This window comes from Salvelinus namaycush, chromosome 6 (genome assembly GCF_016432855.1).
Source record: "Salvelinus namaycush isolate Seneca chromosome 6, SaNama_1.0, whole genome shotgun sequence".
Lineage (NCBI taxonomy): Eukaryota > Metazoa > Chordata > Actinopteri > Salmoniformes > Salmonidae > Salvelinus > Salvelinus namaycush.
In genome coordinates this window covers 51,429,197-51,501,285 of record NC_052312.1, presented here as the reverse complement: position 1 = coordinate 51,501,285, position 72,089 = coordinate 51,429,197, and the positions used below count along the sequence as shown (strand labels likewise).

Genomic DNA, 72,089 nt, shown 5'->3' with positions numbered 1-72,089 from the left:
CCCTAACCAGGATCTCGGACGTCTCAGTGGCAGAAGGCAGCTTGGAGAGGGGGACAAAGTGAGCAAACTTGCTGAATCTGTCCACAATGGTCAGAATAACCGTGTTACCAACAGAAGAGGGCAACCCCGTGACAAAGTCCAGGGCCAGATGCGACCAAGGTCGCCGGGGAATAGGTAGGGGGTGAAGAAGCCCAGAGCTGGGCCGATTGGAACTCTTATTCTGCGCACAAACAGGACAAGCGGCAACAAACCTCCGGGTATCTTCTCCCATGGCAGGCCACCAAAATCGTCTGCGCAGTAGCGCCATAGTCCGAGCAACACCAGGGTGACAAGCTATCTTGCTGGCGTGGGACCACTGAAGGACAGCAGAGCGGACCGACTCAGGCACGAACAACCGACCGGGTGGACCGTTACCGGGCCCGGGCTGCGTCCGAAGGGCCGCCATCACATCCTCCTCAATCCTCCATGTAACGGCTCCCACGACAACATTCTGGGGAATAATCGTCTCAGTCTTGGCCCCACTCTCCTCCGTCTTGGAGAACATCCGGGACAGGGCGTCCGCCTTCCCGTTCTTCGACCCAGGTCGGAACGTCAGGGAAAAATTGAAGCGTCCAAAAAACAAAGCCCACCTGGCCTGACGGGAGTTGAGACGTTTAGCCGATTGCACGTAAGCCAGATTCTTGTGGTCAGTCCAGACCACAAACGGTTGCTCCGCTCCCTCCAACCAGTGACGCCACTCCTCCAAGGCAAGCTTCACAGCGAGAAGCTCCCGGTTACCCACATCGTAGTTTCTTTCAGCTGGAGAAAGACGACAAGAGTAGAAGGCGCAGGGATGGAGTTTACCGTCAGTAGAGCTACGCTGGGACAGGATGGCGCCCACCCCCACATCAGACGCGTCCACCTCAACAACAAACTGACGGGAAGTGTCAGGTTGAGAGAGAATCGGGGCGTTGGTGAATCGGCTCTTCAAGTCCAGAAATGCTCGGTCTGCCTCAGGAGTCCAACAGAAATCTCTGGTGCAAGACGTCAGGGCAGTTAAAGGGACGGCCACCCGGCTGTAATCACGGATAAACCTCCGATAGAAGTTCGCAAACCCCAGGAATCTCTGGAGCTGCAATCTCGTACCGGGCTGGGCCCAATCCCGAACCGCCCGAACCTTCTCTTGGTCCATCATGATCTCTCCCCTGGAGATGATGTACCCGAGGAAGGACGTCGTGTGGGCATGAAAATCACACTTCTCAGCCTTCACGAACAGACGGTTCTCCAATAACCGCTGCAAGACCTGCTTGACATGCAGGACGTGGCTAGAAAGCTCCCTCGAGAAGATGAGGATATCATCCAGGTAAACGAACACAAAAATACCAATCATATCTCTCAGAACATCATTCACCATACTTTGGAACACAGCAGGAGCGTTGGTCAGTCCAAACGGCATCACCTGGTACTCGAAATGTCCCATAGGAGTATTGAACCCAGTCAACCACTCGTCCCCCTCTTTGATCCGAACCAAATGATAAGCATTACGTAAATCAAGCTTCGTAAAAACCGTAGCACCCTGTAAAGAGTCGAAAGCAGAGCTCATCAAGGGCAGGGGATACTTGTTTTTGACCGTAATATCATTCAACCCCCGATAATCAATACACGGTCGAAGAGAGCCATCCTTCTTGCTCACAAAAAAAAATCCTGCTCCCAGAGGTGATGACGAGGGGCGAATGAGACCTGCAGCTAGAGACTCCTTGATGTAGGTCTCCAAGGCTTCACGTTCAGGTCGAGAGATACTGTATAACCGTCCCTTGGGAAAGGCAGCTCCAGGGAACAGATTAATCGCACAGTCATAAGGTCGGTGGGGAGGAAGGGACAGAGCCTTCTGCTTACTGAAAACTTCACCCAACTCGTGATATGTTTCTGGAACCAGGGACAAATCAGGAGGAGCAGAGTCACTGACCTGACTGGGAACAGCAGGAGAACAGGCAGTCCTAAGGCAGTTAGCATGACACTCAATGCTCCAACTAGTTACTTTACCCGTCACCCAATCAAACGAGGGATTGTGTTCCTTCAGCCAGGGGTAACCAAGAACCAGAGGAACATGGGGCGAGGACAGAATGAAGAAGGAGATAAACTCTGAATGATTCCCCGACAACAACATCTTAACCGGTTCAGTCCTCATAGTGATCCGTGCCAGACTACTGCCGTTCAGAGTGGTTGCTTCAATGGCTTCCGGCAATTGCTCCTTGGAAAGCCCCAGCTGTTCCACCAAGTCGGCATCAATATGTCATGTTTTGTCTTTGATCATCATGTCTTGTCCCTGTGCTTCCCTCTGCTGGTCTTATTAGGTTCTTTCCCTCTTTCTATCCCTCTCTCTCCCCCTCCCTCTCTCCCTCTCTCGCTCTCTCTCTCTATCGTTCCGTTCCTGCTCCCAGCTGTTTCTCATTCTCCTAAACTACCTCATTTACTCTTTCACACCTGTCCCCTATTTTGCCCTCTGATTAGAGTCCCTATTTCTCCCTCTGTTTTCCGCTTCTGTCCTTGTCGGATTCTTGTTTGATGTTTGCTGTTCTGTGTCCTTGTTCCGCCCTGTCGTGTTTTTGCCTTCTTCAGATGCTGCGTGTGAGCAGGTGTCTATGTCAGCTACGGCCTGTGCCTTCCTGAAGCGACCTGCAGTCTGTGGTCGCGTCTCCAGTCGTTCCTCTCTACTGACGAGAGGATTTCAGTTTCCTGTTTTGGATTTACCTATGATAATTTCCAGGAGAATCATTGTTTGTTTAAGCCTGGAATAAAGACTCTGTTTCTTTAAGTCGCTTTTGGGTCCTCATTCACCAGCATAACAGAAGAATCCGACCAAGAATGGACCCAGCGACTACGGATTCTCGCTACACTGCCGTCGAGATCCAGGGAGCAATGCTCGGCAGACACGAGCAGGAATTGTCTGCTGCTCGTCATGCCGTTGAGACCCTGTCCGCTCAGGTCTCCGATCTCTCAGGACAGTTTCAGAGTCTTCGTCTCGTGCCACCAGCTACTTCCTGGTCTTCCGAGTCTCCGGAACCTAGGGTTAATAACCCACCATGTTACTCTGGGCAGCCCACTGAGTGTCGCTCCTTTCTCACCCAGTGTGATATTGTGTTCTCTCTCCAGCCCAACACATACTCAAGAGAGAGAGCTCGGATCGCTTACGTCATATCACTCCTTACTGGTCGGGCTCGGGAGTGGGGCACAGCTATCTGGGAGGCAAGGGCTGAGTGTTCTAACGTTTATCAGAACTTTAAAGAGGAGATGATACGGGTTTTTGATCGTTCAGTTTTTGGGAAGGAGGCTTCCAGGGCCCTGGCTTCCCTATGTCAAGGTGATCGATCCATAACGGATTACTCTATAGAGTTTCGCACTCTTGCTGCATCCAGTGACTGGAACGAGCCGGCGTTGCTCGCTCGTTTTCTGGAGGGACTCCACGCTGAGGTTAAGGATGAGATTCTCTCCCGGGAGGTTCCTTCCAGCGTGGACTCTTTGATTGCACTCGCCATCCGCATAGAACGACGGGTAGATCTTCGTCACCGAGCTCGTGGAAGAGAGCTCGCGTTAACGGTGTTTCCCCTCTCCGCATCTCAACCATCTCCTCCCACCGGCTCAGAGACTGAGCCCATGCAGCTGGGAGGTATTCGCATCTCGACTAAGGAGAGGGAACGGAGAATCACCAACCGCCTTTGCCTCTATTGCGGTTCTGCTGGACATTTTGTCATGTCATGTCCAGTAAAAGCCAGAGCTCATCAGTAAGCGGAGGGCTACTGGTGAGCGCTACTACTCAGGTCTCTCCATCAAGATCCTGTACTACCTTGTCGGTCCATCTACGCTGGACCGGTTCGGCTGCTTCCTGCAGTGCCTTGATAGACTCTGGGGCTGAGGGTTGTTTTATGGACGAAGCATGGGCTCGGAAACATGACATTCCTCTCAGACAGTTAGGGAAGCCCACGCCCATGTTCGCCTTAGATGGTAGTCTTCTCCCCAGTATCAGATGTGAGACACTACCTTTAACCCTCACAGTATCTGGTAACCACAGTGAGACCATTTCCTTTTTGATTTTTCGTTCACCTTTTACTCCTGTTGTTTTGGGTCATCCCTGGCTAGTATGTCATAATCCTTCTATTAATTGGTCTAGTAATTCTATCCTATCCTGGAACGTTTCTTGTCATGTGAAGTGTTTAATGTCTGCTATCCCTCCTGTTTCTTCTGTCCCCTCTACTCAGGAGGAACCTGGTGATTTGACAGGAGTGCCGGAGGAATATCATGATCTGCGCACGGTCTTCAGTCGGTCCAGAGCCAGCTCTCTTCCTCCTCACCGGTCGTATGATTGTTGTATTGATCTCCTTCCGGGGACCACTCCCCCTCGGGGTAGACTATACTCTCTGTCGGCTCCCGAACGTAAGGCTCTCGAGGATTATCTGTCTGTTTCTCTCGACGCCGGTACCGTGGTGCCTTCTTCCTCTCCCGCCGGAGCGGGGTTTTTCTTTGTTAAGAAGAAGGACGGTACTCTGCGCCCCTGCGTGGATTATCGAGGGCTGAATGACATAACGGTTAAGAATCGTTATCCGCTTCCCCTTATGTCGTCAGCCTTCGAGATTTTGCAGGGAGCCAGGTTCTTTACTAAGTTGGACCTTCGTAACGCTTACCATCTCGTACGCATCAGAGAGGGGGACGAGTGGAAAACGGCGTTTAACACTCCGTTAGGGCATTTTGAATACCGGGTTCTGCCGTTCGGTCTCGCTAATGCTCCAGCTGTCTTTCAGGCATTAGTTAATGATGTACTGAGAGACATGCTGAACATCTTTGTTTTCGTTTACCTTGACGATATCCTGATTTTTTCACCGTCACTCGAGATTCATGTTCAGCACGTTCGACGTGTACTCCAGCGCCTTTTAGAGAATTGTCTCTACGTGAAGGCTGAGAAGTGCGCCTTTCATGTCTCCTCTGTCACATTTCTCGGTTCTGTTATTTCCGCTGAAGGCATTCAGATGGATCCCGCTAAGGTCCAGGCTGTCAGCGATTGGCCCGTTCCTAAGTCACGTGTCGAGTTGCAGCGCTTTCTCGGTTTCGCTAATTTCTATCGGCGTTTCATTCGTAATTTCGGTCAAGTGGCTGCCCCTCTCACAGCTCTGACTTCTGTCAAGACTTGCTTTAAGTGGTCCGGTTCCGCCCAGGGAGCTTTTGATCTCCTCAAGAAGCGTTTTACATCCGCCCCTATCCTTGTTACTCCTGACGTCACTAAACAATTCATTGTCGAGGTTGACGCTTCAGAGGTGGGCGTGGGAGCCATTCTGTCTCAGCGCTTCCATTCTGACAATAAGGTCCATCCTTGCGCTTACTTTTCTCATCGCCTGTCGCCATCGGAACGCAACTATGATGTGGGTAACCGCGAACTGCTCGCCATCCGCTTAGCCATAGGCGAATGGCGACAGTGGTTGGAGGGGGCGACCGTCCCTTTTGTCGTTTGGACTGACCATAAGAACCTTGAGTACATCCGTTCTGCCAAACGACTTAATGCACGTCAAGCTCGTTGGGCGTTGTTTTTCGCTCGTTTCGAGTTCGTGATTTCCTATCGCCCGGGAAATAAGAACACCAAGCCTGATGCCTTATCCCGTCTCTTTAGTTCTTCTGTGGCTTCTACCGACCCCGAGGGGATTCTCCCTGAAGGGCGTGTTGTCGGGTTGACTGTCTGGGGAATTGAGAGACAGGTAAAGCAAGCACTCACTCACACTGCGTCGCCGCGCGCTTGTCCTAGTAACCTTCTGTTCGTTCCTGTCTCTACTCGTCTGGCTGTTCTTCAGTGGGCTCACTCTGCCAAGTTAGCTGGCCACCCCGGCGTTCGGGGTACGCTTGCTTCTATTCGCCAGCGGTTTTGGTGGCCTACTCAGGAGCGGGACACGCGCCGTTTCGTGGCTGCTTGTTCGGACTGCGCGCAGACTAAGTCAGGTAACTCTCCTCCTGCCGGTCGTCTCAGACCGCTTCCCATTCCTTCTCGACCATGGTCTCACATCGCCTTAGACTTTATTACCGGTCTGCCTTCGTCTGCGGGGAAGACTGTGATTCTTACGGTTATCGATAGGTTCTCTAAGGCGGCACATTTCATTCCCCTCGCTAAGCTTCCTTCCGCTAAGGAGACGGCACAAATCATCATTGAGAATGTGTTCAGAATTCATGGCCTCCCGTTAGACGCCGTTTCAGACAGAGGCCCGCAATTCACGTCACAGTTTTGGAGGGAGTTCTGTCGTTTGATTGGTGCTTCCGTCAGTCTCTCTTCCGGGTTTCATCCCCAGTCTAACGGTCAAGCAGAAAGGGCCAATCAGTCGATTGGTCGCATATTACGCAGCCTTTCGTTTCGAAACCCTGCGTCTTGGGCAGAACAGCTCCCCTGGGCTGAGTACGCTCACAACTCGCTTCCTTCGTCTGCTACCGGGCTATCTCCGTTTCAGAGTAGTCTTGGGTACCAGCCTCCTCTGTTCTCGTCCCAGCTCGCCGAGTCCAGCGTTCCCTCCGCTCAGGCTTTTGTCCAACGTTGTGAGCGCACCTGGAGGAGGGTCAGGTCTGCACTTTGCCGTTACAGGGCGCAGACTGTGAGAGCCGCCAATAAACGTAGGATTAAGAGTCCTAGGTATTGTCGCGGTCAGAGAGTGTGGCTTTCCACTCGTAACCTTCCCCTTACGACAGCTTCTCGCAAGTTGACTCCGCGGTTCATTGGTCCGTTCCGTGTCTCTCAGGTCGTCAATCCTGTCGCTGTGCGACTGCTTCTTCCGCGACATCTTCGTCGCGTCCACCCTGTCTTCCATGTCTCCTGTGTCAAGCCTTTTCTTCGCGCCCCCGTTCGTCTTCCCTCCCCCCCCCCCCGTCCTTGTCGAGGGCGCACCTATTTACAAGGTACGGAAGATCATGGACATGCGTTCTCGGGGACGTGGTCACCAGTACTTAGTGGATTGGGAGGGTTACGGTCCTGAGGAGAGGAGTTGGGTTCCATCTCGGGACGTGCTGGACCGTTCGTTGATTGATGATTTCCTTCGTTGCCGCCAGGGTTCCTCCTCGAGTGCGCCAGGAGGCGCTCGGTGAGTGGGGGGGTACTGTCATGTTTTGTCTTTGATCATCATGTCTTGTCCCTGTGCTTCCCTCTGCTGGTCTTATTAGGTTCTTTCCCTCTTTCTATCCCTCTCTCTCCCCCTCCCTCTCTCCCTCTCTCGCTCTCTCTCTCTATCGTTCCGTTCCTGCTCCCAGCTGTTTCTCATTCTCCTAAACTACCTCATTTACTCTTTCACACCTGTCCCCTATTTTGCCCTCTGATTAGAGTCCCTATTTCTCCCTCTGTTTTCCGCTTCTGTCCTTGTCGGATTCTTGTTTGATGTTTGCTGTTCTGTGTCCTTGTTCCGCCCTGTCGTGTTTTTGCCTTCTTCAGATGCTGCGTGTGAGCAGGTGTCTATGTCAGCTACGGCCTGTGCCTTCCTGAAGCGACCTGCAGTCTGTGGTCGCGTCTCCAGTCGTTCCTCTCTACTGACGAGAGGATTTCAGTTTCCTGTTTTGGATTTACCTATGATAATTTCCAGGAGAATCATTGTTTGTTTAAGCCTGGAATAAAGACTCTGTTTCTTTAAGTCGCTTTTGGGTCCTCATTCACCAGCATAACACAATAAAGCTGCCATCGGCACCAGAATCGATAAAAGCGTTCATCTCTAAGCTCTGATCTTTATTCATAAGGGTCGCAGGAAAACGGGGTCTGACAGGATTCTTGAGAGGTTGAAACTGGCTCGCTAAAATTCCTCCCAAAACTAGCGAGCCGGGCAGTTTAACGGGCGCTGTGGACAAGCGGAGATGTAATGTCCCGAGCTACCACAGTAGAGGCAGCTGTTGGTCTCACGTCTACGTTGGCGCTCCTCCTTAGTTAGCCCGTGTCGCCCCACTTGCATTGGTTCAGGATCTGGTGGCAAGACCCCTCCACTAATCCCGTGTGGGGAATAATGATCAACACGTTCTGGTCCACTTCCTGAACCGAATGGTAACCGAGTTGCTGATTGATTGGACGGGCCCCACTGCTTCTCCCTCCTTCTCTCTCGGACTCTATTATCTACCCGAATAGATAAAGTGACCAAGCTGTCTAGGTCACTAGGCTCTGGATAGGATATCAGCTCGTCCTTGAGTTGCTCCGACAACCCCTGGTAAAAAGCCGCTTGTAGTGACTCCTCATTCCAACCACTCTCCACAGCCAATGTCCTGAATTCGATCATAAAGTCTGCCACACTGCGAGTTCCTTGGCGAAGAGTGAACAAACGTTTAGCTGCGTTCTTACCTCGGACTGGATGGTCAAAAAGCTTTCTCATCTCTGCCGTGAACTCCTGGTATGAAGCCATGCAGGTGTCCTGTCGTTCCCAAACGGCTGAAGCCCATTCCAGAGCTCTACCACGCAGCAGTTCAATCACGAAAGCTATCCTAGCCTTATCTGTGGCGTAAGAGTAGGGCTGTAGATCAAAAACTAAGCCACACTGCATAAGAAATGAACGGCATTTTCCCAAATCCCCCTCGTACTTATCAGGCGTCGGAACCTTGGGCTCACAGAAGGAAACCTCTCCAGAATCGGCAGGTGAGATGGGTGAAACAGGTGGTGAATGACCCGCCGGCAAACTGAGCTGATCCTGGATTTTCGTCAAGCTAGCAGATAAGTTCTGGATTGAACCCGCTATCTCCTGTAGCGCCGTGTTGTGTTGTCCCAATATCTTCCCCTGCTGGGTAATGGCATGGCAAACGGAGTCCAGGTCCGCTGGGTTCATCCTTGGCCGGATCGTTCTGTCACGTTCTTTCAAAATCGAACCCAGAAGCAGACCAGGACAAGGAGAGTAGGAAGAAGGTGAGTATTTATTTACAAGTGAATATGTAGAGGTAGAAATATCCAGGTGGCGTAGCGGGCAGCGGCGGTGAGTTGATGGGAGTGAATAGGTGGATCCAAGGGAGTAGCGGAAACCTCCGACGACCAGGCAGGAATGGGGTAAGTGATCCGGGTGAATAACTGAAGACAGAACAAACGGAGGTAAGTTTAAGGCAAGCAAGATGTACAAAACAACAAAACAAATTCTATCAAACAGGAGGCTGATACGCTGGCACGACATACTGTTCATGGCTAACGATCCGGCAGGGAATGGATGTCAGGTCCGGGCTTATGAAGAGGAGAGATGATGATCAGGACCAGGTGCACAGATAGCTGATGGGAAACAGGTGCGGGTAATCTGAGATCTCCCAACTAGCTAAAACGCCCGGCAACCAGACAGGGTGCGTTCCAGGACACCGGAAAAACACTCCAGAACAGAACACAGGCAAAAACCAGACTCAGGAAACGGGATTCGTGACACTTGGCTGATTTCTTTTGATTTCCCCATGATGTCAAGCAAAAGAGGCACTGAGTTTGAAGGTTGGCCTTGAAATATATCCACAGGTACACCTCCAATTGACTCAAATGATGTCAATTAGCCTATCAGAAGCTTCTAAAGCCATGACATCATTTTCTGGAATTTTCCAAGCTGTTTAAAGGCACAGTCAATTTAGTGTATGTAAACTTCTGACCCACTGGAATTGTGATACAGTGAATTATCAGTGAAATAATCTGTCTGTAAACAATTGTTGGAAAAATGACAAAGTAGATGTCCTAACCAACTTGCCAAGACTATAGTTTGTTAAAAATGTGTGGAGTGGTTGAAAAACGAGTTTTAATGACTCCAACCTAAGTGTATGTAAACTTCCCGACTTCAACTGTATGTGTTCAGCACTTTTGAAATCTACAGCGACAGAATTCTGAACATGGGCCATTCTTACAGTATTCTCCCTGTACACCAAGTCAGAACCGTAGGATAAATAAAGAGGGCATATAAGCAGACAATGAAAGCTCTTACAATATTCGATGATGACATTTCTCTAAAACAGGCTACAGGCTACATGTGCACCACCAAGTCAGAACAGTAGACTAAATCATGAGGGGGAAAGGGACAAAATTATTCGGGGAGGCACATGTGTTACTAACAGCTTACTACACAACATACACTTAGTATTACTTTCTTAGCTACAGTATACATATCTCCCTGGCATATTACCTCATTTATGCAGCAGCATACAAGACATTTTTGGACTCACCTTGTTGTGCTCTGCTCACTTGAACAGGAAGGTGGCGTGGCGGTCCTTCATGGGCAAATTTAGTCAAAGTCTGGCATTCTCTGGATTTATGGTGCTTTCAAGAAAACTGGGATCTCGGAAAAAAAACAAGGTTGAATCATGACGTTAGTGATCTTCAGGTCGGAGCTCTAGAAAGAGGCCCGAGTTCCCGAACTTGAAATTCAGAGTTGGATGACTGTTCAAAACTTTTCCAGTTGTCTTGAACTCACTGAAGTCTCACATTTCCCAGGTCCGAGTTTCCAGTTGTCTTGAACTCACTGAAGTCTCATATTTCCCAGGTCCGAGTTTCCAGTTGTTTTGAACTCACTGAAGTCTCACATTTCCCAGGTCCGAGTTCCCAGTTGTTTTTAACTCACTGAAGTCTCACATTTCCCAGGTCCGAGTTTCCAGTTGTTTTGAACTCACTGAAGTCATGCTGGATTGACAGCATGACCAATGTCGAATGTTTATCTATTTAAGCTTGGAAAAGAGACCCTTCAACCCAGACTTGGACCACACATCCACTCCATTGAATAGCAGGCTCGTGACTGCTTTGCAATGCGTGCAGTTAGTCACTGATTCCTTCCAAACCACTCGTTGTTGAATTTGCAAATTTCAGTCCAATCAAAGCTACTGTAGATATAACGTGATTTGAGGTCACTTTATCTGTGGCCAATGACCTTGGGCCTTCTTGGATGGGCACTTCTAATGTAACTCTACTTCCTTCTACCTTATTGTGGTCATTACCATAGAAATGGCAGTTCTTTGACCTGTTGCCCTCATGTCTTTATATGTCATTTATATCAACTCAGTTACACCACTACGTTCTCCCTCGTTTCAGTAGAATCCCCATTTTGTCTGTCTAATCAGACTAGTGAAAAACCAGCTGAAATCAAAACCAGCTGAGATGTATTGATCAGGGGTGCGTCCCCAAATGGAAGCGTGTTCCCTATGTAGTGCACTACTTTTGAGTCCTGTGGGCCACTATAAAGGCAATAGGGTGCCATTTGGCATGCAAGCCTAGTTCTATGCATGCTATACTTCACCTTTCGGTAAGCTCTCACTAAAGCCTCTGTCCATATGAACGTGATGTCACTGATGAGCTCTGACAGGAATGATTGTTACAACTCCTGTTATCCACACTCAAAGAGGGTGTGTGTGTGAGAGAGTGTGTTTGTCTAAGGGTGATTAGGGGCCAGCGGAGGAAGCATCTCTCTCTCTCTCTCTCTCTCTCTCTCTCTCTGTCTCTCTCTCTCTCTCTCTCTCTCTCTCTCTCTCTCTCTCTCTCTCTCTCTCTCTCTCTGTCTCTCTCTCTCTGTCTCTCTCTCTCTCTCTCTCTCTCTGTCTCTCTCTCTCTCTCTCTCTCTCTCTCTCTGTCTCTCTCTCTCTCTCTCTCTCTCTCTCTCTCTCTCTCTCTCTCTCTCTCTCTCTCTCTCTGTCTCTCTCTCTCTCTCTCTGTCTCTCTCTCTCTCTCTCTCTGTCTCTCTCTCTCTCTCTCTCTGTCTCTCTCTCTCTCTCTCTCTGTCTCTCTCTCTCTCTCTCTCTCTCTCTCTGTCTCTCTCTCTCTCTCTCTCTCTCTCTCTCTCTCTCTCTCTCTCTCTCTCTGTCTCTCTCTCTCTCTCTCTCTGTCTCTCTCTCTCTCTCTCTCTGTCTCTCTCTCTCTCTCTCTCTCTCTCTCTCTCTCTCTCTCTCTCTCTCTCTCTCTCTCTCTCTCTCTCTCTCTCTCTCTCTCTCTGTCTCTCTCTCTCTCTCTCTCTCTCTCTCTCTGTCTCTCTCTCTCTCTCTGTCTCTCTCTCTCTCTCTCTCTCTCTCTCTGTCTCTCTCTCTCTCTTTCTCTCTCTCTCTCTCTCTCTGTCTCTCTCTCTCTCTCTCTCTCTCTCTCTCTCTCTCTCTCTCTCTCTCTCTCTCTCTCTCTCTCTCTCTGTCTCTCTCTCTCTCTCTCTCTCTCTCTGTCTCTCTCTCTCTGTCTCTCTCTCTCTCTCTCTCTCTCTCTCTCTCTCTCTCTCTCTCTCTCTCTCTCTGTCTCTCTCTCTCTCTGTCTCTCTCTCTCTCTCTCTCTCTCTCTCTCTGTCTCTCTCTCTCTCTCTCTCTCTGTCTCTCTCTCTCTCTCTCTCTCTCTCTCTCTCTCTCTCTGTCTCTCTCTCTCTCTCTCTGTCTCGGTCTCTCCCTCCCTCCTTCTCCATCCCTGCTCTGAGGTATATCAAAGCCTGCGTTGCCAGGGAGACAGCCTGCATGCATTAATAGTGTGTTTTCTCTCTCTTAATTAGCAGTGTAAATATTCTCTCCCTTTTCCCTCTCTTTCTCTTCCTCCTTCTCTTCGTCCAGTCAGCCAATAGGATTGTAGCCCTGGAGTCTCAGCCAATAGTATTGTAGCCCTTGAGTCTCAGCCAATAGGATTGTAGCCCTGGAGTCTCAGCCAATAGTATTGTAGCCCTTGAGCCTCAGCCAATAGTATTGTAGCCCTGGAGTCTCAGCCAATAGTATTGTAGCCCTGGAGTCTCAGCCAATAGTATAGTAGTCCTGGAGTTTTAGCCAATAGTATTGTAGCCCTGGAGTCTCAGCCAATAGTATTGTAGCCCTGGAGTCTCAGCCAATAGTATAGTAGTCCTGGAGTTTTAGCCAATAGTATAGTAGTCCTGGAGTCTCAGCCAATAGTATAGTAGTCCTGGAGTCTCAGCCAATAGTATAGTAGTCCTGGAGTCTCAGCCAATAGTATAGTAGTCCTGGAGTCTCAGCCAATAGTATAGTAGTCCTGGAGTCTCAGCCAATAGTATTGTAGTCCTGGAGTCTCAGCCAATAGTATTGTAGTCCTGGAGTCTCAGCCAATAGTATAGTAGTCCTGGAGTCTCAGCCAATAGTATTATAGCCCTGGAGTCTCAGCCAATAGTATTGTAGCCCTGGAGTCTCAGCCAATAGTATAGTAGTCCTGGAGTCTCAGCCAATAGTATAGTAGTCCTGGAGTCTCAGCCAATAGTATAGTAGTCCTGGAGTCTCAGCCAATAGTATAGTAGTCCTGGAGTCTCAGCCAATAGTATTGTAGTCCTGGAGTCTCAGCCAATAGTATTGTAGTCCTGGAGTCTCAGCCAATAGTATAGTAGTCCTGGAGTCTCAGCCAATAGTATTATAGCCCTGGAGTCTCAGCCAATAGTATTGTAGCCCTGGAGTCTCAGCCAATAGTATTGTAGTCCTGGAGTCTCAGCCAATAGTATAGTAGTCCTGGAGTCTCAGCTAATAGTATAGTAGTCCTGGAGTCTCAGCCAATAGTATAGTAGTCCTGGAGTCTCAGCCAATAGTATAGTAGTCTTGGAGTGGTGAACTGAGCCGCGTCGCATCAGAGGCTCTGGTCAATAGGAGTGCCCTATATAAGGAATAGGTTATCATTTGGGACTCAAAACTGTTGAACTGGTGAACTGTGGGTCTGTAGTGACCTTTGACCCTTTGAGGATGAGAAAACAAAGAACAGCTGTGGAGCCCTGAAGGGTGTGTGTGTGTGTGTGTATGTGTGTGTGGTTGAGTCATGTGGTATTTGGTGTTGTCATGTAATTGAGGAGCAGTCTCATCGTTGCCGGCACTTAGTTCATGACACAAAGAGAGCTACACGTCTGTGACAAGAGGGCCTCTTTTCTCTCTGAGTGTGAGGGAGGACGAACAAGTGGGTGTGTGTGTGTGTGTGGAGCTGTTTAAAGCGTGTGAGGCTGAACAAGGCCTGCTGTGGTGCCGAGCTGAGCTCATCCCATCAGAGACACTGGGCGCCCAGTCTGTGTGTGTGTCTCTGATTGGACCGTGCCTAGCTCTAACGGTAAGCCAGCCCTGGCAAAGATCAGATCAGTACAATCCCTGTGAGAATCAGTACCAGTTGCTACCCACAACAGTTTTCATTTAAGATGTTTTGACAGGAAGTGAATTTTAAAATCACTTCCTGAATTGACTGAATTGCCCCCCAAACCTGCTGCTTCTGTCATAAAATGAGAGAACAGATGTGTATTTATTTAACAAGTCAGACCCAATGAACCCTTCATATTACTTGTCCTCTATTCCTCTCTTCATCTCCCACATCCAAACGAGCCTCTATCAATGAGACACAGCAGGAAACAGACGGTAAGAGAGCCAGGCAGCCAGGCTCAGTGTTGCAGCAACACAAGTGACATGGTGAACTGAAGAGGTCTCGGTGGCACGAGTACGATTTTAAATATTGCATCATTAGTATACATTATCATTAAGGCCTAGTAAACATGGACACTCAGGCTCACTCATTTATATAATATAATATTTAGTTATTATAATAATTGTTGTTACTCTAATAGCCCTAATATACATTACTGCACATAGCCATGTTGCAAATGACTGACACTGAGCTGATTGTAGCTATCGAAGGGTTTTAGCGCCCCCTTCTGGGCATTCTAAACCCCTGCATAGGCTGGCTATTCTTTCATGTTGCGGAACACTTTCAAACTGGAATCAATAAAAAAGAGAGGACAAAATACCAACTTCAATAGATATTATTAGGCTGAAGACAGTGTAGGCTACCTCTCTATCTATTATTAGGCTGAAGACAGTGTAGGCTACCTCTCTATCTATTATTAGGCTGAAGACAGTGTAGGCTACCTCTCTATCTATTATTAGGCTGAAGACAGTGTAGGCTACCTCTCTCTCTCTATTATTAGGCTGAAGAAAGTGTAGGCTACCTCTCTCACTTTGTTCTTAAGTGACTTGCCTAGTTAAATAAAGGTTACATTTTATTTTTATATGTGAACTGAACTGTCGTTTATGGTGAAACTATTCCTTATCAAATATTTTTTTTCAAATTAAACATTGAACATCTAACAGTCAGATCATACAGTGTAAAAGCAGGTGAGCTGATTCTACTCCTTTTGGTCATTTTCTGCTGTTTTGTGGTGGAAAACGGAGCGGGTCGAGTGTAACAGGTCAACCCTGTTACCCAATTTGTTCTTGTGAAGCTTGCATTCAATTGCCACTCCCTGAATCACACAACAAGCTTCCATTTCCCGTCACAAGGGGATTCAGGACTGATTTAGGATGAAACCGTCCACCCTGTTACTTTATTTGGCACTTAATAGGCACTTACTGTTGTACTTTTATATTTAACCTCTCGAGATGGAAAAACGTGTTCTTTATTAAGTTGAACATGTGGTCTTTATGACAGAATTGTAAAATCAAACGTTTTTTGGGGACCAAGTTACGTGATTATTCAAAGAGTAGAACAAGGCCAGTGTTGAGGAAGCTACTCTGAAAATATAATTTACCAAGCTACCAATCACTTCACACCGGAAGAAGATACGCTGCACTGAATCTCCCCTTAGAGTTGAACTAAAGTTACTTACTGAAAGTAGTTCGCTGCATCCAAACTACTTGGTGAAAATTAGCATATGTAAATCTAAAACGTCATAGGCTACAAATTGCAAGAACAGATCACTCTGGAGTCAGCTGGTTACAGAATATGTAATTTTGCTTATTAACTAACACAAAAACTATGTTCCAAGTGCGAAGTAGGCAGGTCTGATGTAAAAAAATAAAAAAATAATGAAATGAATGCCTACTTCACCCATATTTTATTTTTGTAAAGAAAAAGTAGTGTGTAGTTACAGTAGTAAGCCACAATGCTACATAGCAAAATAAAGTAATTAACTACTGAAAACACTACCTACATTTGAATGTAGTTCAACTACCACCAAACACGTATATTTTATTATTAATTTGAGAGGAGCAGCAAATACCTTGGACATAAAGACATTGATGATAGCTGTTGCCCAAAAAACACTGCAGGCGTACCACATCCATTATATGGTATAGATTAGTGTCAAAGCTTCATCCTCATCCAATCAAATTTGTCACATGCGTCGAATACAACAGAACTTACAATGAAATGCTTACTTACAAGCCCTTAACCAACAACGCAGTTTTTTAGAAAATACCAACAAAAAAAAAGTTACAAATAAAAGTAACAAATAATTAAAGAGCAGCAGTAAAATAACATCATGTACAAAATAAGTTACAAACAATGCGAAAAAAAACAACAACAAAATAACACGGTTGGTTAAGAGCCCATAAAACGGCAGCCATCCTCACCGGCGCCATATCAGTCCATAGATGGTGTGAAGTTGTCCAAGTGCATGTCCATGACACAACTGAACATCTAGCAAAAATCCATATTCTATTCTGGTGGAAATGAAAACGGGAGGAGAATGTGTCAACAGTGGAGGAGCATAGGTATGACACATGGCGACACAGCTACTAGAAATCAACCCCTCTAAATTACAACAGGTTTGATCATCACGCATGCGCGTTTCGACGCTTTGCCAAGGCAACGCAAAGACGCTTCTGTAACCGTCCAGATACCTTGCAGAACTTGTAACTACAACTTGCAACAATAACAACCTAGCTGGAAAATACAGACACAGTTTTCCCAAACGCCTGCAGAACTTTAACAACAACAAAAAAATGCCAGTACATTTCAAGGTAAACAAATGTACTTTTTCATTGAACGAGTGCAATAGAAATTCAACTCTTGGCAGTGTTTTGAAACACGACGTCAGGTATCTACGTCACCGCTTAGAGTGAGGAGAAGAGGTTTCGATTGATACAGAAATGGAAACATTGCTTCATTTGCACAAATACATGTTAGTTTACTAACATCGTGCATTGCGATTACAGCGGATAAACAATCTTCGACGATTGCAGGTATAGCTAGCTAGACGGGGAAACAATCAAATCCCACTTCCAAGGTGTCGGTTATTAGCTTGGTTAGCTACGTGTTTACTAACACGTTACAATGGTATAAAGCGGATAAGCTAACGTAAACTAGCTAACAGTGGCTATTTCGTGTTTTTATTGATAAATAGAGAGACATAGTAACGCGCTGGTTCTAGCCTTCAAATAAATGTGTCAACTGCATGACATTGTAAATGGCAATAGAGGATTTGTTTAATGTGGTGTATTGCGTTAGTATGATTAATCAGCCTAGATAAAGACAGTGGTACAGTATGGTTTAGAAACTGTGGCCTATACAGCTGCTAACTTGCTAGATATACTGTAGCTGCGATCTCAGTTCACAGATTTCATTCAAACAAATGGAGCCAATCTGTTTCCTAGGCAACATCTGACCAACACGAATCATGCAAATGTTTGCGCATGCATGACGCGTACGGTTCTTTTAAAGGCATGCTATTTGCTAAATGTATCCCACTTAAACAATATAGTAAGTCATGTTTTCCTAAACTATTTGCTAATGTTTGGATTGTCACACTCACATGCACAGGGCATCAGTGAGTACAAGAAGAAATTTAAAGACCGGGTAGCGCGCTCCAGAAGCGCCTCTCCTCAGCGACGGATGCGCTTAGCTGGACTTCGATCTGACCAGATGGGTAAGATTTATTTATTTATTGATTGATTGATAAAGACCCTTTTCCAGTACACGACACACTGACGTCACGCACAGATGCCCGCGACTCTTGGCTGCATTGAAAAAAGCTGTCGCCATCTGCGTCCCTTCAACAAAGCCTGAATTTAAGTTTTTATCACTTCTAAACAAAATAACTTTTTGGGTTCTCGGACGCGTACAATGATGTTTTGATTCTCGCTTGAACAGTCGCTAAGATTATATTTGGATGTGAACTTTGCAAAATAACTTTTTTTTGGATGCGGCAGGTGTTGGCTAGAATGTTAACGTTCATTGACATACTGTAGTCTGTAGCAAAAGCTAGCCAAAGAGCCATTTTACTGGTTGAAGTGTTAAAAAATATATGTATATAATGCAGTCAAATTTGCGATGATGACACACACATTATATTAAGCAGGACATTCATACAAGCCTTAAAATCCTGTTATAATCCAAAAGTAGTGTGAAATGCACTCATAAGCAACATGTAAATAGAGGTGGTTTTTTGTGTGTGTTCTGTCACCAACTTGCTCTATGGCCCTTCCTGAGGCAGTGTTTGCAAAAACAGAAAGGGGTCTATATGACCCGGTAACAGTATAAAATGCCATGTTAACATATCAAACATCTTTAAAGCACTGAGCCCAACTCTACTATTCTTATTTCACATTTGAGTCATAGTGAGTGAATACATTTTCATACTGGTCCTCCGTGGGAATAGAACCCATAACCCTGGCTTTGTAAGCACCATGCTCTACCACCTGAGCCACATGGTCAACTATCATCTCTCTATCATCCATATTACACCAGGTATCAGTAGAGACACTATCATCTCTCCTTCTATCATCCATATTACACCAGGTATCAGTAGAGACACTATCATCTCATCGCTCTATCATCCATATTACACCAGGTATCAGTAGAGACACTATCATCTCTCCTTCTATCATCCATATTACACCAGATATCAGTAGAGACACTATCATCTCTCCTTCTATCATCCATATTACACCAGGTATCAGTAGAGACACTATCATCTCTCCTTCTATCATCCATATTACACCAGGTATCAGTAGAGACACTATCATCTCTCCTTCTATCATCCATATTACACCAGGTATCAGTAGAGACACTATCATCTCTCCTTCTATCATCCATATTACACCAGGTATCAGTAGAGACACTATCATCTCTCCTTCTGTCATCCGTATTACACCAGGTATCAGTAGAGACACTATCATCTCTCCTTCTATCATCCATATTACACCAGATATCAGTAGAGACACTATCATCTCTCCTTCTATCATCCATATTACACCAGGTATCAGTAGAGACACTATCATCTCTCCTTCTATCATCCATATTACACCAGATATCAGTAGAGACACTATCATCTCTCCTTCTATCATCCATATTACACCAGGTATCAGTAGAGACACTATCATCTCTCCTTCTATCCATATTACACCAGGTATCAGTAGAGACACTATCATCTCTCTATCATCCATATTACACCAGGTATCAGTAGAGACACTATCATCTCTCCTTCTATCCATATTACACCAGGTATCAGTAGAGAGCCTCAGTTTCTGTCCAAGAGGAAGGTGCCCTCCTCCCACACGCCCCAGGTGTCCAGCTCCTTCCAATGGAACCCCACCACCACAGAGCCCCCACAGAGACGGGATGAGACCCCCAGACCTGGTACCTCTCCCCTGGCTCCTACCCCAGAGCGAGTCCACACCCCTCTGGCCCCTAGGGGTCCCCCTCCTCCAGGGGACCCTCAACGAGGCCCGACCACTCTTCAGGGCCAGACTCACACCCGGAGCCCCCTGGCTACTGTAGAGAGAAAGGACCAAGCTTTCAATGGGGTGAGAATGGTTGTTATTTATTACATATATGGAAATACGTGTGTTCGATTTAGCTTGGGGTTTGCACTTTTGAGACTATTCCATTGGCTCCATTGTACCAGGCAAACTAAATCAAGCGCAGCTCATGTATTTGAAAGGACCATTTGACACACGAATTTGACCCAGGCCTTCTAAGCAGCCCGTGGCCTGTGCAGCAGACAGTTCATTTTTTGTTTGTTTAACCTTTATTTAACTAGGCAAGTCCGTTAAGAACAAATTCTTATTTACAATGACGGACAGTGAGTTATTACAAGTTACCTGTGTAGTAAAGTGAGAAATGTGATTCCAGGTTGACCATGTGTTGAGGAGGAAGGCAGGGCTGAAGTCGTCTGGACAGAGGACTGCACTACAGAACTCAGAGTACAGGAAACAGTTTCCGTGGAAAACACCTGTAGCTGGCCACGCCTCCCCACTGCTGGCTGCAGAACAGGTGTTAGTTGTTCCACTCATATCCTCATCTTGTCTGAACGTATACAACCCCAAACATCCATAACATCCATGTTAAAGCCCTGATAGCCACACGTTTGAAGTAGGCATTTCCTGGTCATAGAGGGGCCATATGCACAAGTATTAAGTAAGATTCACTGCTTCTTGTTACACCCTGAACCCAGGATTGGTCACCCCCTCTGCCCCATTACTAGTTAGTCTTGTTACACCCTGAACCTAGGATTGGTCACCCCCTCTGCCCCATTACTAGTTAGTCTTGTTACACCCTGAACCCAGGATTGGTCACCCCCTCTGCCCCATTACTAGTTAGTCTTGTTACACCCTGAACCTAGGATTGGTCACCCCTTCTGCCCCATTACTAGTTAGTCTTGTTACACCCTGAACCTAGGATTGGTCACCCCTTCTGCCCCATTACTAGTTAGTCTTGAAAACCCGACCGTCGGCAACACAGTGACTAGGACCTGGTTTTAATGAGGGAGTCTTTTGAAAACCCGACCGTAGACAACACAGTGACTATGACCTGGTTTTAATGAGGGAGTCTTTTGAAAACCCGACCGTCGGCAACACAGTGACTAGGACCTGGTTTTAATGAGGGAGTCTTTTGAAAACCCGACCGTAGACAACACAGTGACTATGACCTGGTTTTAATGAGGGAGTCTTTTGAAAACCCGACCGTAGACAACACAGTGACTATGATCTGGTTTTAATGAGGGAGTCTTTTGAAAACCCGACCGTAGACAACACAGTGACTATGACCTGGTTTTAATGAGGGAGTCTTTTGAAAACCCGACCGTCGGCAACACAGTGACTAGGACCTGGTTTTAATGAGGGAGTCTTTTGAAAACCCGACCGTAGACAACACAGTGACTATGACCTGGTTTTAATGAGGGAGTCTTTTGAAAACCCGACCGTCGGCAACACAGTGACTATGACCTGGTTTTAATGAGGGAGTCTTTTGAAAACCCGACCGTCGGCAACACAGTGACTATGATCTGGTTTTAATGAGGGAGTCTTTTGAAAACCCGACCGTAGACAACACAGTGACTATGACCTGGTTTTAATGAGGGAGTCTTTTGAAAACCCGACCGTCGGCAACACAGTGACTATGATCTGGTTTTAATGAGGGAGTCTTTTGAAAACCCGACCGTCGGCAACACAGTGACTATGACCTGGTTTTAATGAGGGAGTCTTTTGAAAACCCGACCGTAGACAACACAGTGACTAGGACCTGGTTTTAATGAGGGAGTCTTTTGAAAACCCGACCGTAGACAACACAGTGACTATGATCTGGTTTTAATGAGGGAGTCTTTTGAAAACCCGACCGTAGACAACACAGTGACTATGATCTGGTTTTAATGAGGGAGTCTTTTGAAAACCCGACCGTAGACAACACAGTGACTATGATCTGGTGTTAATGAGGGAGTCTTTTGAAAACCCGACCGTAGACAACACAGTGACTATGATCTGGTGTTAATGAGGGAGTCTTTTGAAAACCCGACCGTAGACAACACAGTGACTATGATCTGGTTTTAATGAGGGAGTCTTTTGAAAACCCGACCGTAGACAACACAGTGACTATGATCTGGTTTTAATGAGGGAGTCTTTTGAAAACCCGACCGTAGACAACACAGTGACTAGGACCTGGTTTTAATGAGGGAGTCTTTTGAAAACCCGACCGTAGACAACACAGTGACTATGACCTGGTTTTAATGAGGGAGTCTTTTGAAAACCCGACCGTAGACAACACAGTGACTATGATCTGGTTTTAATGAGGGAGTCTTTTGGCCTAGAGGAGCTACGTCACTACCTACGTCGATAAGGGGGGGACAATTCTGGGGACTCGCCTAACTAATCACGAGGCAGACATGCCAGAACGCTGGGATATAAAACCAAACTTTGCAGTGGTTTTAGTTGAGGTAGTTGATGTAAACTAGCTACTGGGGCGGCAGGTATCCTAGTGGTTAGAGCGTTGGGCCAGTAACCGAAAGGTTGCTGGATCAAATCCCCGACCTGACAGGGTAAAAACAGTGGGTTAACAAGGCAGTTAACCCACTGTTCCCCGGGCCCTGAGCAAGGCAGTTAACCCACTGTTCCCCCGGGCCCTGAGCAAGGCAGTTAACCCACTGTTCCCCGGGCCCTGAGCAAGGCAGTTAACCCACTGTTCCCCGGGCCCTGAACAAGGCAGTTAACCCACTCTCCCCGGGCCCTGAGCAAGGCAGTTAACCCACTGTTCCCCGGGCCCTGAACAAGGCATCTAACCCACTGTTCCCCGGGCCCTGAACAAGGCAGTTAACCCACTGTTCCCCGGGCCCTGAGCAAGGCAGTTAACCCACTGTTCCCCGGGCCCTGAGCAAGGCAGTTAACCCACTGTTCCCCGGGCCCTGAGCAAGGCAGTTAACCCACTGTTCCCCGGGCCCTGAGCAAGGCAGTTAACCCACTGTTCCCCGGGCCCTGAGCAAGGCAGTTAACTCACTGTTCCCCGGGCCCTGAGCAAGGCAGTTAACCCACTGTTCCCCGGGCCCTGAGCAAGGCAGTTAACCCACTGTTCCCCGGGCCCTGAGCAAGGCAGTTAACCCACTGTTCCCCGGGCCCTGAGCAAGGCAGTTAACCCACTGTTCCCCGGGCGCTGAAGATGTGGATGTTGATTAAGGCAGCCCTCCGCACCTCTCTGATTCAGAGGGGTTGGGTTACATGAGGAAGACACATTTCAGTTGAAGGCATTCAGTTGTACAACTGAGTAGGTATCTACTTGTGAACTATAACCTCTGTGATCTCCATGTTGCTAGCTACTATTTAGTATTTTATTCAAGAGGATAAAGTAGTGATGTAGGAAGTGACGTAGTTCCTCTATGCCAAAAGAGTCCATCATTGAAACCAGACCTCAGTCACTGTGTTGCCCAGGGTCGGGTTTTCAAAACATGACTAGTTTGAGAGATAGGCTATCTACCCAAGCTGTGGAGCAGAGATACTGTTTTTCCAAACAGCCAGTAGATGGTAGCAGAGTATTTGAGTATGAATCAACTATGAGTTACAGTATATTTCCTGCGTGGTCTTCTCCAGATGCTGTACACCAGCCACCGGTCCATCCCTCCCTTCAAGTCGAACCCGGTGCTGGTGTTGGAGAGTGAGTACAGCAGGAATTTTAAAGCCTCTCCTCCTCCCAGAGGACCACGACTACGCAGCCATGTAGACGGGGACCAGGTGCCTCTGTTCCAGAGAGAGAATGTTTCACCTGAGAAAGCATCAAAGGTACTTCCAAGTTCTACTCAGTCCAACAACGCCACACTACAACTCAATCTTTGTTCTGGTAATTGATTTATTCAACCTCTCATGTACCAGACTTTACAAACGTGTCTTCGCTGGCCAGAGACCAGCACTCAAACCAGATCTGATTCTGGGTGCCAAGATTAGGCCACAATATAATACTCCCAGCGTTGGCAATATCTTCAACGCTACCTTTTGTATTTCAATAAGGAAGCAGATAGCCCTACTTACTTATAACAAGTATTTGTAACTGATTTCTGGGAAGAAACGGATACATTAGGTTACATTAGACTGCAAGGTTTTTCTCTGTTTATTGACATTTCAAAAACCCCTTGGAGGAATACAATGAACACCTAGAACGTCCAATATGAAAGAGGAATACAATGCACACCTAGAACGTCCAATATAAAAGAGGAATACAATGCACACCTAGAACGTCCAATATTAAAGAGGAATACAATGCACACCTAGAACGTCCAATATGAAAGGGGAATACAGTGAACACCTAGAACGTCCAATATGAAAGAGGAATACAATGCACACCTAGAACATCCAATATGAAAGAGGAATACAATGCACACCTAGAACGTCCAATATAAAAGAGGAATACAATGCACACCTAGAACGTCCACTATGAAAGAGGAATACAATGAACACCTAGAACGTCCAATATAAAAGAGGAATACAATGCACACCTAGAACGTCCAATATGAAAGAGGGATACAATGCACACCTAGAACGTCCAATATGAAAGAGGAATACCATGAACACCTAGAACGTCCAATATGAAAGAGGAATACAATGCACACCTAGAACGTCCAATATGAAAGAGGAATACAATGAACACCTAGAACGTCCAATATAAAAGAGGAATACAATGCACACCTAGAACGTCCAATATGAAAGAGGAATACAATGAACACCTAGAACGTCCAATATGAAAGAGGAATACAATGCACACCTAGAACGTCCAATATGAAAGAGGAATACAATGCACACCTAGAACGTCCAATATGAAAGAGGAATACAATGAACACCTAGAACGTCCAATATAAAAGAGGAATACAATGCACACCTAGAACGTCCAATATGAAAGAGGAATACAATGAACACCTAGAACGTCCAATATGAAAGAGGAATACAATGCACACCTAGAACGTGCAATATGAAAGAGGAATACAATGCACACCTAGAACGTCCAATATGAAAGGGGAATACAGTGAACACTTAAAACTTCCAATATGAAAGGGGAATACAATGCACACCTAGAACTTCCAATATGAAAGGGGAATACAGTGAACACTTAAAACTTCCAATATGAAAGTAAATAAAGCAGTTATTTAGATCATGTACTCCACATGCCACGCTGGATTCACCCACTGGAGTGTACAGGAGGTTTGGTGGTATTTCTGTACTGGTTCTACTGGTTCTATCCCCAGATTCCTCTGACTGACTGTGTGCATCCCAAATGGCCCCCTATTCCCTATATAGGGCTCTTGTCAAAAGTAGTGCACTATGTCGGGTATAGGGTGCCATTTGGGACGACGCAGCCTTTACGAATGGCTCTGTTCTGTTTGTTGCGATGATGACATCAGAGCAAGCGGAAGAAGAAGAGGGAAGAGAGAGAGAGAAAGTCCAGCGTCGTAGCAGAGAACATTCCAGTTCCACAGCCTCAGGAGCAACGGGCGGACCAGGAAGTGAAGTCACAGAGCCCCCAGAAGGCACATCTTTCCCACAGGTGAGATCAGCGGTCAGTTGTGATTACAGGGTAGATTGTAGGGTGAAGTTACCTCTACACGCTGATCCTGGGTTCATTTAGCATTCTTTCCCACTAATGGTTAAGGTTAGGATTGGGGGAGCTGATCCTAGACCTGTCCCTTTGGGAAACTTCACCTGGAGTCAGAGGTCAGGGGTCGGGAAGGGGAAGTAGGAGGGGAAAGAGAGAGGCAACCTGTCAGTAATAGGAAGTTTCTCATGTATTGTATATTGTCTCTTTCCATCTTCACTTCCTGCTATGTGTCATGCAGTATTTTGGTAATAATTACTGGTAACACTGCTCTCTCTCTCTCTGAGAATCATATGGAACTTCTCCAATGGACAGCAGCAGGGTTTGGTCATTCACATGTGGCCTATTCAACTAATACATTTTAGTTTAGAAATGATAATGCCAAGTGCAATGCTAAATGATCACTGAATATACATGATCTGACTTGGCCTGTCTGTGTGTTTCTGTCCCTCTCTCCAGAAAGGTGAAATCAGAGTATAACGCCAACTTCCGCTCTCCGCTGAACTACATATATAAGGACGGAGCCTGGGTCAAGGCTACCACGGTAGGAGAGGAGGTCAGTAGTTATTACACTGGCTACCACGGTAGGAGAGGAGGTCAGTGGTTATTACACTACCACGGTAGGAGAGGAGGTCAGTAGTTATTACACTGTCTACCACGGTAGGAGAGGAGGTCTAGTTATTACACTGTCTACCACGGTAGGAGAGGAGGTCAGTAGTTATTACACTGTCTACCACGGTAGGAGAGGAGGTCAGTAGTTATTACAGTGTCTACCACAGTAGGAGAGGAGGTCAGTATAGTTATTACACTGTCTACCACAGTAGGTGAGGAGGTTAGTGTAGTTATTACACTGTCTACTGCAGTAGGAGAGGAGGTCAGTATAGTTATTACAGTGTCTACTGCAGTAGGAGAGGAGGTCAGTATAGTTATTACACTGTCTACCGCAGTAGGAGAGGAGGTCAGTATAGTTATTACACTGTCTACCACGGTAGGAGAGGAGGTCAGTGTAGTTATTACACTGTCTACCGCAGTAGGAGAGGAGGTCAGTATAGTTATTACACTGTCTACCACAGTAGGAGAGGAGGTCAGTGTAGTTATTACAGTGTCTACCAAGGTAGGTGAGGAGGTCAGTGTAGTTATTACACTGTCTACCACGGTAGGAGAGGAGGTCTAGTTATTACACTGTCTACCACAGTAGGAGAGGAGGTCAGTAGTTATTACACTGTCTACCACAGTAGGTGAGGAGGTCAGTGTAGTTATTACAGTGTCTACCAAGGTAGGAGAGGAGGTCAGTGTAGTTATTACAGTGTCTACCAAGGTAGGAGAGGAGGTCAGTGTAGTTATTACAGTGTCTACTGCAGTAGGAGAGGAGGTCAGTGTAGTTATTACACTGTCTACCACGGTAGGAGAGGAGGTCAGTAGTTATTACACTGTCTACTGCAGTAGGAGAGGAGGTCAGTGTAGTTATTACAGTGTCTACTGCAGTAGGAGAGGAGGTCAGTGTAGTTATTACACTGTCTACCACAGTAGGAGAGGAGGTCAGTGTAGTTAATACACTGTCTACCACGGTAGGAGAGGAAGTCAGTGTAGTTATTACACTGTCTACCACGGTAGGAGAGGAGGTCAGTGTAGTTATTACACTGTCTACCGCAGTAGGAGAGGAGGTCAGTGTAGTTATTACAGTGTCTACCACGGTAGGAGAGGAGGTCAGTATAGTTATTACACTGTCTACCACAGTAGGAGAGGAGGTCAGTATAGTTATTACACTGTCTACCACAGTAGGAGAGGAGGTCAGTGTAGTTATTACACTGTCTACCACAGTAGGAGAGGAGGTCAGTGTAGTTATTACACTGTCTACCACAGTAGGAGAGGAGGTCAGTATAGTTATTACACTGTCTACCACGGTAGGAGAGGAGGTCAGTGTAGTTATTACAGTGTCTACCGCAGTAGGAGAGGAGGTCAGTATAGTTATTACACTGTCTACCAAGGTAGGAGAGGAGGTCAGTGTAGTTATTACAGTGTCTACCGCAGTAGGAGAGGAGGTCAGTATAGTTATTACACTGTCTACCACAGTAGGAGAGGAGGTCAGTATAGTTATTACACTGTCTACCAAGGTAGGAGAGGAGGTCAGTGTAGTTATTACAGTGTCTACCACGGTAGGAGAGGAGGTCAGTATAGTTATTACACTGTCTACCACGGTAGGAGAGGAGGTCAGTGTAGTTATTACAGTGTCTACCGCAGTAGGAGAGGAGGTCAGTGTAGTTATTACAGTGTCTACCACGGTAGGAGAGGAGGTCAGTGTAGTTATTACACTGTCTACCGCAGTAGGAGAGGAGGTCAGTGTAGTTATTACACTGTCTACCGCAGTAGGAGAGGAGGTCAGTATAGTTATTACACTGTCTACCACGGTAGGAGAGGAAGTCAGTGTAGTTATTACACTGTCTACCACAGTAGGAGAGGAGGTCAGTGTAGTTATTACAGTGTCTACCGCAGTAGGAGAGGAGATCAGTATAGTTATTACACTGTCTACCGCAGTAGGAGAGGAGGTCAGTGTAGTTATTGTATAAAGTAATGACCTACAGGCTCTAAGTAAATGTCATGGATATGGCTGAAGTCTCTATAACCCATTCTCTCTTCCCATCCTCCATTGCAGGGGCGTGACAGTCAGCATAGTCACGTTTGGTATCACGAGGTAACACGGTCTATTCTCCCCGCTGTTCTACTGTACCTTCCTTCTCTTTTGGCTGTTGGCAATGACCCCTTCCCTCCTCTCACGTTTATATCAAACTGAGTGATGATACACGAGTGAACGGAACACCTGTGTATCCACCTTAGAAACAATACAATGAGCAAAAATAGTTTCCATTGTTGATTTTCAGAAAGGTCCCATACCTGATATCTAGGCCTGAGATTGTTGATTTTCAGAAAGGTCCCATACCTGATATCTAGGCCTGAGATTGTTGATTTTCAGAGAGGCCCCATACCTGATATCTAGGCCGGAGATTCTTGATTTTCAGAAAGGTCCCATACCTGATATCTAGGCCTGAGATTGTCGATTTTCAGAAAGGTCCCATACCTGATATCTAGGCCTGAGATTGTTGATTTTCAGAAAGGTCCCATACCTGATATCTAGGCCTGAGATTGTCGATTTTCAGAAAGGTCCCATACCTGATATCTAGGCCTGAGATTGTCGATTTTCAGAAAGGTCCCATACCTGATATCTAGGCCTGAGATTGTTGATTTTCAGAAAGGCCCCATACCTGATATCTAGGCCTGAGATTGTTGATTTTCAGAAAGGTCCCATACCTGATATCTAGGCCTGAGATTGTTGATTTTCAGAGAGGCCCCATACCTGATATCTAGGCCTGAGATTGTTGATTTTCAGAGAGGCCCCATACCTGATATCTAGGCCTGAGATTGTTGATTTTCAGAGAGGCCCCATACCTGATATCTAGGCCTGAGATTGTTGATTTTCAGAGAGGCCCCATACCTGATATCTAGGCCGGAGATTCTTGATTTTCAGAAAGGCCCCATACCTGATATCTAGGCCTGAGATTGTTGAGTTTCAGAAAGGTCCCATACCTGATATCTAGGCCTGAGATTGTTGATTTTCAGAAAGGCCCCATACCTGATATCTAGGCCTGAGATTGTTGAGTTTCAGAAAGGTCCCATACCTGATATCTAGGCCTGAGATTGTTGATTTTCAGAAAGGCCCCATACCTGATATCTAGGCCTGAGATTGTCGATTTTCAGAAAGGTCCCATACCTGATATCTAGGCCTGAGATTGTTGATTTTCAGAGAGGCCCCATACCTGATATCTAGGCCTGAGATTGTCGATTTTCAGAAAGGTCCCATACCTGATATCTAGGCCTGAGATTGTTGATTTTCAGAGAGGCCCCATACCTGATATCTAGGCCTGAGATTGTTGATTTTCAGAGAGGCCCCATACCTGATATCTAGGCCGGAGATTCTTGATTTTCAGAAAGGCCCCATACCTGATATCTAGGCCTGAGATTGTTGAGTTTCAGAAAGGTCCCATACCTGATATCTAGGCCTGAGATTGTTGATTTTCAGAAAGGCCCCATACCTGATATCTAGGCCTGAGATTGTTGAGTTTCAGAAAGGTCCCATACCTGATATCTAGGCCTGAGATTGTTGATTTTCAGAAAGGCCCCATACCTGATATCTAGGCCTGAGATTGTTGATTTTCAGAAAGGTCCCATACCTGATATCTAGGCCTGAGATTGTTGATTTTCAGAAAGGCCCCATACCTGAGATCTAGGCCTGAGATTGTTGATTTTCAGAAAGGCCCCATACCTGATATCTAGGCCTGAGATTGTTGATTTTCAGAAAGGCCCCATACCTGATATCTAGGCCTGAGATTGTTGATTTTCAGAAAGGCCCCATACCTGATATCTAGGCCTGAGATTGTTGCTCTGATAGGTTGCTGTAAAGATGAATTGTGAGTGTGCGTGCGTGTATGAGAACACGGTGTGTGTGTGTGTGTGTGTGTGTGTGTGTGTGTGTGTGTGTGTGTGTGTGTGTGTGTGTGTGTGTGTGTGTGTGTGTGTGTGTGTGTGTGTATGAGAACACGGTGTGTGTGTGTGTGTGTGTGTGTGTGTGTGTGTGTGTGTGTGTGTGTGTGTGTGTGTGTGTGTGTGCGTGCGTGTATGAGAACACGGTGTGTGTGTGTGTGTGTGTGTGTGTGTGTGTGTGTGTGTGTGTGTGTGTGTGTGTGTGTGTGTGTGTGTGTGTGTGTGTGTGTTTCAGGCAGTGTCAGCGTCAGTACAGTGAGTCAGCAGGAGGTTGGTTAGACAGTGTTCTTCTCTCTATTCAACCTGAACATGCTGAGTGGTTAACCGTACCTTGTACGACACGTGGAAACCTGGCCCATCAACTTCATGGAACATGTACTAAATATAGTCTAGATGTGGAAGAACTTTCTAGAAAACGATTGCCGTTTGTCTTCTAAGTAAAGTAGTTTAATACACAGCAATTATAATGAAGGAATTATTAGGACCGTTAGTTGGGCTACGTTGATACCAAGTCTGATTGGTCTGATGTTCCACTCCAGGATCGGGCTCAAAGCCATTTCCAGTGGGCTCTAGTTTCATTGAGGAAATCAATGAGGACAGAAAGAGATGTTTTTGTTCGTCAGCTGAATGAGGATTTTCTGTTGAATTTCAGTGTAATCGACCTCTAATACCAGTCTATCATTCTACCAGTCTACCAGTCGACCAGTCTATCAGTCTACCAGTCTATCAGTCTACCAGTCTATTCCCTATATAGTGCACTACTAGAGGCCTATGGGTCCTGGTCAAAAGTAGTGCACTATATAAGGAACAGAGTGCCATTTGGGAGGAAGACTGTGTCCAGATGCCAGCCTAGGTCTAGATGCCAGCCTAGGTCTAGATACCAGCCTAGGTCTAGATGCCAGCCTAGGTCCAGATGCCAGCCTAGGTTCAGATGCCAGCCTAGGTCCAGATGCCAGCCTAGGTCCAGATGCCAGCCTAGGTCCAGATGCCAGCCTAGGTCCAGATGCCAGCCTAGGTTCAGATACCAGCCTAGGTCCAGATGCCAGCCTAGGTCCAGATGCCAGCCTAGGTTCAGATACCAGCCTAGGTCCAGATGCCAGCCTAGGTTCAGATGCCAGCCTAGGTCCAGATGCCAGTCTGTGTCCAGATGCCAGCCTGTGTCCAGATGCCAGCCTAGGTCCAGATGCCAGCCTAGGTCCAGATGCCAGCCTAGGTCCAGATGCCAGCCTAGGTTCAGATGCCAGCCTAGGTTCAGATGCCAGTCTGTGTCCAGATGCCAGCCTAGGTTTAGATGCCAGCCTAGGTCCAGATGCCAGCCTAGATCCAGATGCCAGCCTAGGTTCAGATGCCAGCCTAGGTTCAGATGCCAGCCTAGGTCCAGATGCCAGTCTGTGTCCAGATGCCAGCCTGTGTCCAGATGCCAGCCTAGGTCCAGATGCCAGCCTAGATCCAGATGCCAGCCTAGGTTCAGATGCCAGCCTAGGTTCAGATGCCAGCTCAGTGTGTGTTGTGTCGTGCCCTGGCTTTGCTTGTGTGCAAGAGAAGAGAAGATATGGCCTCTGCCTGCTTGTCAGTCATCTGTTGCATCATTGTGTGTGTCTTAAAGCTATTGATAACACTTTCTGTGTTTAGAACTCTCTACCACACACCTGTGATCAGTATCAGAGGAAAGCGTTTACTCACAGAGCTCTGATTCTGTGATCAGTATCAGAGGAAAGCGTTTACTCACAGAGCTCTGATTCTGTGATCAGTATCAGAGGAAAGCGTTTACTCACAGAGCTCTGATTCTGTGATCAGTATCAGAGGAAAGCGTTTACTCACAGAGCTCTGATTCTGTGATCAGTATCAGAGGAAAGCGTTTACTCACAGAGCTCTGATTCTGTGATCAGTATCAGAGGAAAGCGTTTACTCACAGAGCTCTGATTCTGTGATCAGTATCAGAGGAAAGCGTTTACTCACAGAGCTCTGATTCTGTGATCAGTATCAGAGGAAAGCGTTTACTCACAGAGCTCTGATTCTGTGATCAGTATCAGAGGAAAGCGTTTACTCACAGAGCTCTGATTCTGTGATCAGTATCAGAGGAAAGCGTTTACTCACAGAGCTCTGATTCTGTGATCAGTATCAGAGGAAAGTTGACTTTGCAGCTAAAAAAAACGACAACTAAACATGAGTCTGCTGCCTTTGCTTCTGATGCCACAGATACTGCAAGGCCCCCCTTACCATGTGCTGTTAATGTGATGCCACAGATACTGCAAGGCCCCCCTTACCATGTGCTGTTAGTGTGATGCCACAGATACTGCAAGGCCCCCCTTACCATGTGCTGTTAATGTGATAACACAGATACTGCAAGGCCCCCCCTTACCATGTGCTGTTAATGTGATAACACAGATACTGCAAGGCCCCTCTTACCATGTGCTGTTAATGTGATGCCACAGATACTGCAAGGCCCCCCCTTACCATGTGCTGTTAATGTGATAACACAGATACTGCAAGGCCCCTCTTACCATGTGCTGTTAATGTGATGCCACAGATACTGCAAGGCCCCTCTTACCATGTGCTGTTAATGTGATGCCACAGATACTGCAAGGCCCCTCTTACCATGTGCTGTTAATGTGATAACACAGATACTGCAAGGCCCCCCTTACCATGTGCTGTTAATGTGATAACACAGATACTGCAAGGCCCCCCTTACCATGTGCTGTTAATGTGATGCCACAGATACTGCAAGGCCCCTCTTACCATGTGCTGTTAATGTGATGCCACAGATACTGCAAGGCCCCTCTTACCATGTGCTGTTAATGTGATGCCACAGATACTGCAAGGCCCCTCTTACCATGTGCTGTTAATGTGATGCCACAGATACTGCAAGGCCCCTCTTACCATGTGCTGTTAATGTGATAACACAGATACTACAAGGCCCCTCTTACCATGTGCTGTTAATGTGATGCCACAGATAGTACAAGGTCCCCTCTTACCATGTGCTGTTAATGTGATAACACAGATACTGCAAGGCCCCTCTTACCATGTGCTGTTAATGTGATGCCACAGATACTGCAAGGCCCCCCTTACCATGTGCTGTTAATGTGATAACACAGATACTGCAAGGCCCCTCTTACCATGTGCTGTTAATGTGATAACACAGATACTACAAGGCCCCTCTTACCATGTGCTGTTAATGTGATGCCACAGATACTGCAAGGCCCCTCTTACCATGTGCTGTTAATGTGATAACACAGATACTGCAAGGCCCCTCTTACCATGTGCTGTTAATGTGATAACACAGATACTGCAAGGCCCCCTCTTACCATGTCCTGTTAATGTGATAACACAGATACTACAAGGCCCCTCTTACCATGTGCTGTTAATGTGATGCCACAGATACTGCAAGGCCCCCTCTTACCATGTGCTGTTAATGTGATGCCACAGATACTGCAAGGCCCCCTCTTACCATGTGCTGTTAATGTGATAACACAGATACTGCAAGGCCCCTCTTACCATGTGCTGTTAATGTGATGCCACAGATACTGCAAGGCCCCTCTTACCATGTGCTGTTAATGTGCTTGAAATGCTTCTGTACAGTATTCATATGAAGTTCTTCAGGAACTGGATTTAAACCATAACCTGGTCCCAGGTCAGTCTCTCGCCGTCTCCATTTCTATCATTGTCAAGACAAACATGTTTGGTATGATGATTCCATAAGTTAGTTGACAAGAGAGCAGAAACAGACACGGCACCAGGCTAGGTTCCAGCTATATAACATAAAGAATCTGTGTTGTCACTGAGCCGTGTCACAGACCCGGCACCAGGCTAGGTTCCAGCTATATAACATAAAGAATCTGTGTTGTCACTGAGCCGTGTCACACCTGTCTGGCTGGAGCAGCCTGCTACTTTTAATGATCAAATTAATGCTATCAGCCAACCGATCAATCAACCGTCCTCGCAGGTCCGAGAGCTTCGTAAGAAAGCGGAGGCCTACAGACAGAGGGCGTGGGGGACCCATTTCTCCCGCCTCCACCTCAACCAGATCCTGTCGGACCAGAACCAGCTGTGGGAGGCCTCCACCCCTTCCTCCTCTAACCTCAGCTCTGGGACAGGTTCAGGGGACGGGGAGGAAGACAGCAGCAGGAGCCCTACCCCCCAGGCTCTGGAGCTCGCTAGGTGAGGCAGACAGACCACAGAGCTGGCTGTAGCATGACATTAGCATGTCTTTAGTGTGGGCTGGATGTGTAGTAAGCCTGTCTCAGGGGTTCCCATAGATGGGATGCAACTCTCGGCCTCAAAATCGGGCCTTTGTAAGCATAGAATGAAATGGAAATGTAGCCAAATTATTTGACTTAGAAGCAGAGCCACATATTTCTGGGTAGAAGCCACAGAGGTAGGTGGGTGGTTGACCAAGCTATATGGAGTAGGGGAAACTGATGCGGAGAGTCCTTTACTGGGGTCTTAATAAATCTGACCTATTAAGGTCATGTGCTCTGTGTGTGTCCCTCATCCTCTCCCTGTGTGTCTGTAGGGTTGACAGTAGCTCCAGCTCCGTAGCCGGACCCCCTCCCCTCACCCCCGTGTCCAGTAGAAGGAGCTCCACCCGGGGGGCTGGGGACACAGCAGACCTCCCTGGAGCCCCTAACCCTGGAGCCCCTACCCTACCTGTTCAGAGGAGACTAGCCTGGGAGGAGGAGACAGGGGCTGGGGGTGGAACGGGGGAGAAGAGAGAGGAAGAAGAGGACAAGGAGAGAAAGGATGAGAGAAAGGAGAGAAAGGATGAGTATGTGGTTGTTTCATTCCCTCTCCAATTCCTGTTGATTTCTGTATTCATTGAGTGGCTTTGAGTTCTGAGTTTCCTCCACTCTGTTGTTATCCATATTGGAGACGGTCAGTTCTGTTACCTCCACTCTGTTTATATCCATATTGGAGACGGTCAGTTCTGTTACCTCCACTCTGTTTATATCCATATTGGAGATGGTCAGTTCTGTTACCTCCACTCTGTTTATATCCATATTGGAGACGGTCAGTTCTGTTTCCTCCACTCTGTTGTTATCCATATTGGAGACGGTCAGTTCTGTTACCTCCACTCTGTTTATATCCATATTGGAGACGGTCAGTTCTGTTACCTCCACTCTGTTTATATCCATATTGGAGACGGTCAGTTCTGTTACCTCCACTCTGTTGTTATCCATATTGCAGACGGTCAGTTCTGTTACCTCCACTCTGTTTATATCCATATTGGAGACGGTCAGTTCTGTTACCTCCACTCTGTTTATATCCATATTGGAGACGGTCAGTTCTGTTACCTCCACTCTGTTTATATCCATATTGGAGACGGTCAGTTCTGTTACCTCCACTCTGTTGTTATCCATATTGGAGACGGTCAGTTCTGTTACCTCCACTCTGTTGTTATCCATATTGGAGACGGTCAGTTCTGTTACCTCCACTCTGTTTATATCCATATTGGAGATGGTCAGTTCTGTTACCTCCACTCTGTTTATATCCATATTGGAGACGGTCAGTTCTGTTACCTCCACTCTGTTTATATCCATATTGGAGACGGTCAGTTCTGTTACCTCCACTCTGTTGTTATCCATATTGGAGACGGTCAGTTCTGTTACCTCCACTCTGTTTATATCCATATTGGAGACGGTCAGTTCTGTTACCTCCACTCTGTTTATATCCATATTGGAGATGGTCAGTTCTGTTACCTCCACTCTGTTTATATCCATATTGGAGACGGTCAGTTCTGTTACCTCCACTCTGTTTATATCCATATTGGAGACGGTCAGTTCTGTTACCTCCACTCTGTTTATATCCATATTGGAGACGGTCAGTTCTGTTACCTCCACTCTGTTGATATCCATATTGGAGACGGTCAGTTCTGTTACCTCCACTCTGTTTATATCCATATTGGAGACGGTCAGTTCTGTTACCTCCACTCTGTTTATATCCATATTGGAGACGGTCAGTTCTGTTACCTCCACTCTGTTTATATCCATATTGGAGACGGTCAGTTCTGTTACCTCCACTCTGTTTATATCCATATTGGAGACGGTCAGTTCTGTTACCTCCACTCTGTTTATATCCATATTGGAGACGGTCAGTTCTGTTACCTCCACTCTGTTGTTATCCATATTGGAGACGGTCAGTTCTGTTACCTCCACTCTGTTGTTATCCATATTGGAGACGGTCAGTTCTGTTACCTCCACTCTGTTTATATCCATATTGGAGACGGTCAGTTCTGTTACCTCCACTCTGTTTATATCCATATTGGAGACGGTCAGTTCTGTTACCTCCACTCTGTTTATATCCATATTGGAGACGGTCAGTTCTGTTACCTCCACTCTGTTTATATCCATATTGGAGACGGTCAGTTCTGTTACCTCCACTCTGTTTATATCCATATTGGAGACGGTCAGTTCTGTTACCTCCACTCTGTTTATATCCATATTGGAGACGGTCAGTTCTGTTACCTCCACTCTGTTTATATCCATATTGGAGACGGTCAGTTCTGTTACCTCCACTCTGTTTATATCCATATTGGAGACGGTCAGTTCTGTTACCTCCACTCTGTTTATATCCATATTGGAGACGGTCAGTTCTGTTACCTCCACTCTGTTTATATCCATATTGGAGACGGTCAGTTCTGTTACCTCCACTCTGTTTATATCCATATTGGAGACGGTCAGTTCTGTTACCTCCACTCTGTTGTTATCCATATTGGAGACGGTCAGTTCTGTTACCTCCACTCTGTTTATATCCATATTGGAGACGGTCAGTTCTGTTACCTCCACTCTGTTTATATCCATATTGGAGACGGTCAGTTCTTTTACCTCCACTCTGTTGTTATCCATATTGGAGACGGTCAGTTCTGTTACCTCCACTCTGTTTATATCCATATTGGAGATGGTCAGTTCTGTTACCTCCACTCTGTTTATATACATATTGGAGACGGTCAGTTCTGTTACCTCCACTCTGTTTATATCCATATTGGAGACGGTCAGTTCTGTTACCTCCACTCTGTTTATATCCATATTGGAGACGGTCAGTTCTGTTACCTCCACTCTGTTTATATCCATATTGGAGACGGTCAGTTCTGTTACCTCCACTCTGTTGTTATCCATATTGGAGACGGTCAGTTCTGTTACCTCCACTCTGTTTATATCCATATTGGAGATGGTCAGTTCTGTTACCTCCACTCTGTTTATATCCATATTGGAGACGGTCAGTTCTGTTACCTCCACTCTGTTTATATCCATATTGGAGACGGTCAGTTCTGTTACCTCCACTCTGTTTATATCCATATTGGAGATGGTCAGTTCTGTTACCTCCACTCTGTTTATATACATATTGGAGACGGTCAGTTCTGTTACCTCCACTCTGTTGTTATCCATATTGGAGACGGTCAGTTCTGTTACCTCCACTCTGTTTATATCCATATTGGAGACGGTCAGTTCTGTTACCTCCACTCTGTTTATATCCATATTGGAGACGGTCAGTTCTGTTACCTCCACTCTGTTTATATCCATATTGGAGACGGTCAGTTCTGTTACCTCCACTCTGTTTATATCCATATTGGAGACGGTCAGTTCTGTTACCTCCACTCTGTTTATATCCATATTGGAGACGGTCAGTTATGTTACCTCCACTCTGTTTATATCCATATTGGAGACGGTCAGTTCTGTTACCTCCACTCTGTTGTTATCCATATTGGAGACGGTCAGTTCTGTTACCTCCACTCTGTTGTTATCCATATTGGATAACTCTGTCTGTCTGTCCGTCCGTCCGTCCGTCCGTCTGTCTGTCTGTCTGTCTGTGTGTGTGTGTTCTAGGCTGAGGGTGCTGGACCATCGTTCGTCGTCTGTAGCAGGCTCCCACAGCTCCAGAGAGGGTGGCAGGATGCCCACACCCACACTGCAAAGGATCGCTACTCTCCAGAGAACTCACCACGACCTGACTACTCCAGCCACTGGTAACCTAGCAGATATATTGTTGACATATTGTTTTTTTATTCTGTTTATTTGGCTTTGTCTCCAAGGACCTCCAGGGGCAGGTTCACCATGACCATAAACTAGGTGATAGTGGAAACAAACCCACTAACTAGTGTGTTGAGGCAGGTTCACCATGACCATAAACTAGGTGACAGTGGAAACAAACCCACTAACTACTGTGTTGAGGCAGGTTCACCATGACCATAAACTAGGTGATAGTGGAAACAAACCCACTAACTAGTGTGTTGAGGCAGGTTCACCATGACCATAAACTAGGTGATAGTGGAAACAAACCCACTAACTACTGTGTTGAGGCAGGTTCACCATGACCATAAACTAGGTGATAGTGGAAACAAACCCACTAACTAGTGTGTTGAGGCAGGTTCACCGTGACCATAAACTAGGTGATAGTGGAAACAAACCCACTAACTAGTGTGTTGAGGCAGGTTCACCGTGACCATAAACTAGGTGATAGTGGAAACAAACCCACTAACTAGTGTGTTGAGGCAGGTTCACCGTGACCATAAACTAGGTGATAGTGGAAACAAACCCACTAACTAGTGTGTTGAGGCAGGTTCACCGTGACCATAAACTAGGTGATAGTGGAAACAAACCCACTAACTACTGTGTTGAGGCAGGTTCACCGTGACCATAAACTAGGTGATAGTGGAAACAAACCCACTAACTAGTGTGTTGAGGCAGGTTCACCGTGACCATAAACTAGGTGATAGTGGAAACAAACCCACTAACTAGTGTGTTGAGGCAGGTTCACCGTGACCATAAACTAAGTGATAGTGGAAACAAACCCACTAACTAGTGTGTTGAGGCAGGTTCACCGTGACCATAAACTAGGTGATAGTGGAAACAAACCCACTAACTAGTGTGTTGAGGCAGGTTCACCGTGACCATAAACTAGGTGATAGTGGAAACAAACCCACTAACTAGTGTGTTGAGGCAGGTTCACCGTGACCATAAACTAGGTGATAGTGGAAACAAACCCACTAACTAGTGTGTTGAGGCAGGTTCACCATGACCATAAACTAGGTGATAGTGGAAACAAACCCACTAACTAGTGTGTTGAGGCAGGTTCACCGTGACCATAAACTAAGTGATAGTGGAAACAAACCCACTAACTAGTGTGTTGAGGCAGGTTCACCGTGACCATAAACTAGGTGACAGTGGAAACAAACCCACTAACTAGTGTGTTGAGGCAGGTTCACCGTGACCATAAACTAGGTGACAGTGGAAACAAACCCACTAACTACTGTGTTGAGGCAGGTTCACCATGACCATAAACTAGGTGATAGTGGAAACAAACCCACTAACTAGTGTGTTGAGGCAGGTTCACCGTGACCATAAACTAAGTGATAGTGGAAACAAACCCACTAACTAGTGTGTTGAGGCAGGTTCACCGTGACCATAAACTAGGTGATAGTGGAAACAAACCCACTAACTAGTGTGTTGAGGCAGGTTCACCATGACCATAAACTAGGTGATAGTGGAAACAAACCCACTAACTACTGTGTTGAGGCAGGTTCACCGTGACCATAAACTAGGTGATAGTGGAAACAAACCCACTAACTAGTGTGTTGAGGCAGGTTCACCGTGACCATAAACTAGGTGACAGTGGAAACAAACCCACTAACTACTGTGTTGAGGCAGGTTCACCGTGACCATAAACTAGGTGACAGTGGAAACAAACCCACTAACTAATGTGTTGAGGCAGGTTCACCGTGACCATAAACTAGGTGATAGTGGAAACAAACCCACTAACTAGTGTGTTGAGGCAGGTTCCCCATCTTCCCACCTTAGCTTGCATCCAACCTACACTTTTTCAAAAACTCTTTATCTTCACAGTTCAGTTATGGGTCACATCAATATAATACACTAAAACTCACTATTTTCAACATTTTACATGACTAGTGAATCATTTAGCAAGACACTCATATCCAGAGCATCTTATAGACGGTACCATTCAGTTTAGCAGCAAAACAACCACATATCACAGTCAAGATCAAAGCGTGATTCATTACTTCTGTTCTGTGTTGAATTTAAAAAAAACTTTATCGCTCCCCCCAGAGGGTAAACGTGATAACCTTGTCTAATGTCTTGTCAGGAGGTGCTATCCTGGTGTCTCCTCCTAAGATGGAGGCTAACGGTTGGGTGAAGAGAAGTGAACCTCCGTTGGGTAAAACCCGTTCCCCATTTAAACACCTCTCTCTGGCCTCGCCACAACGAGCAGTCAGACAGGTAACACTCTACACCGCTGGATATTGGGATAGTGGGTAGAGCTTCTCCTTGGTGATAAGATACATCTTGTAGTGTTTATAGGCAGGGTTACTGTAAAAACACGTTGTGATAACTGCTGTGCTGATGTAAAAAAAAAAAAGCTTTATAAATCGATTTGATTGATTGATTGTATTTGCCAGTGGTTGGACTAAGATAAGAACATTGTCCCGGGCTGGTTGTATGCCTACGTCTGGTTAATACTATCTGTGTTACAGATGCCTCTAGTCTGGTTAATACTATCTGTGTTACAGATGCCTCTAGTCTGGTTAATACTATCTGTGTTACAGATGCCTCTAGTCTGGTTAATACTATCTGTGTTACAGATGCCTCTAGTCTGGTTAATGCTATCTGTGTTACAGATGCCTCTAGTCTGGTTAATACTATCTGTGTTACAGATGCCTCTAGTCTGGTTAATGCTATCTGTGTTACAGATGCCTCTAGTCTGGTTAATACTATCTGTGTTACAGATGCCTCTAGTCTGGTTAATGCTATCTGTGTTACAGATGCCTCTAGTCTGGTTAATACTATCTGTGTTACAGATGCCTCTAGTCTGGTTAATACTATCTGTGTTACAGATGCCTCTAGTCTGGTTAATACTATCTGTGTTACAGATGCCTCTAGTCTGGTTAATGCTATCTGTGTTACAGATGCCTCTAGTCTGGTTAATACTATCTGTGTTACAGATGCCTCTAGTCTGGTTAATACTATCTGTGTTATAGATGCCTCTAGTCTGGTTAATGCTATCTGTGTTACAGATGCCTCTAGTCTGGTTAATACTATCTGTGTTACAGATGCCTCTAGTCTGGTTAATACTATCTGTGTTACAGATGCCTCTAGTCTGGTTAATGCTATCTGTGTTACAGATGCCTCTAGTCTGGTTAATGCTATCTGTGTTACAGATGCCTCTAGTCTTGTTAATGCTATCTGTGTTACAGATGCCTCTAGTCTGGTTAATGCTATCTGTGTTATAGATGCCTCTAGTCTGGTTAATACTATCTGTGTTACAGATGCCTCTAGTCTGGTTAATGCTATCTGTGTTATAGATGCCTCTAGTCTGGTTAATACTATCTGTGTTACAGATGCCTCTAGTCTGGTTAATGCTATCTGTGTTACAGATGCCTCTAGTCTGGTTAATACTATCTGTGTTACAGATGCCTCTAGTCTGGTTAATACTATCTGTGTTATAGATGCCTCTAGTCTGGTTAATGCTATCTGTGTTACAGATGCCTCTAGTCTGGTTAATACTATCTGTGTTACAGATGCCTCTAGTCTGGTTAATACTATCTGTGTTACAGATGCCTCTAGTCTGGTTAATGCTATCTGTGTTACAGATGCCTCTAGTCTGGTTAATACTATCTGTGTTACAGATGCCTCTAGTCTGGTTAATACTATCTGTGTTACAGATGCCTCTAGTCTTGTTAATGCTATCTGTGTTACAGATGCCTCTAGTCTGGTTAATACTATCTGTGTTACAGATGCCTCTAGTCTGGTTAATACTATCTGTGTTACAGATGCCTCTAGTCTGGTTAATGCTATCTGTGTTACAGATGCCTCTAGTCTGGTTAATGCTATCTGTGTTACAGATGCCTCTAGTCTGGTTAATGCTATCTGTGTTATAGATGCCTCTAGTCTGGTTAATGCTATCTGTGTTACAGATGCCTCTAGTCTGGTTAATACTATCTGTGTTACAGATGCCTCTAGTCTGGTTAATACTATCTGTGTTATAGATGCCTCTAGTCTGGTTAATACTATCTGTGTTATAGATGCCTCTAGTCTGGTTAATACTATCTGTGTTACAGATGCCTCTAGTCTGGTTAATGCTATCTGTGTTACAGATGCCTCTAGTCTTGTTAATGCTATCTGTGTTACAGATGCCTCTAGTCTGGTTAATGCTATCTGTGTTACAGATGCCTCTAGTCTGGTTAATACTATCTGTGTTACAGATGCCTCTAGTCTGGTTAATACTATCTGTGTTACAGATGCCTCTAGTCTGGTTAATGCTATCTGTGTTATAGATGCCTCTAGTCTGGTTAATGCTATCTGTGTTACAGATGCCTCTAGTCTGGTTAATACTATCTGTGTTATAGATGCCTCTAGTCTGGTTAATGCTATCTGTGTTACAGATGCCTCTAGTCTGGTTAATGCTATCTGTGTTACAGATGCCTCTAGTCTTGTTAATGCTATCTGTGTTACAGATGCCTCTAGTCTGGTTAATGCTATCTGTGTTACAGATGCCTCTAGTCTGGTTAATACTATCTGTGTTATAGATGCCTCTAGTCTGGTTAATACTATCTGTGTTACAGATGCCTCTAGTCTGGTTAATACTATCTGTGTTACAGATGCCTCTAGTCTGGTTAATACTATCTGTGTTATAGATGCCTCTAGTCTGGTTAATACTATCTGTGTTACAGATGCCTCTAGTCTGGTTAATACTATCTGTGTTATAGATGCCTCTAGTCTGGTTAATGCTATCTGTGTTACAGATGCCTCTAGTCTGGTTAATGCTATCTGTGTTACAGATGCCTCTAGTCTTGTTAATGCTATCTGTGTTACAGATGCCTCTAGTCTGGTTAATGCTATCTGTGTTACAGATGCCTCTAGTCTGGTTAATGCTATCTGTGTTACAGATGCCTCTAGTCTGGTTAGTTAGTGAATATGATGTTGTGTCTCGATCAGAATGAGGAGAGGAACCAGCCCCAGTCCTCTCCAGCAGCAGGGGTGGCCACTGTGGACCCTCTCCCCCTGAGAGGGGACTCCTGGTCGGGGGAGACCTCTCCAGAGTACCCCCCTGATCCTCCACCGGAGGTCAAACCCTCCCGTAAACGCACAACCAGCGGACGACCCAACTCCGCCGTTCCTCCACCTGTTAACCGCATCCAGGGGACGCTCAGAGACCCAGAGTTCCAGCATAACGGTAACTATCCTTAGGACCAACTAGTACCTACTGTAGTAGTGTGATACTATCTGTCATAATGATAACTATCCTTAGGACCAACTAGTACCTACTGTAGTAGTGTGGTACCATTTGTCATAACGGTAACTATCCTGATACCTACTGGTTCCAACTGGTACCTACTGGTTCCAACTAGTACCTACTGTAGTAGTGTGGTACTATTTGTCATAACGGTAACTATCCTGATACCTACTGTAGTAGTGTGATACTATCTGTCATCATGGTAACTATCCTGATACCTACTGTAGTAGTGTGGTACTATCTGTCATCATGGTAACTATCCTGGTACCTACTGTAGTAGTGTGGTACTATCTGTCATCATGGTAACTGTCCTGGTACCTACTGTAGTAGTGTGGTACTATCTGTCATCATGGTAACTATCCTGGTACCTACTGTAGTAGTGTGATACTATCTGTCATCATGGTAACTATCCTGGTACCTACTGTAGTAGTGTGGTACTATCTGTCATCATGGTAACTATCCTGATACCTACTGTAGTAGTGTGGTACTATCTGTCATCATGGTAACTATCCTGGTACCTACTGTAGTAGTGTGATACTATCTGTCATCATGGTAACTATCCTGATACCTACTGTAGTAGTGTGATACTATCTGTCATCATGGTAACTATCCTGGTACCTACTGGTTCCAACTGGTACCTACTGTAGTAGTGTGGTACTATCTGTCATCATGGTAACTATCCTGGTACCTACTGTAGTAGTGTGATACTATCTGTCATCATGGTAACTATCCTGGTACCTACTGTAGTAGTGTGGTACTATCTGTCATCATGGTAACTATCCTGGTACCTACTGTAGTAGTGTGATACTATCTGTCATCATGGTAACTATCCTGGTACCTACTGTAGTAGTGTGGTACTATCTGTCATCATGGTAACTATCCTGGTACCTACTGTAGTAGTGTGGTCATATCTGTCATCATGGTAACTATCCTGATACCTACTGGTTCCAACTGGTACCTACTGGTTCCAACTGATACCTACTGTAGTAGTGTGGTACTATCTGTCATCATGGTAACTATCCTGATACCTACTGTAGTAGTGTGGTACTATCTGTCATCATGGTAACTGTCCTGGTACCTACTGTAGTAGTGTGATACTATCTGTCATCATGGTAACTATCCTGGTACCTACTGTAGTAGTGTGATACTATCTGTCATCATGGTAACTATCCTGATACCTACTGTAGTAGTGTGGTACTATCTGTCATCATGGTAACTATCCTGGTACCTACTGTAGTAGTGTGATACTATCTGTCATCATGGTAACTATCCTGATACCTACTGTAGTAGTGTGGTACTATCTGTCATCATGGTAACTATCCTGGTACCTACTGTAGTAGTGTGATACTATCTGTCATCATGGTAACTATCCTGGTACCTACTGTAGTAGTGTGGTACTATCTGTCATCATGGTAACTATCCTGATACCTACTGTAGTAGTGTGGTACTATCTGTCATCATGGTAACTGTCCTGGTACCTACTGTAGTAGTGTGGTACTATCTGTCATCATGGTAACTATCCTGGTACCTACTGTAGTAGTGTGGTACTATCTGTCACCATGCTAACTATCCTGGTACCTACTGTAGTAGTGTGGTCATATCTGTCATCATGGTAACTATCCTGGTACCTACTGTAGTAGTGTGGTACTATCTGTCACCATGGTAACTATCCTGGTACCTACTGTAGTAGTGTGGTCATATCTGTCATCATGGTAACTGTCCTGGTACCTACTGGTTCCAACTGGTACCTACTGTAGTAGTGTGGTATTATCTGTCATCATGGTAATTATCCTGGTACCTACTGGTTCCAACTGGTACCTACTGTAGTAGTGTGGTACTATCTGTCATCATGGTAACTGTCCTGGTACCTACTGTAGTAGTGTGGTTCTATCTGTCATCATGGTAACTATCCTGATACCTACTGTAGTAGTGTGGTACTATCTGTCATCATGGTAACTATCCTGGTACCTACTGTAGTAGTGTGGTACTATCTGTCATCATGGTAACTATCCTGGTACCTACTGGTTCCAACTAGTACCTACTGTAGTAGTGTGATACTATCTGTCATCATGGTAACTATCCTGGTACCTACTGTAGTAGTGTGGTACTATCTGTCATCATGGTAACTATCCTGGTACCTACTGGTTCCAACTGGTACCTACTGTAGTAGTGTGGTACTATCTGTCATCATGGTAACTATCCTGGTACCTACTGGTTCCAACTGGTACCTACTGTAGTAGTGTGGTACTATCTGTCATCATGGTAACTATCCTGGTACCTACTGTAGTAGTGTGATACTATCTGTCATCATGGTAACTATCCTGGTACCTACTGGTTCCAACTGGTACCTACTGTAGTAGTGTGATACTATCTGTCATCATGGTAACTATCCTGATACCTACTGTAGTAGTGTGATACTATCTGTCATCATGGTAACTATCCTGATACCTACTGTAGTAGTGTGATACTATCTGTCATCATGGTAACTATCCTGGTACCTACTGTAGTAGTGTGGTACTATCTGTCATCATGGTAACTGTCCTGGTACCTACTGTAGTAGTGTGATACTATCTGTCATCATGGTAACTGTCCTGGTACCTACTGTAGTAGTGTGGTACTATCTGTCATCATGGTAACTATCCTGGTACCTACTGTAGTAGTGTGATACTATCTGTCATCATGGTAACTGTCCTGGTACCTACTGTAGTAGTGTGATACTATCTGTCATCATGGTAACTATCCTGGTACCTACTGTAGTAGTGTGATACTATCTGTCATCATGGTAACTGTCCTGGTACCTACTGTAGTAGTGTGATACTATCTGTCATCATGGTAACTGTCCTGATACCTACTGTAGTAGTGTGGTACTATCTGGCATCATGGTAACTGTCCTGGTACCTACTGTAGTAGTGTGGTACTATCTGTCATCATGGTAACTATCCTGGTACCTACTGTAGTAGTGTGATACTATCTGTCATCATGGTAACTATCCTGGTACCTACTGTAGTAGTGTGGTACTATCTGTCATCATGGTAACTATCCTGATACCTACTGTAGTAGTGTGATACTATCTGTCATCATGGTAACTATCCTGGTACCTACTGGTTCCAACTGGTACCTACTGTAGTAGTGTGGTACTATCTGTCATCATGGTAACTATCCTGGTACCTACTGTAGTAGTGTGGTACTATCTGTCATCATGGTAACTATCCTGGTACCTACTGGTTCCAACTGGTACCTACTGTAGTAGTGTGGTACTATCTGTCATCATGGTAACTATCCTGGTACCTACTGTAGTAGTGTGGTACTATCTGTCATCATGGTAACTGTCCTGGTAGCTACTGTAGTAGTGTGGTACTATCTGTCATCATGGTAACTATCCTGGTACCTACTGTAGTAGTGTGGTACTATCTGTCATGGTAACTATCCTGGTACCTACTGTAGTAGTGTGGTACTATCTGTTATCATGGTAACTATCCTGGTACCTACTGGTTCCAACTGGTACCTACTGTAGTAGTGTGATACTATCTGTCATCATGGTAACTATCCTGGTACCTACTGTAGTAGTGTGGTACTATCTGTCATCATGGTAACTATCCTGGTACCTACTGGTACCTACTGTAGTAGTGTGATACTATCTGTCATCATGGTAACTATCCTGGTACCTACTGTAGTAGTGTGGTACTATCTGTCATCATGGTAACTATCCTGGTACCTACTGTAGTAGTGTGATACTATCTGTCATCATGGTAACTATCCTGGTACCTACTGTAGTAGTGTGGTACTATCTGTCATCATGGTAACTATCCTGGTACCTACTGTAGTAGTGTGGTACTATCTGTCATCATGGTAACTATCCTGATACCTACTGGTTCCAACTGGTACCTACTGGTTCCAACTGATACCTACTGTAGTAGTGTGATACTATCTGTCATCATGGTAACTATCCTGATACCTACTGTAGTAGTGTGGTACTATCTGTCATCATGGTAACTATCCTGGTACCTACTGTAGTAGTGTGATACTATCTGTCATCATGGTAACTATCCTGGTACCTACTGTAGTAGTGTGGTACTATCTGTCATCATGGTAACTATCCTGGTACCTACTGTAGTAGTGTGATACTATCTGTCATCATGGTAACTATCCTGATACCTACTGTAGTAGTGTGGTACTATCTGTCATCATGGTAACTGTCCTGGTACCTACTGTAGTAGTGTGATACTATCTGTCATCATGGTAACTATCCTGGTACCTACTGTAGTAGTGTGATACTATCTGTCATCATGGTAACTATCCTGATACCTACTGTAGTAGTGTGGTACTATCTGTCATCATGGTAACTATCCTGGTACCTACTGTAGTAGTGTGATACTATCTGTCATCATGGTAACTATCCTGATACCTACTGTAGTAGTGTGGTACTATCTGTCATCATGGTAACTATCCTGGTACCTACTGTAGTAGTGTGATACTATCTGTCATCATGGTAACTATCCTGGTACCTACTGTAGTAGTGTGGTACTATCTGTCATCATGGTAACTATCCTGATACCTACTGTAGTAGTGTGGTACTATCTGTCATCATGGTAACTGTCCTGGTACCTACTGTAGTAGTGTGATACTATCTGTCATCATGGTAACTGTCCTGATATCTACTGTAGTAGTGTGGTACTATCTGGCATCATGGTAACTGTCCTGGTACCTACTGTAGTAGTGTAGTAGTGTGGTACTATCTGTCATCATGGTAACTGTCCTGATACCTACTGTAGTAGTGTGATACTATCTGTCATCGTGGTAACTGTCCTGGTACCTACTGGTTCCAACTGGTACCTACTGTAGTAGTGTGGTACTATCTGTCATCATGGTAACTATCCTGGTACCTACTGTAGTAGTGTGGTACTATCTGTCATCATGGTAACTATCCTGGTACCTACTGGTTCCAACTGGTACCTACTGTAGTAGTGTGATACTATCTGTCATCATGGTAACTATCCTGATACCTACTGTAGTAGTGTGGTACTATCTGTCATCATGGTAACTATCCTGATACCTACTGTAGTAGTGTGGTACTATCTGTCATCATGGTAACTATCCTGGTACCTACTGTAGTAGTGTGGTACTATCTGTCATCATGGTAACTATCCTGATACCTACTGTAGTAGTGTGGTACTATCTGTCATCATGGTAACTATCCTGGTACCTACTGTAGTAGTGTGGTACTATCTGTCATCATGGTAACTATCCTGGTACCTACTGTAGTAGTGTGGTACTATCTGTCATCATGGTAACTATCCTGGTACCTACTGTAGTAGTGTGATACTATCTGTCATCATGGTAACTATCCTGGTACCTACTGTAGTAGTGTGATACTATCTGTCATCATGGTAACTATCCTGATACCTACTGTAGTAGTGTGATACTATCTGTCATCATGGTAACTATCCTGGTACCTACTGTAGTAGTGTGGTACTATCTGTCATCATGGTAACTATCCTGATACCTACTGTAGTAGTGTGGTACTATCTGTCATCATGGTAACTATCCTGGTACCTACTGTAGTAGTGTGGTACTATCTGTCATCATGGTAACTATCCTGGTACCTACTGTAGTAGTGTGGTACTATCTGTCATCATGGTAACTATCCTGATACCTACTGTAGTAGTGTGGTACTATCTGTCTACAAACAGCGTCAGCAGTTGAACTGAAAATCTAAATATAATTTCCTTGGTTTTTGACTGATCAAACCACTTTTACATTACTGGCATATGTGATGCTGTATCTGCAACTTTAGTTCAACCTGTGTGACGTAGTCCCATCACATCATCATCCTATAGTCATGGGCCAATCAAAACACTGCATTGCCTCATCAAAGACAGTTTAGGAGACTTACACGATCATATATATGTGACAATGAGCGTCATTTACCGTTGATGGGAGGTGTGTGTCAGGTTTCCGCCATCTCTACAGTATATAGGTCAGTCTGACTGAGTCCCTGTTGGGTTGGGTCTCTCTCTACTGCTGAGACATCTCTACAGTATATAGGTCAGTCTGACTGAGTCCCTGTGGGGTGGGGTCTCTGTCTGTTGCTGAGACATCTCTACAGTATATAGGTCAGTCTGACTGAGTCCCTGTGGGGTGGGGTCTCTCTCTACTGCTGAGACATCTCTACAGTATATAGGTCAGTCTGACTGAGTCCCTGTGGGGTGGGGTCTCTCTCTACTGCTGAGACATCTCTACAGTATATAGGTCAGTCTGACTGAGTCCCTGTGGGGTGGGGTCTCTCTCTACTGCTGAGACATCTCTACAGTATATAGGTCAGTCTGACTGAGTCCCTGTGGGGTGGGGTCTCTCTCTACTGCTGAGACATCTCTACAGTATATAGGTCAGTCTGACTGAGTCCCTGTGGGGTGGGGTCTCTCTCTACTGCTGAGACATCTCTACAGTATATAGGTCAGTCTGACTGAGTCCCTGTGGGGTGGGGTCTCTCTCTACTGCTGAGACATCTCTACAGTATATAGGTCAGTCTGACTGAGTCCCTGTGGGGTGGGGTCTCTCTCTACTGCTGAGACATCTCTACAGTATATAGGTCAGTCTGACTGAGTCCCTGTGGGGTGGGGTCTCTCTCTACTGCTGAGACATCTCTACAGTATATAGGTCAGTCTGACTGAGTCCCTGTGGGGTGGGGTCTCTCTCTACTGCTGAGACATCTCTACAGTATATAGGTCAGTCTGACTGAGTCCCTGTGGGGTGGGGTCTCTCTCTACTGCTGAGACATCTCTACAGTATATAGGTCAGTCTGACTGAGTCCCTGTGGGGTGGGGTCTCTCTCTACTGCTGAGACATCTCTACAGTATATAGGTCAGTCTGACTGAGTCCCTGTGGGGTGGGGTCTCTCTCTACTGCTGAGACATCTCTACAGTATATAGGTCAGTCTGACTGAGTCCCTGTGGGGTGGGGTCTCTCTCTACTGCTGAGACATCTCTACAGTATATAGGTCAGTCTGACTGAGTCCCTGTGGGGTGGGGTCTCTCTCTACTGCTGAGACATCTCTACAGTATATAGGTCAGTCTGACTGAGTCCCTGTGGGGTGGGGTCTCTTTCTACTGCTGAGACATCTCTACAGTATATAGGTCAGTCTGACTGAGTCCCTGTTGGGTTGGGTCTCTCTCTACTGCTGAGACATCTCTACAGTATATAGGTCAGTCTGACTGAGTCCCTGTGGGGTGGGGTCTCTGTCTGTCTGTCTGTCTGTCTGTCTGTCTGTCTGTCTGTCTGTCTGTCTGTCTGTCTGTCTGTCTGTCTGTCTGTCGCTCTCGCTTCTGTCTCTCTCTCTCTCTGTCTGTCTGTCTGTCTGTCTGTCTGTCTGTCTGTCTGTCTGTCTGTCTGTCGCTTCTGTCTGTCTGTCTGTCTGTCGCTTCTGTCTGTCTGTCTGTCTGTCTGTCTGTCTGTCTGTCTGTCTGTCTGTCTGTCTGTCTGTCTGTCTGTCTGTCTGTCTGTCTGTCTGTCTGTCTGTCTGTCTGTCTGTCTGTCTGTCTGTCTGTCTGTCTGTGTCTCTTCTCGCTCTCTCTACTGCTGAGACATCTTTACAGTTTGTGGCTTTTCTCAGCATATTCTACTGTTTATAAACAAAACCTGGTCCCAGATCTGTTTGTACTGTCCTGCCAAGTTGTCACTTCCAGGTTAGGTTAGTAAGTAGCATATACCCAGATCTGTTTCTACTGTCCTGTCAAGTTGTCACTTCCAGGTTAGGTTATGTAAGTAGCATAAACCCAGATCTGTTGCTGTCTCACCAACAGATCTGCCACCAGGCTACCTGTTGAATAGCATAACCTGGACGTGAGCAGGAAACAGAGTTGTAGTCCGCTCCTCATTCCTTCCCGCCAGCCCAGATATTGTCTAGTGTTGTAGTTCCTAGCTGCTTCTTTCTCCTCAGGACAAAAGATACAGAAGTCGATGCCAGGGTATCACAATTGGGGGAATTCCTTTTCTCTCTCCCAGAGTCCTTCACCTCTTTCTCTTCCTCACATCTCCCTCCATTCCTGACTCCACTCCAGAACCCCCCCACCCCCCCATTCAGTTTATTTTCAAAATAATAGGCCTACACCTGAGGTAGAAACACCTGAGGTAAAAACACCTGAGGTAGAAACACCTGAGGTAAAAACACCTGAGGTAGAAACACCTGAGGTAGAAACACCTGGGGTAGAAACACCTGGGGTAGAAACACCTGGGGTAAGAAACACCTGGGGTAAGAAACACCTGGGGTAGAAACACCTGGGGTAGAAACACCTGGGGTAAGAAACACCTGGGGTAAGAAACACCTGGGGTAAGAAACACCTGGGGTAGAAACACCTGGGGTAGAAACACCTGGGGTAAGAAACACCTGGGGTAGAAACACCTGGGGTAGAAACACCTGGGGTAGAAACACCTGGGGTAAGAAACACCTGGGGTAAGAAACACCTGGGGTAAGAAACACCTGGGGTAAGAAACTACTATTGAGTTGATTGGAAGACAACAGACTATAACTGCAGCAGTATTGTGCATCATGTGTAATAACATGGAACGCTAAAATGTACTGTTATCTAGGCATTTACATGTACCCCCTAAACAACAACAACTAACAGAACAGGTGTCCATTGTCTTCTCTACTCCAGGTAATTTAGGCCTGAGGACGTCTGAGCTGCTGCTGTGTCCTGGTGGTGGCTGTGGAACTGATGATGAAGGTAATGTAGCAGCAACAAGCTTCTTCACATTAGTCTGATGATGAAGGTAATGTAGCAGCAACAAGCTTCTTCACATTAGTCTGATAATGAAGGTAATGTAGCAGCAACAAGCTTCTTCACATTAGTCTGATGATGAAGGTAATGTAGCAGCAACAAGCTTCTTCACATTAGTCTGATGATGAAGGTAATGTAGCAGCAACAAGCTTCTTCACATTAGTCTGATAATGAAGGTAATGTAGCAGCAACAAGCTTCTTCACATTAGTCTGATGATGAAGGTAATGTAGCAGCAACAAGCTTCTTCACATTAGTCTGATAATATGTACATTTTCTGGTTCATTTAGAAACCTAAACTTAGATATGTGTTTTTGGTTGTTGAATCAATTAGACATGCCCATTTCAGGCTTATAAATATGTATTTTATTTTTTATCTGGCTAACTCCTTTACCCTGTTTTGTAGTATGTCCTGGACTACTGGATAAGTTAAAGCTCAGTTTATCACAAGTAGACTAACTAGGCTGATGTTGGTCTTCAGTGTTAAAGTCAGGCTTAGGGGTAATTTCAGTGTTAAAGTCAGGCTTAGGGGTAATTTCAGTGTTAAAGTCAGGCTTAGGGGTAATTTCAGTGTTACAGGCAGGCTCAGGTGTAATTTCACTGTTAAAGTCAGGCTCAGGGGTAATTTCAGTGTTAAAGGCAGGCTCAGGGGTAATTTCACTGTTAAAGTCAGGCTTAGGGGTAATTTCAGTGTTACAGGCAGGCTCAGGTGTAATTTTAGTGTTAAAGGCAGGCTTAGGGGTAATTTCAGTGTTACAGTCAGGCTCAGGGGTAATTTCAGTGTTAAAGTCTTGATACAAGGGAAGTGACACCCCCTCTTACACTAAATAAAATGAGACATTTGCTTCAACATCTCCATGACATAAAACACAAAGGACAGCTGAGGTTCTAAATCTTTGGGAGTCAGCTGATCACTCTCTCCCCGACCTGGCTAACCTCTGACCCCTGACCCTTGGTGACCCTCCAGATGACAGGATGTCCCAGATCTCATCCAGGTCAGCAGCGTCCTGCTCCATGGCCTCCCAGGTCCTGGACCGAGCCCAGAGGAGGAAAGACCACTTCTGGGGGAAGAGATAACAGGAAGCACTGACCCCCCCTCACAATGCATCCCAAATTGAACCCTATTCCCTATGTAGTGCACTACTGTTAAGAGGAGGAAGGGTGACTTCTGGAGGAAGAGATAATAGGAAGCACTGACCCCCCCTCACAATGCATCCCAAATGGAACCCTATTCCCTATGTAGTGCACTACTGTTAAGAGGAGGAAGGGTGACTTCTGGAGGAAGAGATAATAGGAAGCACTGACCCCCCCTCACAATGTATTCCAAATGGAACCCTATTCCCTATGTAGTGCACTACTGTTAAGAGGAGGAAGGATGACTTCTGGGGGAAGAGATAACACCACTGACACTTACTATGTCCTAAACAGCACCCTAATCCCTATGTAGTGCACTACCTTTGTCTCTGAGGGACGATATGACAACACTGACACACACTATGTCCTAAACAGCACCCTAGTCCCTATGTAGTGCACTACCTTTGTCTCTGAGGGAAGATATGACAACACTGACACACACTATGTCCTAAACAGCACCCTAGTCCCTATGTAGTGCACTACCTTTGTCTCTGAGGGAAGATATGACAACACTGACACACACTATGTCCTAAACAGCACCCTATTCCCTATGTAGTGCACTACCTTGGGCCAGACCCTTGAGAGGAATATATTGGGGACAGGGTGTGATGTCAACAGTGACAGTAGCTTCACAGCCTATAGCCCAACCACTGGAGATAGGAAGACAATCAATTGTTATGGGTTTATATAACCAGAGTGTCCAGACTACTAGACTGAATCTGGGTTTATATAACCAGAGTGTCCAGACTACTAGACTGAATCTGGGTTTATATGACCAGAGTGTCCAGACTACTAGACTGAATCTGGGTTTATATAACCAGAGTGTCCAGACTACTAGGGTGAATCTGGGTTTATATAACCAGAGTGTCCAGACTACTAGACTGAATCTGGGTTTATATGACCAGAGTGTCCAGACTACTAGGGTGAATCTGGGTTTATATGACCAGAGTGTCCAGACTACTAGACTGAATCTGGGTTTATATAACCAGAGTGTCCAGACTACTAGACTGAATCTGGGTTTATATAACCAGAGTGTCCAGACTACTAGGGTGAATCTGGGTTTATATGACCAGAGTGTCCAGACTACTAGGGTGAATCTGGGTTTATATAACCAGAGTGTCCAGACTACTAGGCTGAATCTGGGTTTATATGACCAGAGTGTCCAGACTACTAGGGTGAATCTGGGTTTATATAACCAGAGTGTCCAGACTACTAGACTGAATCTGGGTTTATATAACCAGAGTGTCCAGACTACTAGGGTGAATCTGGGTTTATATAACCAGAGTGTCCAGACTACTAGGGTGAATCTGGGTTTATATAACCAGAGTGTCCAGACTACTAGACTGAATCTGGGTTTATAGAACCAGAGTGTCCAGACTACTAGGGTGAATCTGGGTTTATATAACCAGAGTGTCCAGACTACTAGGTTGAGTCTGGGTTTATATGACCAGAGTGTCCAGACTACTAGGGTGAATCTGGGTTTATATGACCAGAGTGTCCAGACTACTAGACTGAATCTGGGTTTATATAACCAGAGTGTCCAGACTACTAGGGTGAATCTGGGTTTATATGACCAGAGTGTCCAGACTACTAGACTGAATCTGGGTTTATATAACCAGAGTGTCCAGACTACTAGACTGAATCTGGGTTTATATAACCAGTGTCCAGACTACTAGGTTGAGTCTGGGTTTATATGACCAGAGTGTCCAGACTACTAGGGTGAATCTGGGTTTATATAACCAGAGTGTCCAGACTACTAGACTGAATCTGGGTTTATATAACCAGAGTGTCCAGACTACTAGGGTGAATCTGGGTTTCTATAACCAGAGTGTCCAGACTACTAGGGTGAATCTGGGTTTATATGACCAGAGTGTCCAGACTACTAGGGTGAGTCTGGGTTTATATGACCAGTGTCCAGACTACTAGGGTGAATCTGGGTTTATATGACCAGAGTGTCCAGACTACTAGGGTGAATCTGGGTTTCTATGACCAGCGTGTCCAGACTACTAGACTGAATCTGGGTTTATATAACCAGAGTGTCCAGACTGCTAGGCTGAATCTGGGTTGATGTAACCAGAGTGTCTGGGAAACCGTCCCTATTCTTTATGAATTTAGTTGACATGTTTTGTAATAATGTATTGAATGAAGTGTAAAGAACTAGGTTTTATATTTATTTTAAATGATTTAGTATTTTATACGGAGAACTACTTTTTTTATTGTAATTGATATTTTTACTGTATTATCAATTCTGCATTGTTCATATATTTCTTGATACACTATCCTTGTTGGAACGTGAATTATGCACTACCACTGCTACTACGAATCAACATTGATGCAATTGAAACATGTTGTATAAGTTTGAATAAGAGATGCACTGTGTGTTTGAATACAACAACTATTGAGAGGAAATTATTAAATAAATGTTGGAACAGTCAGTATCCATTAGCTATCTCATTGACTTCGTGTACATAGAATACGTTTGTAGTAATTCACTGCGATATTGTTGTTCCGTGGGTGATGAACGTGCTTCATTTCATCAACATGTGATTGACTGCTTCCCAAATAGCACCCTATTAACAGAGCCCTCAGAAGATATTCACACCCCTTGACTTTTTCCACATTTTGTTGTCTTGCAGCGTGAGTTTAACATGGATTAAATTGAGATTTTGTGTGACTGTCCCAACACACAATACCCCATAATATCATAGTAGAATTTGAATTTATACAAATAAAAAATTGAAATGTCTTGATTAAATAAGTATTCAAACCCTTTGTTATGGCAAGGCTAAATTAGTTCAGGAGTATAAATTAGTTCAGGAGTATAAATGTGCTTAACAAGTCACATAAGAAGTTGCCTGACCTCACTCTGTGTGCAATAATAGTGTTTAAACATGATTTTTAAATGACTACCTCATCTCTGTACCCCACACATACAATTATATGTAAGGTCCATCAGTCGAGCAGGGAATTTCAAACACAGATTCAACCACGAAGACCAGGGAGGTTTTCCAATGCCTCCCAAAGAAGGGCACCTATTGGTAGATGGGTATAAATAAATAAAAGCAGACATTGAATAACCCTTTGAGAATTGTGAAGTTATTTATTTCACTTTGGAAGGTGTATCAATACACCCAGTCACTACAAAGATACAGGCGTCCTTCCTAACTCAGTTGCCAGAGAGGAAGGAAACTGCTCGGGGATTTCACAAAGAGGCCAATGATGACTTTAAAACAGTTACAGAGTTTAATTGCTGTGATAGGAGAAAACTGAGGATGGATCAACAACATTGTAGTTACTCCACAATACCGACCTAAATCACAGAGGGAAAAGAAGAAAGCCTGTACAGAATAAAAAATATTCAAAAACATGCACCTTGTTTGCAATATGGCACTAAAGTAATACTGCAAAAAATGTGGCGAAGAAATTAACTTTGTCTTGAATACAAAGTGTTATGTTCAGGGCAAATCCATCACATCAATGAATACCACTCTTCATATTTTTAAGCATGATGGTGGCTGCATCATGTTATGGGTATGCTTGTCATCGGCACAGACTAGGGAGTTTTTTAGGATAAAAAATGTCATCCTAGAGGAAAACCTGGATCAGTCTGCTTTCCACCAGACACTGGGAGATCCATGCACCTTTCAGCAGGACAGTAACCTACAACACAAGGTCAAATATACACTGGACTTACTTACCAAGATGACATTGAATGTTCCTGAGTTGCCTAGTTACAGTTTTGACTTAAATCGGCTTGGAAATCTCTGGCAAGACTTGAAAATGGCTACCTTGCAATGATCAACAACCAACTTGACAGATCTTTAAGAATTTTAAATGTTGTACAATCCAGGTGTGCAAAGCTCTCAGAGACTTACCCAGAAAGACTCACAGCTGTAATCACTGATTTCAACATGTATTTACTCAGAGGTGGGAATACTTATGTAAGTTTGATATTTTTGTATTTAATTTTCAATAAATCTGCAAAAATTTCATTATTTGTCATTATGGGATAGATGTGTGAGAAACAAAATACATTTAATTAACTTTGAATTCAGGCTGTAACGCAACAAAACGTGCAATAAGTGAAGAGGTATGAATACCTTCTGATGGCATTACTTTTGACCAAGAACCATGGTTGGTCTGTCATACCCAGGTAACAGGTCATTTACCAGGAAGGAACCATGGTTGGTCTGACATACCCAGGTAACAGGTCATTTACCAGGAAGGAACCATGGTTGGTCTGACATACCCAGGTAACAGGTCATTTACCAGGAAGGAACCATGGTTGGTCTGACATACCCAGGTAACAGGTCATTTACCAGGAAGGAACCATGGTTGGTCTGACATACCCAGGTAACAGGTCATTTACCAGGAAGGAACCATGGTTGGTCTGACATACCCAGGTAACAGGTCATTTACCAGGAAGGAACCATGGTTGGTCTGACATACCCAGGTAACAGGTCATTTACCAGGAAGGAACCATGGTTGGTCTGACATACCCATGTAATAGTCAGGTAACAGTCATCAGGTAATATAACCAGGTAACAGCCCATGATGTGTGGCTCAGTGAAAACACACTGGTTTATCCCTCATGCCCATTTCAATGTTGTATGACATGGTACTCCGTACAATGACGCATGAAAACAGCTTTCATAAGATAACACATGGAACAATATGGCCGACACTGGTCTGCTTAAAAAAAAAAAACTCCCGCTGTGTTTGAGGATAGTTGCTCACCCTCCGGCCAATAACAAGGGAAAATGCCCCGAGTTGTGAAAGAGCCTAGTGGTTTCCTCTATGGCTGAACAAAGGTAGTGTCCAAAATGGCACCCTATTCCTTATATAGTGCACTACTTCTGACCAGAGCCTTATGGGCCCTGTTCAAAAGTAGTGCACTACATAGGGAATAGGGTGCCATTTGGGATGAACCCAAGCTCTCAGAGGGTCACTTGGCAACTCCTGTGTGCTGAATCTGCCTCAATCTGTCTCAAGTGCACCAGCTCTCCTTTATTGGGTTAAGTTCCAAATGGTACCCTATTCACTACATAGTGGACTACTTATGACCAGAGCCTTATGGGCCCTGTTCAAAAAGTAGTGCACTATAGAGGGAATAAGGTGCCATTTGGACTGCGGGATATGATCTACTGTAAACATCATGATGTGTGTAGAGCCTGGGCCTGAACGGTTGATCTGTTTGCAGTGTTGTCATATATTTCATTTCATCAAGGGGAATTTACAGTTAGCGTTATACACTTACTCTATCGGGTGTTCCAGCATCCTAAACCACTTGAGGAGAACTAAACTGACGCAATCAGTTCAAATATGAATTAACTGGGTGATGTAGGCACAACATCCAGAACCTTGGCCATCAGTTCTCTTTTTGACGAATGACTGATTCCACGTCACTCATTTAGGAACACACATTTATTTATCTTATATGTCATCTTTTTGTCCATAAATCAACTTCCCTTTTTTTCTGCCTATTATGTTATTTTTGTGTACATTTCTGTATAGTTTTGCAATTCGGTGTAATAACGTTGACCTGGTTAACCCAGGTAGGGAGGCCGGAAGGGAGGGGGGATACCCGCGGATTGACCTGAATGCAGAGAAAGGAACCACAATGACGTCTCCAAGACAATATAAATACTGTCCCTACCAGGTAGAAAACATGACAACCTACCAAACCAACCCGCAAGGTAAGCAGCCTAATCTGCGATCTTGGTTGTAGTATTACAACAGGTCTCTCTTGTTAAATAGATTTATGATCACCTGTAGCGTGTATTTTCTATCAATGGGATTAGATAAGGCTGACCTAAATCAAAACATGTTATCTGACTGTAATTTATTCTTTCCAGGTGAACTGTGATATTTTCGCATTATTATTCAAACGAAGAAAGACAAATCTCCCGGAGCCAATATGAAGTTCAGTACGGTCCAACTCGTAGCCGCTGTGGTAGTGGTGATGAGCGTCTGTCTGCTGCGCGAATCCGTGGCGCACTCCATCCATCGCCCGCTCAGCGCCCCCCTGCACAGCGCGGATACCGACACCATGGTACAGCTGGTGGCTCAACATGTAAGTTCCTTTATCATATTTCATATTCCATAATGACTTATAATTGTAGGACTAAACTAAATATATTCTATTTGTAGAACTAATAGCTTATTATTTAGTCCTTTTATGCGGGTTTATGTAATTATGATTATGACTTTAAAACGCCTAATAATACGATTCCTGTCTGTTTCAACAGGCGCAGAGTTCTGACACCGATACGGACACTAAACTGATGCCAGACATCGATACTAAAAAGGTCTGTCTATTAAACCAATGAGTAATGTCATGTTAATCCATGTCTAGCTACATTATTTCACAGCTTGGTGTTAAATGGTATTTAGTTTAGTGTTGTATGTTCTATGTCTACCACCTGATGCAGCTGTAGACAATACTAATCATATCATACTAATGAATTGATGCCCTTTGAACTGAACTTTGAACTGATGTCTCCAATGGCAGAACCACAGAGACATCTGCTGCCTGCATGCTAACATCCTGGACTTCTACCTGAGTAACATCCTGACCACTAAGGAGAAGCAGGACAAGCATCATCCTAAACTCCCTGCCCTGAAGGAAGACTTGGCCCGAGTCAGCAGAGACCTGAAGGAACACGGCTGTGTAAGTTCTCCTCTCTGTCGTCTGCTTCACCTACACTCCTTTGTTTCATCCCCCTCTCTCTTCATCCATTCTTTACCTTTTCAACACACTCCTTTGTTTCATCCCCCTCTCTCTTCATCCATTCTTTACCGTTTCAACACACTCCTATGTTTCACTCTGTCTGTCTGTCTGTCTGTCTGTCTGTCTGTCTGTCTGTCTGTCTGTCTGTCTGTCTGTCTGTCTGTCTGTCTGTCTGTCTGTCTGTCTGTCTGTCTGTCTGTCTGTCTCTCTCTCTCTCTCTCTCTCTCTCTCTCTCTCTCTCTCTCTCTCTCTCTCTCTCTCTCTCTCTCTCTCTCTCTCTCTCTCTCTCTCTCTCTCTCTCTCTCTCTCTCTCTCTCTCTCTCTCTCTCTCTCTCTTCGTCTCTCCTCTCTCTCTGTGTCAGAGATCTGAAGTGTGATATTGTGTAGAGATGGTGTTTATATCACTCAGGGAAAGGGACTGATTTTCCCTCTCTTTCTTCTAGGCTATTAAACACTACAATGACCACCACCACAGCATTGCTTTCCGCAAGAAGTTGGCAGAGGTAATTCTCCATTATACCTGTACAGACTTGATCATTTTCATACGTGTCACAAAGAAACATGACAAACAAAGTTATGAACAAGAGTTAATGCATTAATCCAAGTTAAAATGAATCCATTGAACATTTGATTGAATGTGACCTTTGTCTAAAACCCCATTGTTTTTGGTTTCTTGTTTCAGATGGAGGAGGGGAAAGGGATAAAGAAAGCCATTGGAGAGATTGACATCCTCTTCACCTTCCTGAAAGACTTCTGTGTGCACGCCTAGATCCAAATACAGGATTCAAATACATCCTATATCATCACATAGAGATGTACATCTAGATCCAACACATCTATATCATCACATAGAGATGTACATCTAGATCCAACACATCTATATCATCACATAGAGATGTACATCTAGATCCAACACATCTATATCATCACATAGAGATGTACATCTAGATCCAACACATCTATATCATCACATAGAGATGTACATCTAGATTTTAGTCATGCTATGTTTCTGTACCTTATATCTTATAAGGATATTGTGTTTTTTTGTATTCATTTTGCATTGCTTATTTATTATTGATCTGTTTATTGTTGTTACTAAGAAACATGCAAACTGGTGAAATGTATTTCAAATGCATCACGAATCTGTTCACATCAAATGAGCAGGGTCTTGAGCATTTCATATGTAGCCACATTGTGGCCCTTACTTTCTACATCTTGTGCTGGACACAATAATAATATTATATTTATTAAGCTTTTTGGAGAATATATTTAAACAGAGAATTTATTCAATTTTTAAGTTATTGTCATTGTTAAATTATTATGAAATGTTTAAGTTATTTATACATCTATTGAGCAAATATGTATTTTGTTATAAAGTGATTGTATTTATATAGGAAGTGAATGCAGCTGTCTGTAACATGGGGAAATGTATTGAATTTGCCACAGTGTTTGTTACCTAAGATTCCTGAAATAAAAAACTTTTCAAAAGCACATTCTTCTTGCCAAATATATTATTGTGTCTTTACACAGTGTACGTTATAGACTTAGACAGTAGTAGAATAACTTTACATGTGTACAGCAGTAGTTATATAGGAGAAGCCTTGACTAGAATACAGTGTAGACTTAGACAGAGGTAGAATAACTGTATTTTTCCAGAACGATCTTTATTTTTGGTGGCAGACACTGAAAAAACAAACACGTTAAATTTACACATTCAGCACATACATATAGAAATCTACTTCCCATACAAATACATTGTTCACTGTGTACAGCGACCACAGAGCAACGTTTAAGGGTGAATTCATCAATAAATGGTTCCTAAATTGATTGGGCCAGTTTCCCGGAGATTCTCCATTGAGTCCAGTACTAGACGTAATCTGTGTCCGGAAAACATCTACAGACTGTGATATAGAAATAGGAATCATTTTCAGTAAAATTACACAGGCAAGTTAGGCCTTCATTATTATAGCAAACAATATATAATATCTCTCAATTCAGTGAGAGTTGATGACAGAAACAGAGGTGCTGTCATTATACTCAATAAAACATATTATCTAAACCTTGGATGGTCATTACTGATAGTGTCTGGAACACACAATAACATTAACTATCGTTGACGTGTGTGTGTGTGTCTCCAAGTGTAGGTACTTGTGTTTGTGTCTAAATGTGTATCCATGTGTGTGTGTGTGTCTCTGTGTGTGTATCCACCATGTGTGTGTGTGTGTGTGTGTGTGTGCGTGTGTGTGTGTGTGTGTGTGTGTCTGGGGGTGTGTTGGTGCATGAGTGTGTGTACTGTGTTATGCAGAGAGCATGTATCAACAGTGGGATTGTCCAATCAGGAAGTTTTACCTGCTTCCTCAGTTCAGGTAAATGACAACATGATGACACCTGACACCTGAGACAGGTAAACACTTACTTCCTGGTTCCTATCTGCTCTTCTCTGCTCAGATGCAGGCCAGGGGAAGCAGCTGGCAAGGATTTGGCCGGATGCGTGGCCGGGGGTGTGGCCGGGGGCGTGGCCGGATGCGGGGCGGGGGCGTGGCCGGGGGCGTGGCCGGGCCAGGTTCTTGTATTCCACCTCTGGAGTGTTTAAGGTGATGAAACACAGACAGAGAGAGATAAAAACCTGGAGTTTTTACAGCTATTTCCTGTTCCACGTCAGCAGAGGAAACGGAGGGCTTTCAGAGAGCAAACAAAGGATGTATCATCCTGAGAATTACCCATAATTACCCCATGGTGACAGTGACTGTGACCCCCCACCACACCTCTCAGCTCCTAACTGTGACCCCCATACCACCACACCTCTCAGCTCCTAACTGTGACCCCCCACCACCACACCTCTCAGCTCCTAACTGTGACCCCCCCCCCACCACCACACCTCTCAGCTCCTAACTGTGACCCCCCCCCCCCACCACACCTCTCAGCTCCTAACTGTGACCCCCCCCCCCACCACCACACCTCTCAGCTCCTAACTGTGACCCCCCCCCACCACCACACCTCTCAGCTCCTAACTGTAACCCCCCACCACCACCACACCTCTCAGCTCCTAACTGTGACCCCCCCCCACCACCACACCTCTCAGCTCCTAACTGTAACCCCCCCCCACCACCACACCTCTCAGCTCCTAACTGTGAACCCCCCTACCACACCTCTCAGCTCCTAACTATGACCCCCCCCCACCACCACCATACCTCTCAGCTCCTAACTGTGACCCCCCCACCACCACATCTCTCAGCTCCTAACTGTGACCCCCCCACCACCACACCTCTCAGCTCCTAACTGTGACCCCCCCACCACCACCACCACACCTCTCAGCTCCTAACTGTGACCCCCCCCACCACCACACCTCTCAGCTCCTAACTGTGACCCCCCCCCCCCCCCCCACCACACCTCTCAGCTCCTAACTGTGACCCCCCCCCCACCACCACACCTCTCAGCTCCTAACTGTGACCCCCCACCACCACACCTCTCAACTCCTAACTGTGACTCCACCACCACACCTCTCAGCTCCTAACTATGACCACCCCCACCACCACCACCACAACTCTCAGCTCCTAACTGTGACCCCCCCACCACCACACCTCTCAACTCCTAACTGTGACCCCCCCCCCACCACACCTCTCAGCTCCTAACTGTGACCCCCCCACCACCACCACACCTCTCAGCTCCTAACTATGACCCCCCCCCCCCACCACACCTCTCAGCTCCTAACTGTGACCCCCCCACCACCACACCTCTCAGCTCCTAACTGTGACCCCCCCCCACCACCACACCTCTCAGCTCCTAACTGTGACCCCCCACCACCACACCTCTCAGCTCCTAACTGTGACCCCCCCCCCCCACCACACCTCTCAGCTCCTAACTGTGACCCCCCCACCACCACCACACCTCTCAGCTCCTAACTGTGACCCCCCCACCACCACCACACCTCTCAGCTCCTAACTGTGACCCCCATACCACCACACCTCTCAGCTCCTAACTGTGACCCCCCCCCACCACCACACCTCTCAGCTCCTAACTGTGACCCCCCCACCACCACACCTCTCAGCTCCTAACTGTGACCCCCCACCACCACACCTCTCAGCTCCTAACTGTGACCCCCCCCCCCCCCCCACCACACCTCTCAGCTCCTAACTGTGACCCCCCCCCCACCACCACACCTCTCAGCTCCTAACTGTGACCCCCCACCACCACACCTCTCAACTCCTAACTGTGACTCCACCACCACACCTCTCAGCTCCTAACTATGACCACCCCCACCACCACCACAACTCTCAGCTCCTAACTGTGACCCCCCCACCACCACACCTCTCAACTCCTAACTGTGACCCCCCCCCACCACACCTCTCATCTCCTAACTGTGACCCCCCCACCACCACCACACCTCTCAGCTCCTAACTATGACCCCCCCCCCCACCACACCTCTCAGCTCCTAACTGTGACCCCCCACCACCACACCTCTCAGCTCCTAACTGTGACCTCCCACCACCACCTCTCATCTCCTAACTGTGACCCCCCACCACCACCTCTCATCTCCTAACTGTGACCCCCCCCCCCCACCACACCTCTCAGCTCCTAACTGTGACCCCCCCACCACCACCACATCTCTCAGCTCCTAACTGTGACCCCCCCACCACCACCACACCTCTCAGCTCCTAACTGTGACCCCCCCACCACCACACCTCTCAGCTCCTAACTGTGACCCCCCCCCACCACCACACCTCTCAGCTCCTAACTGTGACCCCCCCACCACCACACCTCTCAGCTCCTAACTGTGACCCCCCACCACCACCTCTCAGCTCCTAACTGTTACCCCCCCCACCACACATCTGAGCTCCTAACTGTGACCCCCCCCCCCCCCCCACCACACCTCTCAGCTCCTAACTGTGACCCCCCAACCACCACCACACCTCTCAGCTCAGCTCCTAACTGACCTAACCCAGTTCTTATGGCAGAGACCTAACCCAGTTCTTATGACAGAGGTCTAACCCAGTTCTTATAACAGAGGTCTAACCCAGTTCTTATGACAGAGGTCTAACCCAGTTCTTATGACAGAGGTCTAACCCAGTTCTTGTAACAGAGGTCTAACCCAGTTCTAATGACAGAGGTCTAACCCAGTTCTTATAACAGAGGTCTAACCCAGTTCTTATGACAGAGGTCTAACCCAGTTCTTATGACAGAGGTCTAACCCAGTTCTTATGACAGAGGTCTAACCCAGTTCTTATGACAGAGGTCTAACCCAGTTCTTATGACAGAGGTCTAACCCAGTTCTTATAACAGAGACCTAACCCAGTTCTTATGACAGAGGTTTAACCCAGTTCTTATGACAGAGGTTTAACCCAGTTCTTATGACAGAGGTCTAACCCAGTTCTTATAACAGAGGTTTAACCCAGTTCTTATGACAGAGGTTTAACCCAGTTCTTATGACAGAGGTTTAACCCAGTTATGATGGAAGGAGAATGAAACACATCATGATGACGGGGAAGACAATTGAGGACACTTGAAATGGCAGCCTCATACGAACTTCCGCCAATATTCTCTGAATGATGAATTTTCCATTTTTTATATATATATATTTTTTTTAAACATCTAGAAACTAAAATGTTTTTTTGCTGCGTTGCTGATTTGGAGAGCCTAAAGGTCTTTGTAGGGCTTTAGAGGAAGTTCAGTGAATGATGCTTGATAAGTAATCTTACCTGAAACCTGAAGACTTGTGCTAGCTCTCTGAGGTAAGTTCCCAGAGCTAATGCCTAGGCTTTAGCTCAGTGGGCTAACATTGTATTTTGCTCCACAGACGACCCGGGTTAAAAGGCAGTTGGTCACAGTAACACGTCAAAGGATTTGAATCTGTCTCCACCTTCTCCATATGGTTCAATGTCCAACTGATGGAGGTTTGTAACGGTTTAAAAGCGTAAAACAGGCCGTTGAATGTTCTGACTGACTGGAACTCAGCTGAATGCCTCAGTCAGTTTGTCTCTGACCACATTGACTCATAGAGTACTTAGATTGGAGCCGGAAGGCGACGTGCAGACGTCTACAACTCCATCTATCTGGGTCAGACCCGACCTCGCAGTGGGGAACCACGTAGGAGGATGACCTGGTTTAAGTGGGTAACACAGATCAGGGGGAGAGAGCAGAGTTGCTAACTCATCCTACCCAGGGATGAACAGAACGAACCTCTTCCAGTAAGTGCCAGACAACCTTACAAAACTGAACCAACCCCATTGGATCGGGGGACCAATAGTGAGGGACAGATAGTGAGAATTTGCGTGGCAAAAGCTTTGGGTTGGTTAAAGGCCATTGATGATCCATTACAGTATCCTCCTCCACAAAACCGCTTGTATCATGCATGATGCACCAGAAAGCTTAGACAGACGTGTCAGCAAGAGATTTTTTACATTTCTGCAGTTTTGTTATTGTTTGTATTAAGCCAGAGTGATGACGATGTTGTATGAATGATATCAGTAAAATGCTTAATTGAGTGTTTTAAATTCATGACACAAAATAAACAATGTTGTTAAAACAAATAATGAATCAATTCTCAGTAGTAGAATCACTACAAGTCATAAAAACAAAATGGAATCTTCTTCTCTAAATTATTTCCCAGAAAGGGCATATTTACTATGATATTACAATAACAGGTTAGAACGTAAGCTATTAAAGCACATGAGTGGGTCAGGTTGACATTTAGTAGAGAGGAGCACAGTATAGAAGCCTACAGAACAGCAGTTATCAAGGAGATACTGGATATAGAGCCTCAGATACTCAGAGACGCATCTCTCCTTAACGTCAATGGAACTACAGCTGTTTGACGGGGGAATAACCCCAATCATGACCCTGCAACCTCGTTTTATCCATCCAGTAATCTCGAAGTGGTAAACTCTCTCTAGAACGCAAAACCACAACAAACAAATCTTACCGCAGGACATCGTAGATCTGAAAGAGAGATAACGGCAAGCTCAGCACCAATGCATCTTGTGCTGGCCACTCCATGTAAATTTGGCGCTACCGAAATGCTGTTACACTTTTAAGCATCACATTTCGACTGTGGGAATTTTTGAAAGGTGAAGTGATGGGTATATAACATGGAAGAACCGGTGCAGACTGTCAAACTACAGTTCTGCTACTCTGCTCTTCTCTTCGCCGTTAATTACCACTCTAAACAATAAGACCGATAAGATGCGCGCTGTGATTCTGGTGACGGTTGTTCTGCTGATGTTTGGACACCTGGATGGACGTGCTCATGGCGGGAAACGACGCGACAGACCAAACTGTCTCCAACGGACGGTCTCTCCCAGTCTGATCAAAGAATTACTCAACAAAACAGAAACTCTCACAAACTCTTTACCAGTAAGTAGAAAACTGTTTTCATACTTTTTCAAATCCATTAAATAAATATTGTTATGTGCGTAGTAATTCATTGAAATGTATTTTGTTACAGACGTTCCCCAGAAAAATATATGAAAGACTTCTGCCCAAAATCTGTACAACTTGTGCTAAGGTATATTTATAAATCATATTTATAAATCAAAAGATAGACTGTTACTGAACTACTTTAGCATTTTATTAAACAAGTAAGAGTAAGAGCAACCAACAAAACTTGGATTGATTTTATTTTTATTTTTTAGAAACAACTTGGCATCTGGGAAATCAACAAGATATTGGATGTCTATGCCAACGTGTTCAACCAGAAATCTTTGGAACATCTGTACCCCAAACACTTTGAGAATCTTCTGGAAAGGCTGGGAACAGATGTGCAATCTTGTGTGAGTATTGAACTTTAAGATAGTTCTTTTTTTGACCACCTCTTAGAGGAAATGACATTTCTGTTCATCTGTTCTGTTGTATTGTCATCACATGTGAAGGTTGAACACTGGACAGTGGTGTAGCTTCAACGAGGCTAACAGAGGTGTAGGAGTTCCTCAAGAGAATATGCAAATCCCAAAGTTGGACTAGTTACCACTTTATTACTGTATGTAATCAGCAATGTTAATATTATGAATAATATAATATGTAATAGTCATAAATATTCAAGGTAGATTTTAATTAATTTTAACATGATGAACAGGAACTACATTTACACTAACGGGTGGCCAAAAATAACTGTCTGAAAGCATCCAATCAGCCCCTCCTCCAATCAGCCCCACCTCCAATCAGCCCCACCTACAATCTGATTGGCTGTCACCTCTACAATATATTATTAAAAGGCTCAAAATGGAACCCCTCCCATCACAACAAGGTTCTGGCTCCAACATTTACACAGGGGTTCCTCGAAGACCCTTTTCAGAGGTTCCAGGTTTAACTGGAAAGGTTCGGCCTGTGTGGCAACTCAAAAGGTTCTTCCAGGCACTTGTCTTGTAGACGAGCAGGATGGATATAGTTGTATACCTGCAGAACACACTGATCACCCACCCATGTTATTGTAAGATATTATAGACGCACAGACAAACAGAAAAGACAACTGACCGTTCTTCCTCTCTACAGCTGGTGGAGTGCCCAACTAGACCAAAATGGACCAAGACAACCATCAGGAAGATGGAGAACACATTTAAGAAGGTGAATATGACTTATCCAACCCTCTTACACATCTCATCACGGTGCTTTATGGCAAAGGCACACAGCTCAAAACAAAACTCATCTCTAGATCTAATTGTCCTGTTTTAATGATTCCTCAACTGTTGACATTTACCTGAGATTGAACTCTTATCTACACCTATGTGCATTCACAATCAGTTCTATCCCTTGTGACCATAGTATCCAATCAGTTCTATCCCCTATGACTATAGTATCCAATCAGTTCCATCCCCTGTGACTATAGTATCCAATCAGTTACATCCCCTATGACTATAGTATCCAATCAGTTACATCCTCTATGACTATAGTATCCAATCAGTTCCATCCCCTGTGACTATAGTATCCAATCAGTTCCATCCTCTATGACTATAGTATCCAATCAGTTACAGCCTCTATGACTATAGTATCCAATCAGTTACATCCTCTATGACTTTAGTATCCAATCAGTTACATCCCCTATGACTATAGTATCCAATCAGTTACATCCCCTATGACTATAGTATCCAATCAGTTCCATCCCCTGTGGCTATAGTATCCAATCAGTTCCATCCTCTATGACTATAGTATCCAATCAGTTCCATCCCCTATGACTATAGTATCCAATCAGTTCCATCCTCTATGACTATAGTATCCAATCAGTTACATCCTCTATGACTATAGTATCCAATCAGTTACATCCCCTATGACTATAGTATCCAATCAGTTACATCCTCTATGACTATAGTATCCAATCAGTTACATCCTCTATGACTATAGTATCCAATCAGTTACATCCTCTATGACTATAGTATCCAATCAGTTCCATCCCCTATGACTATAGTATCCAATCAGTTCCATCCTCTATGACTATAGTATCCAATCAGTTCCATCCTCTATGACTATAGTATCCAATCAGTTCCATCCTCTATGACTATAGTATCCAATCAGTTACATCCTCTATGACTTTAGTATCCAAAAGTAGAGTGTGTTTATGATATGTTGTTAATCATTCATTCCCTCTTTCGGCAGCTGGACACCAACGGGACTTTCAAGGCCATCGGAGAGTTCAAGACCGTCCTCCTGTGGATCAGTGACATGAGAGAGAGAAAGGAAAGGTCAATGGATAAATGCCAGTAGTCTTCCACCCCCCAACCCACCCTTAAGTAGGCAAGTCAGTTAAGAACAAATTCTTATTTTCAATGACGGCCTAGGAACAGTGGGTTAACTGCCTTGTTCAGGGGGAGAACAACAGATTTTTACCTTGTCAGCTCGGGGATTCAATCAAGCAACCTTCCGGTTACTGGCCCAACGCTCTGACCACTAGTCTACCTGCTGGTTACTGGCCCAACGCTCTGACCACTAGGCTTCCTGCCGTCCAGGTTCAATCAAAGCCCCACCATAGTAATGTTTTGATGCAGTATCTTTGCATACAAACGACTGGATGGAAAACATAGTGAGTGGAGTATCTCCATGAAAAGTCCCCTTTAGTCCAGGTCTAGTCTTCATCTAGTCCTTACAATAGATACATCTCTCCTATGTCAAGAACAATGCAATTGTCAAAGCTTTGAATCATATCTACTCAATGTAGGATTTTAGCAGTATTTTAGTATTTAAATAGGAAAAGTCTATTTTCTTAAATGTTTTAAAAAAAATTAGATTTACTTAGGTTAATATTTATTGTTTTATAAAATATTATTTTATTATTATTATTTTTCATATAAATGAGGATGTTATTGTCTGTGACAGGTGAACATAGTTGTGTTCAAAATTATACTATTTATAATCACTGTTTTGTCTTTACACATCATATTTAATGTATTGTTTAAGTGAATGTTTTTTATACCAAATACCTGTCTGCCTTTTGATTATCAAAATAAAATACAATTTGTATTTCTAAAATGAGGAGTTTTCTGAATCTCGTGAATTTCAGGAGGGAATCAGGAAGGAACGATGAGCGCTTACATTTCAAACATGTGACTTGCGACAAATCGCAGTGCTTAATTTGAGGCTCTCAGTTGTGGAATGTTTGTTTCCGGAACCTCTTGTTGCATGAAACTTTTTTCTCTCTCACTTTTTGCAATGTCAACACTCTTAACAAAAGCGATCGAAGTTTATTGAAGTTGCTTCTTTGTTATTTCTCCGGCCCCACAAAAAAACATCTGAAAAAGTACATTTTCAGCCCAGGCCTAATATTCTATGAGTTGATTAGGGTAAGACCGGGTTTATGATTTTATGAATTGTAACCTATGTTTGAGACAAACGCGTGGCTGTGTGAACATTGCGCCAGTATCTCTCACATAACTAGAAGGAGATTCCTTTTCTATGATCTCTCTCCCTCTCTGCTCTGGTAGACATGAACCTGCAACTCTCATCTCTCCAGTGTTGCACTTCATCATTTAATTCCTTATTGAATCGCGCAAAGGGTTGTGAGGGAACTGCAGCACCTCTGATAAATTTAAATACATTTGCCAAAGTTAAAGAATTACTGCTGTCTGTTAGAAATAAATTTAATCATTCAGAATAGGCTACTACACCACGAGAAGGCCTATAATTTAGCCACAGAGGATAAATATATATATATATTTTAAATAGCTGTGAATTGTAGCCCAATAACAATGACCTCTACAGTCGGGAACGCGCAGCAAATCTGTCACGCTTCGAAGACACCAACAGTGAATATTCGCTAAATAGAACGCAGCTTCATCTGGAAATGTATGGAACAACAGTTCAACATTCACCTTCTGATACCATTTCTGTCAAGCCGTCAACACATTCAGTTTGACGCATACGTTCGATAAATCCAACGAATGCCCCACACTGAACGTTATGCAACTGTCTGCAACGCAATGCTGCAAGGCAAACGCAGCGTTTGATTGGAAATTAATGTAACTCTGGTGATTGCATAAGTAATATTCACCTTCTTAAATGTGTAAAATGACATAGAATTGCATGAAATGCGTTGATAAAAAGGCAATTTTTTTCCGGATCCTTGGCTACTAAAAATGTTCCCCACGTGTACAACTTCAGTAAGAGCCTCAACTCTTCTGCTCTTTGTCACTACGCAAATACGACGATATGCCTGATGCTTTATTATAAAGGAGATGTTTATTTCTCATGCTTTCCGCTACCTCAGAACTCCCCAGGTCACCCTCCCTCTCGTTCTCACTTTTTGTCCCGTCACCTCCCGATTTACACATTAACCACCGGACAAATCCAATCACTCATGAACCCAAAACTATATGAGAAACAGCCGTTTGTGACGTGTAAACCAATCAATTCCACCCATCACTGCATCTTGTGATTTAATAGGTATTCAGCATTGTCTTGAACTAGGCACCCTATGTTCTATATAGCACAAAGTAGTGCACTCAAAGTAGTGCACTCTGTAGGGTATAAGGTGCCATTTGTAATGTATCCTGTGAGAAAGTAGTGCTCAGATTTCAGCCTTGTGAATCTACTGGTATTCAACCATGTGAAACTAAAAGGTGTTAGACTCATTATTAATATACTGGTATTCAACCATGTGAAACTAAAAGCTGTTAGACTCATTATTAATATACTGGTATTCAACCATGTGAAACTAAAAGGTGTCTCATTTGCTTGGATTTACTCCCCCTAGTGGTATTATGTTATAACTCACATCTGATTTGAAATGTGGAGGGAGAGAAAGAAAGACAGAGGAAGAGAGAGAGAGAAAGAGAGAATGAGGGAGAGAGAGAGAGAGTGAGGGAAGGACAGAGAGTGTGAGAGAGAGAGGGACAGAGAGTGTGTGAGAGAGACAGAGAGAGCGAGAGAGAGAGTGAGGGAGAGAGAGAGAGGGACAAAGAGTGAGAGAGAGAGAGAGAGAGAGAGCTATAGAAGGAGGGAGAGATGACACAAAATAAGACCAGAATAAAGAAGAACAGTAGATTACTGTAATTGTGTTGCTGTATGAAATATAGAAGCCATTTCCACCACATACAGTAATAGATACGTAAATCATGTCATGGAGCCATTCTATACATTATCCTACATAGTAATCTGCAGCTCTCCTCTGAGGAGACAGCACATGCTTAGTTAATAGTTACTGACAATATCATACCTACAGGACTGTAGTGACAGGACAATATCATACCTACAGGACTGTAGTGACAGGACAATATCATACCCACAGGACTGACA

At 44.9% G+C, this 72,089-nt stretch overlaps 1 protein-coding gene across 1 annotated transcript; it reads left to right on the top strand.

The window, feature by feature from the left end:
• Window positions 1-16,746: 16,746 nt before the first annotated feature.
• Window positions 16,747-52,697, top strand: mdm1 (Mdm1 nuclear protein). The gene is made up of 14 exons (XM_038996794.1): window positions 16,747-16,860; window positions 17,438-17,543; window positions 19,121-19,422; window positions 19,751-19,891; window positions 22,969-23,157; window positions 24,768-24,910; window positions 25,418-25,514; window positions 33,438-33,652; window positions 34,008-34,259; window positions 37,315-37,454; window positions 39,590-39,723; window positions 42,439-42,676; window positions 51,391-51,459; window positions 52,479-52,697. The coding sequence occupies exons 2-14, from the start codon at window positions 17,510-17,512 to the stop codon at window positions 52,586-52,588; spliced, it is 2,064 nt and encodes a 687-aa protein (XP_038852722.1). The 5' UTR covers window positions 16,747-16,860; window positions 17,438-17,509; the 3' UTR covers window positions 52,589-52,697.
• Window positions 52,698-72,089: the final 19,392 nt, after the last annotated feature.

What these genes read in the sequence shown, in the direction of transcription:
- mdm1 (XM_038996794.1), top strand. Translation starts at nt 17,510, where the DNA reads ATGCGCTTAGCTGGACTTCGATCTGACCAGATGG. An exon ending in CACTGCTGGCTGCAGAACAG is followed by an intron (nt 19,892 to 22,968) that starts GTGTTAGTTGTT and finishes GGTCTTCTCCAG; the next exon opens with ATGCTGTACACCAGCCACCG. An exon ending in CACCTGAGAAAGCATCAAAG is followed by an intron (nt 23,158 to 24,767) that starts GTACTTCCAAGT and finishes TGATGACATCAG; the next exon opens with AGCAAGCGGAAGAAGAAGAG.